General features: G+C 34.3%; 3 protein-coding genes across 10 annotated transcripts in view; all 3 read left to right on the forward strand.

Annotated features, from left to right (window-relative positions):
• The first annotated feature begins 6,078 nt into the window (after positions 1-6,078).
• LOC133191045 (zinc finger protein 143-like) lies at positions 6,079-37,332 on the forward strand. 7 transcript variants are annotated; one of them, XM_061326710.1, is made up of 15 exons: positions 6,153-6,307; positions 20,712-20,973; positions 21,349-21,466; positions 22,032-22,106; positions 22,419-22,502; positions 22,564-22,620; positions 23,923-24,059; positions 24,514-24,600; positions 26,701-26,817; positions 27,599-27,800; positions 30,737-30,916; positions 34,471-34,698; positions 35,041-35,171; positions 35,411-35,533; positions 36,841-37,332. In XM_061326710.1, exons 2-15 carry the CDS (start codon positions 20,755-20,757, stop codon positions 37,270-37,272), a joined length of 2,190 nt encoding a protein of 729 aa, XP_061182694.1. In that variant the 5' UTR covers positions 6,153-6,307; positions 20,712-20,754; the 3' UTR covers positions 37,273-37,332. The 7 variants fall into 7 exon arrangements, with proteins under 7 accessions (XP_061182690.1, XP_061182692.1, XP_061182694.1 ...); XM_061326713.1 differs by lacking the exon at positions 22,564-22,620 and adding an exon at positions 23,050-23,106; XM_061326711.1 differs by lacking the exon at positions 22,564-22,620 and adding an exon at positions 23,416-23,472.
• Positions 37,333-52,701: 15,369 nt separating this feature from the next.
• LOC133191333 (tripartite motif-containing protein 3-like) lies at positions 52,702-54,360 on the forward strand. Its single transcript, XM_061327076.1, has one exon. The coding sequence runs from the start codon at positions 52,702-52,704 to the stop codon at positions 54,358-54,360; it is 1,659 nt and encodes a 552-aa protein (XP_061183060.1).
• Positions 54,361-68,329: 13,969 nt separating this feature from the next.
• The window catches only part of LOC133191334 (dnaJ homolog subfamily C member 27-like), a 16,986-nt gene continuing 13,226 nt past the window's right edge, over positions 68,330-72,089 (forward strand). For both annotated transcript variants that reach the window (XM_061327077.1, XM_061327078.1), the window contains exons 1-3: positions 68,330-68,685; positions 70,125-70,207; positions 70,318-70,387. In XM_061327077.1, the coding sequence (XP_061183061.1) occupies positions 68,608-68,685; positions 70,125-70,207; positions 70,318-70,387 (231 nt within the window). In that variant the 5' untranslated portion in view covers positions 68,330-68,607. The remainder of the gene's footprint in view (positions 68,686-70,124; positions 70,208-70,317; positions 70,388-72,089) is intronic.

Here is a 72,089-nt window from a genome sequence, read left to right on the forward strand (position 1 = left end):
CAGGTCTTCCAACAATCTATTGGAATTCCCATGGGTATCAATTGACCTATTTTTGTATTCATGTGAAGCAGAATTTGTTCAAAATCTTATACGTGAAAAGAAGAAAACACTTGCTGTTGCCTTCAACTCGACATTTATATATATCGACGACGTATTGTTAATTAACAATGATTATTTCCATTCATTTGTCGACACGATATATCCCGGTGAGCTTGAAATAAAAGATACCACAGAAACTGACACATATGTTTCATATTTGGATATTTTACTAGAAAAAGACGTCAAGGGCAATCTAACAACAAAGCTCTATGATAAACGTGATGACTTTAACTTTTCAATCGTCATCTTCCCTTACTTATGCAGCAATATACCCTTATCACCTGCATAAGGGGTTTGTATCTCTCAGTTGATTCGATACGCAAGAGCATGCTCTACGTATGAACAATTTCTAAAACGAGGTAAGTTATTGACAAATAAGTTGATGAAACAAGAATATCAACAGTCTCGTTAAAAGTCATCATTTCGTACGTTCTATGGTCGATACAATGACCTTGTCAGCAAATACGATTTATCATTAAGTCAAATACTGACTGACGTTTTTCATACTAATTGTTAGGCCATTATTTACACACTGAATTGTCCACGGATTTCTCCGTTATTTCCCGATCATGACAAGCTAGGAGCACACTGCAGGTGTGACCGGTCGGCAGGGGATGCTCACTCCTCCATGGCACCTGATCCCGCCTCTGATGTTTTAAAGGTCCGTGTTTGCTCTGCTCCTGATTTGTGTTGTTTAACGGACTTTTGAGCTTGAATACTGTTCGTAATCTCCATATATTTCATTGAATCCTTCACTGATGTTAATATTTTCGTGAGGCATAAAGACACAGGTTTGATGAAAAAAATTTACTAGATCCCCCCGTGTGTGTTTGCTACAAAAGTATAGTAAGGCATATTAATCTCATACAGTTCAGTAGGAATTTTGCAGAGATAAAGAAGACTTAAATGACAAACATGTAGTAACTCAGAGTATCATATGTTACTAAATAAGTCTTTCCTTACTCTTTTAAAGCTACTCATCGTTAAACCTTGGAAAAGTTCGATTATCTTCAATGATACGGGCTTTGTAAGGGAACAGATACTCAGAGTAAGCATGCAGAGGCGAGCCAATCTCACTGAACTCGGAGTGAGCAAGCATAGTAGGAGCCAAAGTGAGCACTTTTACCCACTGAGCTTAAGTAAGCTGAGTAGAAAAGAGCCTTATTTGTGGTATTCGGTTACTCATGATTAATTGTTTGATTTCTCGTATTTTTTAGAAATAAAATAATGAAAAAGATTGATATATCAAACAGTGATCGATCTCAAGATTCTCTAAAACAGTACAAATTAGTGAACAGGGCCTAAAACACAGACCCCTGGAACTCCACAGAGGTGGGATCAGGTGCCTGGAAGGAGTATGCTTCCCCTTTCGACCTGTTACATCAGCCGTGATCCCTATGTATTGATTTGGTAGACAGAATATAATCCTTGTCAAATCTAGTATGAAAACAATGGTCTAACAATTGATATGAAAAGTCATTCAAAATACGATCCAATGAAAGTTTTTTTTTTTTTTTTTTTTTTTTTTTTTTTTTTTTTTTTTGCAAACAAGGTCATTATAATGACCGTAGAATTTACGAAATACTGACTTTAAACGGGGTTGTTGAAATTCATGTAACATCAACTTATTTGTCAGTAGTTTGCCTCGGTTTAAAAATTATCGTACTCAGGGCATGCTCTTAGGTAACGCATCAATTGGGAGACATAAACACCATATGCAGGTGATGTTGGAATATTACTACACTACGGGAAGTAGACGATGGGAAAGCTGATGTCATCCCGTTTGTCGTACAGTTTAGTTATTAGTTGGCAACTATCGTCTATAGTCACTAAACATCCAAATATGAAATAAATGTGGCAGATTCTGAGGTGTCTTTTATTTCAAGTTCACTTGGATATATCGAGTGAACATATGATTGGAAGTAATGATTGTTAATTGATATTGTTAATTGATATTTATTACTAAAAGTAAATTTCGCCAAGTGAAAGGTCAAGTGTCAAAAATAAATTGTCAATTTTCCGGGATATCCTTGTGCTAATTAAGTTTTTTAGAACTTGTGCCTAATCCCATTGTATATATTTATTGCAATAAAATATGTTCAAATCAAGTTCTTGTGTTCACTTCAGTAGGCGGGAACTATGGAAATACATGTAAACAGGAAATGCTTCGTGCATTTCAATTTTATACATTAGACAGCATTTTTATTTGTATTTACATTTTTATTTCACATATAAATGTAAATATAAAGAATCATTGTCTAGTTTATTTTTGTATGTCAGGGACATTAACGACATTAATTTTGGAAATGTGGGATAAATTTTGCATAACGAGCGTCGCCCGTTATGCAAATTATCCCATGTTTCCAAATGTCTTTAACGCCCTGACATATCCAACAAACTAGACAGTGATTCCATAGAACAATGCCTGAAACACAGAAAAGGACAAGAGAGAATTCTTGAAGATGTAAATACTACCCTAGGGTTCCAACAGATATTCAGTAAAAAGTGGATAATATATTTCTATGAGCCTAAACATTTTGTACACATAGTGCATGTAAGCACATAATTTGAAAATGTAGGAATGTATATTTATAATATGATAAGAAATCTGTGCATGTTGCTTTTTGTTATACATATCATCCTTTAACAGCGTTTTATTTTAAAAATATACTACTATTAGCTTGTATCCTTTGTTAAACCTGCTGATTGAAAAAATAAACTGAAATATGAAAAAAATTTCGATTTCCACTGTACATACATACATTTATCTCGAGAGCTTTCTTTGTGTGTATTGATCAGTGGAAATCGAAATATTTACAAATAATCACAGATACGAAAAGATTACATTATCGAAATTAATTCAAGGCAGGAAGGTCAGTAGGCGTGATCGTTTGATGGAGTTGTATAAAGCTTATTCTATACTTTCAAATTAAAATGTGATTTTTATTTTTAAAAATGTAGCTAAAAAGAAATATTTCAAATCTCTTGGGGATTTAAAAACGTGATTATTAGAAATATTTGCATTCGACAGGGATGGATGGGGGGGAGGGGGGGAGGGGATCCAAAGATGCCGATGCTTCATTACTGTAAATGGGAATCCAACAAAACCCAGTGGATGAATGTGGCGATTTACACAGACCTTGAGTGCAGAAGAGTAACCAGCAGCTCTCAGATAACTTATTTCGGTCAAACAACCTATCAACAGTCCTAACAAGAGTTGTTCGATAACAGATCGTCTTCACCCCCACCCCCACCCCAAAAAAAAAGCAGGTCTTGCTGCGGATAGGGAACAAAAGCGCACATATAAAAGAAAGACTTACGCAGGAATTAGTACAAACGTAACTGACACATGTTATGTCTACTTATGAGACAATCTGCTCCAAGACTCGAAATGGAACATTCCATTCAGCAGAAACAGTGTGACTATTAGCGTCTTAATGATTTTGAATCGTAAAATGAAATGTAGAGTATTTATTAGTTTAAAATTTGTTACATTCATACTTGATTGTGTTTTTAAAACAACTAAATGTATTGATTATGAGACCCTCTCTTTCTCTCCCCCTCACTTTCCCTCTCTCTTTTATTGTACCTTATTTCAGATGTTGAAAAAATATATGAAGTACGAGATCATAACCTAAAAATACCAATTTACCGCCGATTGACTGATTTGGTCATATTTTAGCAAATCAAAACACGATATCAAGAAAAAAAAATTTTTTTCTTTCCTACATCACAGAAACTCGATGTCATTAGAATGCTAAAATATAATTTGAAGGATCAATGATTATTTTAGTTTTCACACATACCTGCTGTATCCATATCAAATTCATGCGGCCAAATTCTCTTGACAAGCAAAAAAAAAAAAAAAAAAAAAAAATAGAGAGAGAGAGAGAGAGAGAGGAGGTGGGACTGCCGAAACTCTTTTAATGGGATGGGGGTAGTACAACAAGTCGAGGTCAGATTATTTATTTTCTTCCCAGTGAAAGAAAGATTGTTTATTGCCATAATCCCCGTTATAATCAAAGTAGGGATACTTTAAATATTGTACAGAAATTACACAATTAAAGGAGTTAGGGGCAGGGAGGGGGGGGTCCTCTCTCCTATAGCTTCTGACATGTATTCTTTTAAGCTTTTAAGTAAGCATGCATGATCGCCAGTTTTTCTTAATTTTTTTCTGGCACCCCCCTTCTTAAAATACGAGATCGTGTAAGGCCCAGGCATGTTCAATGAACAAGTGAACGTCAGCATGTGCATATATAGGGCCTAGAAAGTTAATTAGTCCCCACTTTTATGAGAGTCCCACTCAATATCAAATGTGTCCGACTTACGAACGAATTTCGATGTTGGTGGTTCATCACATCTGAATGCTAGATCTTTGCGAGCTCTTTCGGACAAGACCAAATAACATAGAGTATACAGATGAATGTGGTCTGCATGCGTAAAGGAAAACGAGAGGTGTCCGACTCACGATCACTTTACCCTACAAGAGAACAATGATTCTCTATATTCGACCATGCTTAGTGCTTTAATTAAAATATACAAATGTATATATTTGGAATTAATTAATGCATTGTACTGAAGAGAATTGTCATAAAATTTTCTAATCAATACCAATATAATATAATCTTGATTTTTTATATATATATTTATTTATATAATATGGAAATCTTCCATGTTCAAAATTTGCACTTTTCCTTTCTTATCAGCTTATGAACACTTGAAATAAAATTTACAAAACTTTAAATGTTACGAATTTTAAAAATTTGAAGACTTGCAAGAAACTTTTTTGAAAGGCGCCCGATTTTTTATAATCTTAAATATAACTGGCATGACTAATAAACGATAAATTTAATGTTTGTTTGCCCTCTCCCGACTAGGGGTAAAAAAAAATGGGTCCCAAGAAGTGGGGAAGTTTTTTTCCCAAGAAAAAACATACATATTGACGGGATGAGAAAATTCAGGAATAAAAAAAAAACGTTTCCTGGAGGTTAAAAAAGTTTTGAGTTGGGCCATTTTCAGCAAGTCGGTCGGGAGAGGGCAAATGATTTTTTTTTTTTTTGATTTACGGTCAACTCGTACCCAAACCGACTCGTACCCAAACCGAGTCGAACCCAAGGAGTCAACTCGTACCCAGAACTGTTACTTACATATATAGAGGATATTCAATGTTTTGTAGATGAATATGGAATTTATTTCACGAGTGGGACAGGATTTTTTGATATTTTCACGAGTGCGAAGCACGAGTGAAAATATCAAAAAATCCTGTCTCACGAGTGAAATAAATTCCATATATATTCATCTACAAAACATTGAATTTTCTGTTTATTACATTTTCTTTGATTTTCCATTTGACTCTGTCTTTTCGTAACAGGGTGTCATAGGCTATGACGTCATAGTTGAGCGGTTGAGACGTCATATGATAGCTATAAGCGATTGCGAGATTGTAAAACGGATTTTTAACAACATATTTGGAGAAACTTTGGTAGTTTTAGTCTCTATCAAGACGGTTTAGTTACTATCTCTATCTTATGACAGGCCAGAAATTATCTTTTTACCTACTTTGATATCCTTTCACACTGTGAGAGAATATCACTTTGGTATCCTTTCACACTGTGAGAGAATATCACTTTTATCAATAAATAAATCACAGTATTTCACTATTGAAAATGTAATAAACAGTGTTATACTATATACAAATGTATGTACAATAGAGTATGTACAAAATGTAGGTACGAGTTGACTGGATACCTTTTTTTTACGTTGGCCTGGTGATTTTAAATTTCCCGCGCACGCGATAATCTCGTCCGGGTATGCAGATTACAGGGCCGTAATCCCCCCACTGCAAATTGATTTGCTTCCTGTATTTTGACTATAAATGATGATAATGGAAAATACATTTATTGAGAATTTTTTATGAAGTGATATGAAAAAGTTTTCCCAAAAGCCTTGTTTTCAACGCATCAACATATCCTCAATCCGGGCCTTTTGAGCGTGCATTGCATGGTGGTCCAGAAAGTGGATCTTCGGGTAAGTTTTCCCAGTGTTCAATGATGACCCATTGCCTGTTGGGATTGATGCCGGGGCAGAGACGACGTGAGAAAGAACCGAGAGACACAAAATGTCACTGTAAATTTGTGTTCTAGGCCGAGAATATCGTCAATCTTAACTTCCGCTTTGTGTCGAATGTATTCGTAAAATAAAAATGGAGGTCAGTGTCCGATTAGACCGTTGTCATGGCGGTGTACCAGTGAAAACTGTCGCTAGTGCTCAGAGTCGCTCTAAAAATAGAAATCCCAAGCGGTAGCCTTGCAATTCGCCACTCGTATAATTATACCCAAAGATAGTTAAAACCACGTAATATAGATGTTATTGGTGTTTAAAATGAAACATTTTGAAGCAAAAAAAGTTATAACACTCTTGAACAATTCTGTTTTATTCAATATTTACTTCAAAAATCCTGAAAATAATTGTATGGTCATTTCTTAATTGACATCGCGATCGGCATGTGGGCTTCGTTTATCTTCATCTCTTACGTGAGAAGTTGGACAATTTGACTAATTAAATTAAATATTTAGACAGTTTATAACCTCTTATTGAAAAAGGCAACAACAGAATCGTACGAGGAATTATATTTTGAATCGTCGAGATCGGCATCCAACTTTTATTAGGCAATATAGGCAACCGCATACGAATCGGCATGTATTATGATTTGTAAAGTCGATTTATTGTAAGTAAGACAGTGTTTTAAAAGATAAAATAAGAATAATTATCTTATTTTATTAGCGATAAGTTCATTGTAAGCACGAATAAATTTAAATCTTGATCACACAAGTCTAATGCTAATTCGAAACAAAGTTGTGACGCGAATTTCCTCTATTGTGTTTATAACACTAAAAAGCACTGACTTTTTTTTATATAATTTAGGACTACTGGTGATTTTATTAAATTAAAATTCTCTGCAATTAATTATGAATTTAAAGCAGTTTTTCATCATATTTTGTGGTTATAGAAGGATTCCCTTCGACTAATTTTCATTAATATATCCCAACTCAGTATCTACATGTATGATAACTGATGATGAATCATTAGATGACCACTTTGTACAAGTATAATATTAATTATCCATCAAAGTTATGTATGTAAGTTGATAATATGTGTTTTGACTGAATTCATTTTACATTTCTAAGTATGGTCATCATGTCTATAGATATCTGGCTTTGTTCAGTTATGATATAGGCATTGGAGACATTCATTAAACTAAATAAGTAGATACAATGTCAGTGAATTATTGTTAGGGTGGGGATGGGGAGTTTAACCTTCTTTACAGTCAATTATTAAACTTCAGTCTGAAGTTTATGAACCTCAGGGTCCACACTGAATATATAAGCTAAGGAAATATATAACCAGATAATATGTTGTAAAATCAGCTTGTACGTGCATTACAATGCTGGACAAGTCACCCCTAAGACAGCTCTCCTGTAGAACAATTCACATTGACAATCACCTTTGATTCAAAGAACTTGGCCACTGTTTGGACAATTTTCCACCTTCTCAGACAACTCGAGCGCTTTGTAGCTATTTTATGCTACACTTAAAGCAAAATAGATTACATCATTTTATTGTGATTCATGGATGACCTCCTTTTCATTCTGAAGTTATATGTCAAGACTACATACTATGAATAATGGATTTGATGAACATTTGATATCCAGACCAATATTGTTTATTTAAAACAGCTTAATTTAACAAAGCGACATTTTGATTGTAAAATTTCTGTTAGAAACATGGTGCTTAAGATGATAATTTATTACAACCAATGTCTTAAAAGTAGAAATCAAAAGCAGGGAAAAAAAGTAAAAGAAAGGGCACAAAAAGAATACAGATACAATAAATAAATTTTCCCTGAAAATGTAAAATGTTAATAATTAAATGGTTCGATGCAGTCTCTTCTCCCATAAATTGTTAAATCTGATGCACTTAATCAAACTGATGATGGGAGTCATTATCCAGTAGTTTAACTGTAGTGTTATTCCTAATTTAATAATTAAATTACTTTTTTTTCACTACAACATTTGTTTGTATTCTTAGTACCTGTATTTAAGATTACAGGGGTATATTGATTAAAATGAGATTATCTTTATGAGGTAGTAACATTTTTGAAAATTCTCTCCTCATATCAATCCCTACTTTAGATGAATGCAAGAGTATTTTATATCAGATTGATATTTAAAAATAGAGAATTTTGTCCAATTAGGAATTGAACACCTTAATTAATTAAAGCTTCTTATGTCTTATTTGTCTCAGTTCACCCAGCTGAAAATGAGTACCGGTATACTGAAAGTTGGAAGTAATAGACCTCTGATGATCTATGTCCCTTCCATAGGGAGTCTCTAACTCTATGATCTTCATCTGCTTAGCACAAAAGAAACTGGTTATGAATCACCAGCCCTATGTCAGCCCCTTACCTTGAAAAAATTTAAACTGTTGAAAACATCCAAAAGAATATTTTTATTTTAATTTAATAGTAGAAATATTTGTGGAGGTCAGGTGGGTTCGATAGCTCAGTTGGTAAAACTTCTGACTGGAGATTCAGGGGGCCCGGGTTTGAATCCCTGTCTGGTCTGTCAGATTTTTCTCCTTTCCTGTTACATATTTAAGAAAAAAATATATCAAGAAATAGCAGAGCCACAGTTAGTCATACTGATTTGCAAACATCATCAGGTACCACTACCAGTAGTATGGATTCAACTCTGTTCAGATCATGCCCAGGATGGTAGGTGCATATGAAAGATCTCATAGAGGAATATACAGGAAAATTCAGGATTTTTTTTTTTAAATATTCTTATCATATTGGGTGCCAAATGTAACAGGTGGTGAAAAATCAAGTTTCAAGAGGGACTCAACCCAGGGTCTTTGGCATACATGTACCATGGCTCTAACCACTGAGCAAGTGAGACCCCATATATTGACCAACTTTCACACATCTTTTAAACCGAGACATTATTAACATCAGGACTATAAGTGATATTAAATAATATGCAAGCATCCTCAAGTAGGGCAGTTTGAATATATCTCCAGGGTAGAGTTGGAGTGGCAATATTCTTGAAGAATAAAAGCTTTATTCAGGAATATGTCAGAAAAATCTTCTCTCAAACTGAAAAGCAGGGCCATGATAAGTGGTAACAATATGAGAGCATTCTCAGACAATGCAGATTCAATTCTTTTTAAATTATGGCCCATGGGGATTGTAGGGCTACAATAAGGGATCGTTCATCTAATGTGAAGATAGGATATAAAGTAATGAGGTAAAGGATAATTTTAGATCTCTTTTATATGGACAAGTATTTGCTAGGAAGATAACCTATAACCTTAACCTTCCTAGCAAGTGTTTGTTAGGAAGATAACCTTAAATCTTGTTTGCAAGTATCCTTATATAATGCAGATTAAAGTTTGCTCAAATCATGACCCCCGAGGATAGACTGGGAGCCCAATAAAGGATCAAAGTTTATATCAGCACTGGTGTATTTTGGAAAGTAGGTCAAAGTTCAAAGGTCTTGAGATCAGTAAACCAGGTATTCTACAAAAGCCATTCTCCCAAGTAATATGTAAGCCTAATATCAAGTCAGCCAGTAACACTTCTCTAGTTCTCTCAGTTCTGAGGCTTATGTATTATTATGGCGTAGGCATCCCAGGTTAAAGTTTTAGGAGCAGATTTCTTTTCAAGTACCTCTATGCCGTATATTGATCAGAGTGTAGGGAAGATGCTTGAAGTATATTTCATTGTACCAGTCAAGTTTCAGATACTGCAATTTCAGCTGAAGAATGACAAGGTTAATGTTTTTGGAGCAGGCTGAAGTTTTTAAAGCAGGTCTCATTTCCAAGTAACACTAATTTTAAGACCTATATTGACAAAACTTGCATGGATGATACATTTATTGATGCACACTACCAGATGAGCGACTAGGTTAAAGTTTTTGGAGCAGTTTCTTTCTAAAGTGACTTTAAGCCCTATGCTAACCAACTTTGCACTGAAGATACATTTATTGATGCACACTACCAGAGTTGCTTCAGAGGCTGAATTTGACCTACATTTTCCAGATGAGTAATTAGGTTAAAGTTTATTTAGCAGGTCCATTACCAAGAAACTATAAGGCCTATCTGAACCTAACTTGCATGGATGATGCATCAAGGGATGAACACCCTCAAACTTCTAGATGACCTTTCCCCAGATCTTGTTTTCAAAATGAATTTGGTATAAAATTATTAAAATCAATTTGCTATTGTATGAAATATTTTAATTAATTTTTTTTTTCGTATTTCGATCAACAACCACAGTGCAGAATGTCTGTCTTACTAAGATAAAAGATGGTTGCAATTTTAAAGTTTTCACTCTAAAATACATGCTAATAAATATTTAGATGTTTTAATAGGCTAGGTGTAGCAGAGTTCAGCATTCATAAAACATAAAATGCAATTTAAGAAGATGAGCGAGCAAAATGACGATGGTGTGACAAATACGAAGGTGAAAAATTAAATCTCAATTATAACAAAATTCTCCTTGATATTTCATCAAACATTAACATATACTATATGTAAAATCTCCAAAATTTACAGAAAATCTCACAAAGATTGTAATTATTTGTCTAGGAGTAGCAAATACATACCATAGAGGGCAAAAATGCTGATCATTTCTTCATACTCTAACACAATTTTTTCATATGAGTGGGTCTTCACTCCTTTGTAGCTCACCTGAGCTGAAGGATCAAGTGAGCTTTTCTGATCTAATTAAGAGTGTTTGGTGTTTGTTTGTTGTTTAACATCCCTCTTGAGAATTTCTCACTCATATTGAGAAGCCACCACTTGCTGATGGAGGGCTGCAAATTTATACCTATACTAGGCACTCAGGGCCATTGAGCATGGAGGGATCTTTTTCGTGCCAACACTTACTGTGACACGGGACCTCGGTTTATATGGTCTCGTCCGAAGGACTGGTCTCCACATCCCGCAGTGGATTTGAACCCGTGACCCTTATACTGTGACTCTGGAGCAAGCACTCTAACCACTAGGCCATGCGGGCGACCCAGTGTTTGTCGTCTGGTGTCTGTAAACTTTTCACATTTTCGACTTATTCTCCAGAACCACTGGACCAATTTCAACCAAACTTGCCACGAAGCATCCTTGGGTAAAGGGTATTCAAGTTTTTTCAGAAGAAGTGCCATGCTTTCTTTCAAGGAGAGATAGTTAAGAATTCATGAAAATTTGGTGCCATTTTTTAAAAAATCTTCTCAAGAACCACTTGGCCAGAGAAGTTGAAACTTATGTGAGAGCTTCATTACAAAGTGTACTAGATTCAAGTTTGTTCATATCATATGCCCCTCAAGGGTAGGACGGGACCACAACAGGCTAGGGGTCAAAGTTTTACATAGGAATATGTAGGAAATATCTAAGAAATCTTCTTAAGAACAGCAAAGCCATGATAAGTCATATTAATATACTGTAGACTCAAGTTTATTCATATCATGACCCTCAAGGGTAGGGCGGGGCCACAACAGGGGGTCAAAGTTTTACATAGAATATATAGAAAATATCTAAAGAAGTCTTCTCAAGAACAGCAAAGCCATGATCAGTCATATTAATATAGAAGCATCCTCAGGTAGTGTAGATTCAAGTCTGTTCATATCATGCCCCGTGGGGGTAGGGCGGGGCCACAACAGGGTGTCAAAGTTTTACACAGGAAGATACAGGAAATATCTTTAAAAAATCATCTCTCACGATCTGCAAAGCCATTGTTAGTCATATTAATACAGAAGCATTCTCAGGTAGTGTAGATTCACATTTGTTTTGAACATTTTCAGCTCCTTCTTTTGTACCCCAAAACCTATTTCATCCAGATTTCAATGGGTGAAGGGGTACAAAAATAGTGAATTTCAGTGTCCCTGCTCTGGGGGGAGGAGGGGGGGGGCAAAATTAGTGCTATCTTTAAAAATTATCCTTTTTCACTCCCAGACAGCAAGCAGTCAAACTGTTGGCATAATTGTAATAAGCATTGAGCCCCTACTAAAATTTTCAATTTCTTGGCCCCTAGATCAGGAGTTCTATTGTTAGGGCAGGGCTCTATAGATATTGAAAATGCGTAAATTCTCTAAATGTTTTCTCTGCCCCTTAGAGAATCAGTGGAAGCTCAGAAATGGTACAAAAATTGTTTATGACCTGAGGGTGTGTCATGACCTTGACCAAGTGCCATTCCTGCAAGTTCAAGGTCACTGGCAGAAAAAGCATAAAATTCTTGTTTAGACTATAACTTTGGACATTTCATTTTAATATATTCTTTTCACTATATGTTATTAATACAATTCTGTGTCATGCTTAATTCATCTGGATCTTTGTGTGTGCGTGTGTGTGTGTGTATGTTTACCCGTATAATTGTAATGCATATATTCACTCAGTTCATTGTATTTGTAACCTTGATTCTTGTATAGAGAGGGTATTTATAGGCATTGCCTGTTGTCCAATCTATTCCGTATTCTGAATAAATATTGTTTAAATCAAGTATCCTACGTGTAACAGATAACGGTGCCAGATTATAAATCATCATATTAGTAACAGGTATCAGATTATTAGGCAAACTACTGGTAATTGCTACCAGATGATTAAAAAAATATACCTATAACAAGTATGAGATTACAAAACATTCTATATGTAACAGGTATTAGATTATAAGGCACCCTACCTGTAATAGGTGCCAAATTGTAAAACACCATGTTGGTTTCAGGTATCAGATAATAGAGCACCCTATCTGTAACAGGTGCCAGATTATGAAGCAACTTATTGTTGTCAAGTAATAGATATTTAACAACCGTATTGGTTACAGGTGTAGATTTGTGAGCACCCCTATTGGTTACAGGAATGAAATCATTAAGTTCTCTAATGTCAGATACCAGATTATATCAAAGCATATTACATTTACATGTAACTGGTACAAGATTATAAGGCACCCCATCTGTTACAGGTACAGATAATAAAGCACCTTGCCTGTTACATGTATCAGATTGTAAGTCATCTAGGTTGATCCAACCATTAAGAGGTACCTAATTATAGAGCACCATACTTATAACAGGTACAAGATCATAAGAAACTTGTAATGAAGGCATCTGCTTGTAACTGGTGCCAGATTACTAAGCAATCTAACAGGTAACAAATTAATACTAGATCAAAATATACAAGGCACGAGAGAATAAAGTAACAAACAAAGAATCATAAATGCACTTTACTGTAAAGCACCTTTTTGTTACAGCCGTAGCGTAGGCTAAAAATTCGAATGAATATGGATTGTTATAATTATACATGTACTACATGTATTAAAGTAAAAAACTATATTTCATCGTTTCATTTACCGGTAGATTAATTATTCATGCAATTAATTGGATTATATATTGTGTAGATTTCTGGCATGCATATATCTGGTTATAAGGGAAAATGGGTGAAAAGTCGTATCCTCAAAAATTCAGTTAATCGGTAATTGATCGGTTCAAAAAATTATATTTGTTTTAAACCGTTAAAGTGCCTATACCTTTATGAGAGTTATTGAGTAGCGTTTTAAAAAATGAATATAACAATGGCATAATATTTTCTAATTTACACTAGGTGTGGTTTTATTATATTCTTTCACTTCAAAGTAAACTGCATTGATTTCCAATTATTTAAATTGTTACCAACCTGCTAACGTGAAACTAAACCGTTCTGATAATTTTTGAAGAGCGACCGAAATCGCCGATAACTTATTTAAATTAATTATTTTTCGGATTATTTTTTTATCTATAATAATTAAACTACACTTGCATTATCTATCTGAAATCAAACTTGAATCCATTTGAATTTTTTATAAAGTTGTTACAGACCGTAAAATAATAGTTTCTGATACAATATGGAAAGAGCCATTTTGAAGAGCACTAGCGACTCAAATCACTGATGCTCATAACTAATTCAAAATAATTATTTTCCCGAATATTTTCATGTAGAATTATTAAACTACACTTAGATTATCTATTTCAAATGAAACCGGCATCAAATTCCACTTTTTACTGGTTTTACAGACGATAAATATGTTAGTTCTGATAAATTCTGAAATCGCCATTTTAAAGAGCGACTCAAATCACTGATGCTCATAACTAATTCAAAATAATTATTTTCCCGAATATTTTCATGTAGAATTATTAAACTACACTTAGATTATCTATTTCAAATGAAACCGGCATCAAATTCCACTTTTTACTGGTTTTACAGATGATAAATATGTTAGTTCTGATAAATTCTGAAATCGCCATTTTGAAGAGCGACTCAAATCACTGATGCTCATAACTAATTCAAAATAATTATTTTCCCGAATATTTTCATGTAGAATTATTAAACTACACTTAGATTATCTATTTCAAATGAAACCGGCATCAAATTCCACTTTTTACTGGTTTTACAGACGATAAATATGTTAGTTCTGATAAATTCTGAAATCGCCATTTTAAAGAGCGACTCAAATCACTGATGCTCATAACTAATTCAAAATAATTATTTTCCCGAATATTTTCATGTAGAATTATTAAACTACACTTAGATTATCTATTTCAAATGAAACCGGCATCAAATTCCACTTTTTACTGGTTTTACAGATGATAAATATGTTAGTTCTGATAAATTCTGAAATCGCCATTTTGAAGAGCGACTCAAATCACTGATGCTCATAACTAATTCAAAATAATTATTTTCCCGAATATTTTCATGTAGAATTATTAAACTACACTTAGATTATCTATTTCAAATGAAACCGGCATCAAATTCCACTTTTTACTGGTTTTACAGACGATAAATATGTTAGTTCTGATAAATTCTGAAATCGCCATTTTGAAGAGCGACTCAAATCACTGATGCTCATAACTAATTCAAAATAATTATTTTCCCGAATATTTTCATGTAGAATTATTAAACTACACTTAGATAATCTATTTCAAATCAATGCGGCATCAAATTCCACTTTTTACTGGTTTTACAGGCGATAAATAAGTCAGTCTGGATAAATTCTGAAATCGCCATTTTGAAGAGCGACTCAAATCACTGATGCTCATAACTAATTCAAAATAATTATTTTCCCGAATATTTTCATGTAGAATTATTAAACTACACTTAGATTATCTATTTCAAATGAAACCGGCATCAAATTCCACTTTTTACTGGTTTTACAGACGATAAATATGTTAGTTCTGATAAATTCTGAAATCGCCATTTTAAAGAGCGACTCAAATCACTGATGCTCATAACTAATTCAAAATAATTATTTTCCCGAATATTTTCATGTAGAATTATTAAACTATACTTAGATAATCTATTTCAAATCAATGCGGCATCAAATTCCACTTTTTACTGGTTTTACAGGCGATAAATAAGTCAGTCTGGATAAATTCTGAAATCGCCATTTTGAAGAGCGACTCAAATCACTGATGCTCATAACTAATTCAAAATAATTATTTTCCCGAATATTTTCATGTAGAATTATTAAACTACACTTAGATTATCTATTTCAAATGAAACCGGCATCAAATTCCACTTTTTACTGGTTTTACAGACGATAAATATGTTAGTTCTGATAAATTCTGAAATCGCCATTTTAAAGAGCGACTCAAATCACTGATGCTCATAACTAATTCAAAATAATTATTTTCCCGAATATTTTCATGTAGAATTATTAAACTACACTTAGATAATCTATTTCAAATCAATGCGGCATCAAATTCCACTTTTTACTGGTTTTACAGACGATAAATATGTTAGTTCTGATAAATTCTGAAATCGCCATTTTAAAGAGCGACTCAAATCACTGATGCTCATAACTAATTCAAAATAATTATTTTCCCGAATATTTTCATGTAGAATTATTAAACTACACTTAGATTATCTATTTCAAATGAAACCGGCATCAAATTCCACTTTTTACTGGTTTTACAGACGATAAATATGTTAGTTCTGATAAATTCTGAAATCGCCATTTTAAAGAGCGACTCAAATCACTGATGCTCATAACTAATTCAAAATAATTATTTTCCCGAATATTTTCATGTAGAATTATTAAACTACACTTAGATAATCTATTTCAAATCAATGCGGCATCAAATTCCACTTTTTACTGGTTTTACAGGCGATAAATAAGTCAGTCTGGATAAATTCTGAAATCGCCATTTTGAAGAGCGACTCAAATCACTGATGCTCATAACTAATTCAAAATAATTATTTTCCCGAATATTTTCATGTAGAATTATTAAACTACACTTAGATTATCTATTTCAAATGAAACCGGCATCAAATTCCACTTTTTACTGGTTTTACAGACGATAAATATGTTAGTTCTGATAAATTCTGAAATCGCCATTTGGAAGAGCGACTCAAATCACTGATGCTCATAACTAATTCAAAATAATTATTTTCCCGAATATTTTCATGTAGAATTATTAAACTGCACTTAGATAATCTATTTCAAATCAATGCGGCATCAAATTCCACTTTTTACTGGTTTTACAGGCGATAAATAAGTCAGTCTGGATAAATTCTGAAATCGCCATTTTGAAGAGCGACTCAAATCACTGATGCTCATAACTAATTCAAAATAATTATTTTCCCGAATATTTTCATGTAGAATTATTAAACTACACTTAGATAATCTATTTCAAATCAATGCGGCATCAAATTCCACTTTTTACTGGTTTTACAGGCGATAAATAAGTCAGTCTGGATAAATTCTGAAATCGCCATTTTGAAGAGCGACTCAAATCACTGATGCTCATAACTAATTCAAAATAATTATTTTCCCGAATATTTTCATGTAGAATTATTAAACTACACTTCGATTTTCTTTTTGAAGCTAAACCTGCATCCATTTTAATTTCCTTAAGTTGGTACAGACCGTGAACTAGTAGCTTCTGATGGATTTCTGACGAGCGACAGAAATCACCGATGCTCATAATTTATTCATAATAATTATTATTCGAATTTTTTTCTCTAGAATTATTAAACTAATCTTTTATCATCTACTCTTTGTCATAACTGCATCCAATTTTTTAAGTTGTTAGAGATGGAAATATAATTCTGGTAGGTTATGAAACCCCCTTTTGAAGAGCGACCGAATAACTAAATAAATTTAAAATAACGTTTTCCGATTTTTTCCCTAGAAATATTGAACTACACTCAGATAATCTACTTTAAATCAAAACTGCATCCCGTTTTACTATTTAATGTTGTAACAGAAGGCATACTAGTCGGTTCGTTTAAAACAATTGAACATGAAACCGTAATTTTGAAGTGCGACTGGAATCACCGACGCTCTTGATTTGTTTAAGATAATGTTTCTTCAATTCTTCATATTCAGATTTATTAAACTCAAAATTTATATCAGCTACATAAAATTAAAACCACATCCATTTTTTTTTTAACTTTTTCTTATCATTTCGCTGGACAAGTGGCCAACCACCCTAAACGTATTTAAAATTATTATGTCGTCATTATTTATTTGTTCAGAATTAGTTTCCCGTCATTTAATTTATCTGTTAAATAAAAAATAGGTCGAAATGAGATAAGAATTATCACTTTATATTCTGGTGAAATACAGGTATGTATGGTTCATTGAAGACAAAATACAAGTGTATATAATGAAGTGGTTATAAAAACACACTTCACACCTTTGGTAAAAATTGACCACGAGGAGCTGTGTTTGTGAGTTATTAACATACATGTACAGGTAATTGTTGACACCTGTCTAAGATAACGCCCTGGGCATGGTTCACACCTGTTGAAACAAATGACTGAGAGATTGTTAACCGTAGCATGTTTTCCCCCCTTCTTTTCCTTTTAAATATATATTCAATTTACAAAATTTTTAATTAAATTTGAAGTCGTTTATTTTCTTTTAGAAAATAAATAGATTTTAGAAATCTAAAACATCATTTAATAATCCTATGCGAAGAAAATTAAATATTAAGTTTTAAATAACATATATAATTGTTTTGCATACTTTTAGGATTAAAATGAATAAATAAAACACGAAAAGCTAAGACTGCGGATACTATTACCGTGGATTTATAACCAGTAGAGCACCGCTTTGATTTGAAGCGACTAAAATCCCCAGGCATGCGCAGAGGCCAGTGATTTGAGTCGCTCTTTTCCCTATATATTCTATTTAGAGCGACCCTGAGCACTAGCGACAGAAATCACGGTTACAGCGGTAATATTCCATGAAACTTGATTTTTCACCGAGACGGGACTAAAATAAACTGCATGAAAACCAAATGTTTACACATAGATTGTGTACAAAGTAGATGGAGAGTTGAGAGGGGTGAGACACACCCATCCCAATGAATCAATAAATGGCATAAATTTCTGTTAAATTTTAAAAGTTCCAAATTGTTAATATTTTTTTCCCCAAAAGCGGGCACTGGAAGTTAATGTAAATATAGAATATGTGTATGTATAAAAATAAAATGTTATACGTGCACGTACTCTATATTTACATTAACTTCCATTGCCTGAGTCACAAAAGAATAAGACAACATTTGGCAACATGAGCTAAGTAATTAAGCTCTTGAACTGATTTTTTAACAAGTGAAAACAACATATTTATAAGAAATTTTTTTATCAGAATTAATGAATTAATAGTTAAGACAATTATTATACAACATTTATTTGAATTAACCAAATAAAGCTAGATTTCTCTAGGGTTCTTTTGAGTTCTTTAGGATTCTCTGTTTAGTAGGTCGAGCGGTTAAGACGAGCAAACCCATGCATATTAAGAACTGTACGCATGTGGCAGTCAGGCAGGTTTGATCACCAGTGGCCAGATTGCTCAGTTGGTAGAGCAATTAGGGGGCCTGGGTTAAAATCATGGTCACATTTTTCTTACTATAATGCCAGTTACATGAGTATATAAGCTTTATAAACCTACAAGAAAAGCACCAAAACACACTAAACGCATATATGCATATAGGAGCTATATAATTAAGGTAAACAGCACACACTAGGAATTAGCAAAACAGTAGGATTTTATTTAACATGTTTAAGAAATGAATTTCAATTTTTGAAAATTCTTGAGGATATCATGCCGGCATATTTGGTTAGCACCTAATGAAATTTTGCAGGCGTGAAGCATTAATTGTTTATGTATATTTATAATAATTTTCAAAAATTAAATTCAGATCTTATATTTACATTATTTATCTAATTACTTGCCACAAATTTAACTATGGCATTCGCACTATAGTTTTGATAAGCTCACAATGGAGATATTCATGCTCATCCACTGGTAGTGCATGAGAAAATGAACCGTTTACTAATTTGCAAAGAATCTTAGGGGGAAAATATTTGGAAATGTAAATATATGAACACCACATAACTTATTACAGTATTTCATCATTAACCCTACCCCACTTTAGAACTCTTCCACATAAATATACAGATTTGCACAAAAAGTATAAAACATAGAAATTGTATATTAATATTCAAGGATTTCAGAAAAATTATTCAAAGTATTGGCAGATGTTGTACAATTGACCACTGAAATGTTCATGAAATACAATAATTTTCCCCTGAAAAATAATATTTGATAAAAATCATCCTATCTGCTGAGGAGATATCAAATCTGTCAAGTCTATCAAAAGAAGTAAATGTGTTTACAACTTTCTCAGCCATACATCATCCGTACTTGGCAACAAACTCAAAATATGGATATTTCTGACAAAATTAAATTAGGCATTCAAGTTTTTAAGAATTAACTTAAATGAGTTTTTCTTTGTTAAGTTCTAAATATAAGTGAAGTAACCAAAGTGAGTTATTTTAAAATATAAATTGCTTCCATCACGACTGGTTAATATGGAAAGTGTATAAGATTTGTAAGCATAGGTAGTTGTTAAATAATATGGAAAGTATGTACATGCTATCATTAGTAAGCACATGCATAAGGAGTAGTTAATGTGAAAAGTCGCACAAAATGAAAAATATAACTGATACCAGTAAAGGCGCACAGCCAAGACAAAAGTCTGTAAAATTAGTATGAAATTCTGGGAGTCATTAATGAGAGACACAACAAAGCATTTAGATGGGGGAGTCGGGAAAGCACTACTCATATACAATGATTCTAGATATTTACATTACACACAGTCTTAGGGGTGAAGCTAAATCTAGTCAACTCTGTCATAACTTTCCTCCTACAGCTGTACGTTGTGATGTATCCCACCAGGAGAGTTGCTTAAGACTATACTCCATGTTTTTTAATGCAAGCATTGTAACTTCTGAGATAAAGAGCAATTTTTCAAAAAGCATCTTTTTCACTCTTTTTTCACTGCTTCTTTTTGAATTGGTACCTTTCCCATGTATTGTTTTATTTTTACTGATGCAAAATTTAGTATTAACAAACCAGCTGAACAATCAAATGATAATACTCATTTGAAATGTATAATCTCCAATCCAATCATACTTTCTGATCATTGCAAATTTATATAACATGAAATGCCTTAGAAAATGATATTTGAAGAAACTGTATTTTTATTTATCTTGAGTTTACCAGAATTCATGTATTTTACCAGGTTCCCACTTTGCTGATCATTTTGAGCAGAAATTTAATCCTACATGGATGCAAGTTGTTCCATCGACATAAGAAATGTTGAGACGGTCCCTGATCAGATTACTTCTGGAGACAGCCCCCACAATGTCATCGTAGACAGTCCGGGTCACATTGTTGATCTCGGAGAGGAGGATAGTTTGGGAGGAGAACAGCTGGTGGATGTTCCCAGCACCCTTCCGAACTCGGCCACAGATGTCAATTTACTTCTACTCCACTCTAACGGGGTAAATTTTCTAAATGTTTAGTTGTTTACTTATCCACTCTAAGGGGGTAACTTCTCTAAATTTTTAGTTGTTTAATTTAATACATTCAATTATTTGTTAGCTGTGCAGAATTTTAAAATTATGGATGTATGATCCCCCCCTCTTTGGTACCTAATCATTCATGTATGAATTTGTTCTGTAAATTTGAAATAAGATATTTCTGCTGCCAGTGTACACCTTCATTTGTTACTGACAAATTGTTTTTACAGAGAGGCAATTATCCTAACTAATGCAGACAACTAACACAGACAATCATGAAAATTAACACAGCTAGATAAGTCATTTCCACTGCTAGTCTGGACCTCTATTTGTTACTGACAAATTGGTTTTTTACAGGGAGGCAACCTCTCCTTAGAGTCCCCGGCAACCAATGTCCCACAGCACCTAGATACTCAAACCGTCCAGGCTGTAACCCTAGCTGATGGAACAACAGCCTTCATTCAACATCCGAAAGGTATTGTCCTAAAGTGACACCACCCTAAAGGTATTGTCCTAAAGTGACAAAAGCCTAAAGGTATTGTCCTACAGTGACAACATCCTAAAGGTTTGTCCTACAGTGACAACATCCTAAAGGTTTGTCCTACAGTGACAACATCCTAAAGGTATTGTCCTAAAGTGACAACATCCTAAAGGTATTGTCCTACAGTGACAACATCCTAAAGGTACTGTAGATCAATAAATTTTTGCAACACCTTATTTTCGCGAGATAGACATTTACTCTTTATTAGCGAGACAAATTTTTCACGAATTGTGGTAACTTCTCTATATAATCTCTAGGAATACTAATATATGCGAGAATAATATTTTTGCGCGCATGTTGTCTCGTGTAATTACATGAATATAAAGTTCTTGCGAATAAAAAGGGATTTACAGTATTGTCCTAAAGTGACAACACTCTAAAGGTATTGTCCTACAGAGTATGCCTGAATCATAGGGGAATGTCATTTCAAGCTTTGACTACTTGCTAATAGTCTAACAAGCTGAGACAGTATTGTATGTTAAGTCGTTTTTTTTTATAGGAGGGAAGTTTATGGAGGGACAGACTATTAGTCTGGAGGACGGGAGTACAGCAGTGGTACAGGGGGTCAGTCACGGTGAGTCTTCACCCACATTGTTTTACCCTTGTAGCCTTTTATTCCTTGTAACCTTCACTGTCAGCTGACTTTGCTTGTAACATGTAGGTGTAATTCATTAGTAAACAGAGGTACTTACACTCGATATAGAGATATGTCTACAACCAGTGTGACTCTTGCATTCAAATTTTACTGATTATAAAATATTTTTGCTTGCATAAATTAGTAAAATTGATTAAAAATAAGACATTTTGATGAAATATTCAGAAGAATCTTTGTATTTATTAAGATTTGAGTTCGTGAACTTGAGCTTATCCCAACACTAAATTTCAGTGTTGCCAGTTAACAACATTCAGTCAGAGATGGACAGTGTGGTCAACCCCAACATTGTACTGACCGATTCCTCCCAGGTCGGAGGTCAACCAATACAGTTAGAGGACGGGACCACTGCATTCCTTCATCACACCCCAAAAGGTAGGTCAACCAATACAGTTAGAAGACGGGACCACTGCATTCCTACATCACACCCCAAAAGGTAGGTCAACCAATACAGTTAAAGGACAGGACCACTGCATTCCTACACCTCACCCCAAAAGGTAGGTCAAGCAATACAGTTAAAGGACAGGACCACTGAATTCCTACACCACACCCCAAAAGGAAGGTCAACCAATACAATTAGAGGATGGGACCACTGAATTCCTACACCACACCCCAAAAGGTAGGTCAACCAATACAGTTAGAGGATGGGACCACTGAATTCCTACACAACACCCCAAAAGGTACCATATATACTCGCCTATAAGTCGTTTTTTTTGGAGTTAAACTTTGGTCCAAAACTCTTTGTCTGACTTATAGGAGAGTTATAAAAAGATTGGTATTTTAGAGGGTCAAGTCCTCTAATATAAGCTTAAAAAATACAACCGACTTATAGGCAGACCTACTTATATGCGAGTATATACGGTAGGTCAACCAATACAGTTAGAGGACAGGAGCACTGCATTCCTACACCACACCCCAAAAGGTAGGTCAACCAATACAGTTAGAGGACAGGACCACTGCATTCCTACATCACACCCCAAAAGGTAGGTCAACCAATACAGTTAAAGGACAGGACCACTGCATTCTTACACCACACCCCAAAAGGTAGGTCAACCAATACAGTTAAAGGACAGGACCACTGCATTCCTACATCACACCCCAAAAGGTAGGTCAACAAATAGAGTTAGAGGATGGGACTACTGAATTCCTACACCACACCCCAAAAGGTAGGTCAACCAATACAGTAAGAGGATGGGACTACTGAATTCCTACACCACACCCCAAAAGGTAGGTCAACCAATACAGTTAGAGGATGGGACCACTGAATTCCTACACCACACCCCAAAAGGTAGGTCAACCAATACAGTTAAAGGACAGGACCTCTGCATTCCTACACCTCACCCCAAAAGGTAGGTCTACACATCATTCCAGAAAGTAATCCCACTATGATTGCCTTAATCTGAGTTAATATATATTGGATAATCAAGTGACTTGTCAATATGATGTATTTTGTGGAGTTGAATCAGACGATGCTTTTCTCTCCTTTTTGATGTGGTGTCCCATCCTCTGGATAAGAAGTATTTAGATGTCATTGTTTCCCTCCCGTAATTATTTTTGCAGCTTCTCTCTGTATACCTTTAAGTTTATCTACTAGATATCCTGGTAAATCGTCCCATATTATATTAGTGTTTTCCAATACACTTCATTTGCTGAATGTTCTCTTGGATTTTCTCTGCTTCAGTTGCTCAACTTTTGCAATAAAGTAAATTTGAATGAGATTTATGTTCCTATTTTACAGAGGGATTACAAGCTATTCAGTTGGAGGATGGGACTACAGCATACATCACCCACCCCTCAGCTGAGTCCCTCTTTGGCGACGCCCAGATCACAAATCTGGACAGTGGGACACTCAGTCTAGATCAGCTAGCCGCTCAGGTGAGAGAATTAAAAGCAGCTGGCCACTCAGGTGGTAGTAATACCAGCTGAGAAAATCTGTACTTGATCAGGTGAGAGAAATACCTGACACAATTTTGGGCAGAACAGGTGACAGAAATGTCTGATACAGATTGTGCTGGGCAAGATGAAAGAATTACTTGACATAGTTTATGCTTGACCAGTCTTTGACTGATCAGATGAGAAAAGTTCCCAGTCTGTACTTGACCAGATAAAACAGGTAACTGGCACTTCATACCTGACCAGTTGAAGACCTTACACAGTCTGGATCTAATTAGTAAAGAGTTGAGATTCTCTTTAATCTGTGTCCTTTAAACATGCATGAAATAGAGCATAACAGATTACTTTATAATTATATCTGTGGTTTCAGGCTTTGTTTATATCAATATTGCATTTGGTTTTGATCTTCAGTAATTTTGAATAGAATATATTTTAGGTTACAGTAGATCATATAAAAGAACCTGGACTGGAATCTCTACAAACATCAGCAAGTCCCCTAGGACCCAATGCTTCCGTTGTACATGTAAGTACATGTATATCCTAGCCTACAACTCCCCTAGGACCCAATGCTTCTGTTGTACATGTAAGTATATCCTAGCCTACAAGTCCCCTTGGACCCAATGCTTCTCTTGTACATGTAAGTATATCCTAGCCTACAAGTCCCCCAGGACCCAGTGCTTCTGTTGTACATGTAAGTATATCCTAGCCTACAACTCCCCTAGGACCCATTGCTTCTGTTGTTCATGTAAGTATATCCTAGCCTACAACTCCCCTAGGACCCAATGCTTCTGTTGTACATGTAAGTATATCCTAGCCTACAAGTCCCCTTGGACCCAATGCTTCTCTTGTACATGTAAGTATATCCTAGCCTACAAGTCCCCCAGGACCCAGTGCTTCTGTTGTACATGTAAGTATATCCTAGCCTACAAGTCCCCCAGGACCCAGTGCTTCTGTTGTACATGTAAGTATATCCTAGCCTACAACTCCCCTAGGACCCATTGCTTCTGTTGTTCATGTAAGTATATCCTAGCCTACAACTCCCCTAGGACCCAATGCTTCTGTTGTACATGTAAGTATATCCTAGCCTACAAGTCCCCTTGGACCCAATGCTTCTCTTGTACATGTAAGTATATCCTAGCCTACAAGTCCCCCAGGACCCAGTGCTTCTGTTGTACATGTAAGTATATCCTAGCCTACAAGTCCCCTAGGACCCAGTGCTTCTGTTGTACATGTAAGTATATCCTAGCCTACAACTCCCCTAGGACCCATTGCTTCTGTTGTTCATGTAAGTATATCCTAGCCTACAACTCCCCTAGGACCCAATGCTTCTGTTGTACATGTAAGTATATCCTAGCCTACAACTCCCCTTGGACCCAATGCTTCTCTTGTACATGTAAGTATATCCTAGCCTACAAGTCCCCAGAACCCAGTGCTTCTGTTGTACATGTAAGTATATCCTAGCCTACAACTCCCCTAGGACCCATTGCTTCTCTTGTTCATGTAAGTATATCCTAGCCTACAAGTCCCCCAGGACCCAGTGCTTCTGTTGTACATGTAAGTATATCCTAGCCTACAAGTCCCCCAGGACCCAGTGCTTCTGTTGTACATGTAAGTATATCCTAGCCTACAAGTCCCCCAGGACCCAGTGCTTCTGTTGTACAAAGATTCTTGCTCATAAAGATCTCAGCCTTAAAACAAAGGATTCCAGTATGAACTTGAATGCTTGGTTATGCACATGAGTTTACTGCTCACATAATCAGAACCTATCATTTTGTTTATAGTCATGAACCTTATATTTAATTAGATGAGTGCAGAATTGATGTTGGATCTGTCCATTTGTTTATAACCCCAGTTTTTCTGTTAACTGATCATGTAACAATATTTATAGTACCCCCCTCCCCACTTGAAAGGTATATAGTGATTGGGGTTTCCCTCCCTACATCCTTCTCTACATCCTATGTCCATAATTGTTGGGGAAACCCATCTCTTATCTGCAACTCTTCCTATACCACTGAATAAAATTTAATGAGACTTTTACAGAATCTTTTTTACAAAGTGCCATTGTGCACTTCTTATTTTACACTTCAAGCAGAGGAGATTTGGGATTTCCTGTAGCAAAACGTGGACACTGCCATTCTTTCTATAACATTTGGGGTACCCATCTTTGGGGTACTCCACCTTTAACCACTGAATGAAATTCAATGAGACTTTTACAGAATCTTTATCATATAGTATCATTTTGCAGCTCCTATTTTGTGTTCTGATCTGACAGATTTTTGGGGATTCCCAGAGGGAAACATGGGACTTTGTCATTACACACATATGAGGGAGGGGGGTATTATTTTGTTAGCTCAGTGCTCACAGTACCTCTAGTTACAAATGAAAAGCCTGAGATAAATTCAAGTCAAAATAAATAAGGCATAAGATTTTTTCTTTTTGAAAATAATTAATTACAATGAATTACAAGTAAAAAGTTCACTTGCTGTGTGTGACCCTCCAGAAAACCTCTTCATTTCGTGGGTCTCTTACACATGTATTTACACTGAAATAAAGGTTCAGATATATGTTAGTTACATACATATCTATTTCAATAAACTCAGACATTGTATGCCTAATGTTGTAGACTGTGATAGCAGCTGGGCTAGCACCTGACGAGAAGACAATGGTGTTCGGTGAAAAAGCTTATCGCTGTAGCTTTGATGGCTGTGGCAGGCTATACACCACACAGCACCACCTCAAGGTGAGTAGATTAAGGGTTTGTACACCACACAGCACCATCTCAAAGTGAGTAGATTAACAGTGCATACACCACAAAGCACCACCACACAGTGATTAGATTTAAAGTGTACACCACACAGCACCACCTCACAGTGAATAGATTAACAGTGTATACATCACACAGCACCACCTCACAGTGATTAAATTTAAAGTGTACACCACATAGCATCACCTTAAAGTGAGTAGATTAACGGTGTGTACACCACACAGTACCACCTCACAGTGAATAGATTAACAGTTTATACATCACACAGCACCACCTCACAGTCAGTAGATGTACAGTAACTACACACACAGCACCACCTCACAGTTAGTAGATTTACAGTTTATACACAACACAGCACCACCTCAAAGTAAGTAGATGTACAGTGTATACACCACACAGTACCACCTCAAAGTAAGATGATTTATATTGTATACAGTACCACCTCACCCTGAGTAGATTTACAGTGTATACACCACTCAGCTTCACCACAGTGAGTATTTTGCATACACTACACAGCACCACTTCAAAGTGAGTAGATGTATACTGTATATACCAATAAACAGTATGTATACCAATATATACAACACCATCTTAAAATAAGTTGTAAAATATGATGACCCTCTACCTTTTTATTATGGTGTGCATACAGAGTAATATATTCTAAATTTAGTTTTTAAAAAAAAAGTTTGAATTCAATTGTTGAAATCTTAATAATACTTAAAATATATTGAAGATTAAAGGAACTCTTTTATACTAGGTTCATGAACGATCTCACACTGGAGTCCGTCCATTTAAATGTGATTATGAGGGCTGTGGTAAAGCCTTCGCTACGGGGTACGGACTGAAATCTCATACACGTGTTCACACCGGGGAAAAACCATACAAATGTCCAGAGGAGGGATGTGACAAGGGATTCAAGACATCGGGGGATCTACAGAAACATGTCCGCACCCATACAGGTATGTAGGAGGGGTGTGACAAGGGGTTCAAGATGTTGGGGGATCTACAGAAACTAGTCCGCACCCACACAGGTACAGTCCCTGAAATGTTCTACTTTCCCATTTTTCCGTTCGCTCACCGTTCGTTCAGCGTGCGTTCACCGTTCGTTCACCGTGCGTTCACCATTCGCTCTCCGTTCACAGTTTTGCGTTCACCGTTCACCATGCGCTCGCGTTCACCGTTCACAAAGTGTTCAGCGTTCGCTCTTCGTTCCGTTTACTTTGCGTTCATCTTGCGTTCAGCGTTCACCTATCGTTCAGTTTTCATTGTCATTCGGAACTCCGAAGTGAAAGGACTTATCTTTTTGTAGTTAAGGAGTTACAGGTTTTTTTAATTTATTAACTAACATATCGTGTTTGAAGAATCATTATCTCATGAAGAAAAATATCTACGATATATATTTTAATTATTCTAACTTAGCTGTTAGGTTATTTATTAAATTACTCTGGAAAATAAATGTTGTTACAAGCACATTCTGTACCTATGTAGAACGATGCTGAAATATTAAATTTAACTAAGGGCAATGTGCAAATACTTCAAGCACTGCAACATTTTGTTGTTTTGTTAAAGACGACAAATCGTTTATGGAGATATAATTATTCAAGTCAAATAATTACGCTGCAAAATTACGAAAATATTTATTTCTATTACGTTTTTTTTTTTCAATTACAACAGAAAATATAATAGAACTAGTTCTGAGAGTTATACATAGTACTGCGGATATCCTGTTAATTTATTATCTTTAGAACGAATTAAAATGATAGTGTGGTTAAAGGAAATATTTATTTAAAATGTAATGCACTACAGAATTTCTCTACTGTAATATGTGAAGTCTATAGTTATAGAGAAAAAAATCCTTCTTCACCGTAACTTTATATGTTTGCCATTCGATATGATTAATACTCCCCCCCCTTTCCCCCTAAATCGGTGACTTAGTCAGTACCGTATTTCCAGAATATTTTAATTAACATTTTAAAGAAAAAGCTACGGTCTTTTTAGAACAAAAATTTCAGTCTCAAACTAAAAAAGTCACAAAACAATAGTAGATCAAAATGTACACGTGTCGACGGTGGTATTTGAAATTGACAGAGAGTATGTTTCACATTCAAGTGTTAATGCCCAATGTATTTTACTAATTTATTATTCAAATGTTGGAATCAAATCTAGAAATGATAAAAATAAATGTTATAACTTGTTGGAAATACTCGCACTTCGTCTTCGATGTGACGAAACTTTCACACCTGCACAGTGTCGAATGATTTTGATTGACAGGACAAGCACGTGGACTTCGTGTGAACTTGAAGCAGGAAAATAAAAACGAGTATGACTGTCAAACAAATGGATATGATTTGTTGATAAAAAAAAAAAAGTTACTTTCACTGTCTGATATATTTAGAAAAAAAATTCAAAGTTTTTGTTTGATATAGGTACAAACATTTGGTGAAGCCTGAAAGGAGGGGGGGGGGCTAAAACTGAATAGTACTCTCTCTCTCTCTCTCTCATTTGTCTGTTTAATAAAAACTATAACACCATATTACTTAAATATCATGTTCTGAAAATTGAATTTATAACAAATAATATGAATATGTATCTTTGTATCATCTTGTCCGAGTACATGTATAATCATGGCCATCTAGAGATACATGTAGACGTCTGCTCAATAAATCATAATAAAAAATAGAAATGACACATAATATGTTATTGTATTAAAAATTTAAAATACGGGCGTATAAGTGTAATTAATTTTTTTTTCATTACTTTACACGAAATCGCCTTGACACGGAGATATATATATATGAATATAAGTTACAACCGCTTTAATTCATTCTATAAATCATAAATTTTCTCTGATTTGTTATCAAATAAGAATAAACATTTTTATTTTCCAACTAAAACCAATATCTTTTATACTTCAGCGTTCGGCAACAATTGCAATGTTTTAATGCGATAAAAATCGTGTGATTAAAAACTTAATGTGCATGCATCGTCTTTCTTAGGACAATTTTGGAGAATTTATTTTATTGACTTATTTATTCATTCATTAATTTGTTTACTTATTTATTATTATTATTTTTTTTTGGCACCTGACATTATAACACAATAAAATAGTTTCAATGCAAGGAAAAGATCAGAGGCATTCCGAATATATCGTTCATCTTGCGTTCACCGTTCGTTCACCGTTCACTTTGCGTTCGCGTTTGCGCTCCGTTCGCGTTCTGCGTTCGTTCAGCGTTCACACATCGTTCACCAAGTTGCGTTCAGCGTTCACACATCGTTCACTCACCGTTCGCTCTGCGTTCGTTCAGCGTTCGTTCACCGTTCGCTCACCGTTCAAGTGGGAAAGTAGAACGTTTCAGGGACTGTATGTAGAAGGGATGTGACAAGGGATTCCAGACATCGGGGGATCTACAGAAACACGTCAGCACCCACACAGGTATATAGGAGGGGTGTGACAAGGGATTAAAGACATTGGGGAATTTAGTGATACATGTTCGCACCCACACAGGTATGTAGGAGAGGTGTGACAAGGGATTAAAGACATTGAGGAATTTGGTGATACATGTCTGCACCCACACAGATATGAAAGAGGGTGTGTAAGAGTTTTGTGTACTGTGTGCAGAAAGGAACTTTTCATTCCTGAAAATAAATATTACACAAAAATAATGCTCACGAAGACATCTATTTCACAATCTGTTGAATTAATGGAGGGATTTATATAAATTGTTTATGTTCATGTAAATCTGTTGTGGAAATATTGTAGTTTATAAAAGGTTTTAAAAGGGATTCTGTAATAAATTTAAATTTGTGCATTATGAAGGAAATTTCTTTAATTGCTAGCTAGTATAATTTTCTAGGACATGTGTCTCTGTATATGAATGTATAATTTTTTTCCCAGGAGAGCGTCCCTTTAAGTGTCCATTTGAGGGTTGTGAGCGATCTTTTACTACGTCCAACATCAGAAAAGTTCACATCCGAACCCACACCGGGGAACGTCCTTACATCTGTAATGAGGAAGGATGTGGTCGAGCCTTTGCCAGTGCCACAAACTATAAAAATCACATCAGAATCCACACAGGTAGGTACATGCAAGTCTCTACATTTGTAATGAAAAAGGGATGTGGGTAAACATTTGCCAGTATCACAAACTATAAAAATCTCATAAGATTCCACACAGATAGATAAAATATCAAGGTGTTAAAGTTATACAATATCCAGTGTGACAGACTTTAAATATGTAGGTGTGATAAGTTTAAGATATCCAGGTGTCAGGTTTACAGTATTCTGATGTGATTGGTTTACAGTTTCCTGGCTTCAGGGCCAACAACGTTGAGATTTTCTCAAATCTGAGATTTCTCAGAAAATCTTGAGGTTGGTACATAGTAGTCTCAAATAAAATCTCACAGAATTATTGTATGGTAAAATTGTTACAAGTGATATGACAGTGCATATTTTTTTCCTTGAATGCACGAAATTAACATACAAATACAGAAACATATTATTTTCTCCCAAAAGATCATCCTGTGATATACATATTTAAGAAGGGGGGGGTGTTACTCACATGTAAAAAATCTTATATATATTGTTCACGCATTGAAACAATGCATTTGAACTTTACCAAAAGATAAAAAGAATGAAAAAAAGGAAAAAATTAAGAATAAAAGCAATATTTTTGTGGCATGCTATGCTTCATTCATACAGGAATTAATTTAATTGATTAAATTCATATTTTAGTGGGCTATTTATGGTTAGGCAAATCATTAATTCACAATGTACATGTATATCAGAAAAGGAAATATGACTTAACTAAAATATCAAAACTCCACAGCCTCTTCTTTGTTCTTTCTACGGTAGTTATATCATTTACTTGTACATATTCGCTGGTGTAAAGTATACGCAAATTATACGTAAAAGAATGTTGTCTAAAATTCTGTGTACATATTTTGTTGAGCTTTCAAAATAATTTACAAATCACCATTTATTAATCACTGATGATAATAGTCAGTCTAATTTGAGTCTTAACTAAATCATTCTATAAAATTCTTAATTGAGATTTGGGGATCTACTTTATACTCACAGTGCATCACACACAAAAATCCTTGACCGTTCATATTATTTATAAGAATAAGCCTGACTCAAAACCATTCTAAAGTACATGTATAAATAACAAGAACTTACAGTGATCTTCTTTCTTAATACGACCACTTACATTTTTAAATAAACAATAAAAAACAAGTATCGTCCTTAGTTTCAAACATTACATGATTGAGTCGTGAAACTTTTATTAACGATGTGATAATAGGAAATAATCAGTTAATTAATCGTCACTTGGTGAGCGTATGTGAGATTGATTTGGGTTTCCAGTGTAACAACGCATATTGTTCACTATATTCGTTGTCATCTCAAAAAAAATGGTTAATTTTTCTGTGACCATTTCTTACAGTGGATCGTAGTATGTACTAATGTAGTCTCTTCTCCGTTTCTCTGACATTCTCTAACAGGGGGTAGTGGAACATGCCATGTGTTATTTAGCCTCGTCCCAAAATATGTCTGTATTTCAATTTCAGGTTTTTCTTTCTTCGGGGGAAGGGGGGGGGGGGGCGGGGTACCTGACAATAAACCAATTTGTATCGAAATTTTCTTGATAAATTGGGATCATGTGAAACCAAGCATACATGTACATATGTTATCTGCCCCTCGACATGTTTTCTGTCCCAATTTTTGCACAAATTTTACGAAACGCTCATGCAACTGCTCGAGAAAATTATGATCATGTAAGAAAGTTAGATATATATCAAGCATTTGATCGGCTTGTAAAAAAATTACTCAGTGTTAATTTCTTAAGGCTGGGTTGGCAGTATTTAAATCATTATTTCGGCGGTAAAATTTATTTCCTTTGATCACTTTAAATGATTGGGGGGGGGGGGGTTATATTCTAAATAGGGACAAAAAGTCCCTTTACCCAAAATATTTTTGCTATGGAGAATAAAATGTAAAAGATATATCTGACAAATCATATATCTTACAAAACAAAATTAAAGAAAAAAATGTATAATCGACCAGCAGATAGAGTCTTGATCTGCCGATCTACTTTTTGTAATCTTCGGACACATAACGTCACAAAGGCGGAAGTGATGCCTTGGTGTATATTTTTGTGTGTTTTTTGTCGACAGACGAGCCAAGACTATAAAGTTTGGATATGTTTTTGTGTTATTCATCTGTAGGGATTATTTTACGTGGACTCAGTGAATATTTATTGTTGCAAAGATTGTAATGGAATCCTTTCCTTTGAATGACTCGAAACAGCAAATAAAAGATGAAGGGAGTGGAGAATGTGTATTTTCGTAATTATACACCAAAATATTGCATAAACAACCAACTGAAAGGTAAATTCAATCATTGATTAAAAAAATTTGTGCATTATAAAAAAAAGGTCGCATATAACAACGAGAATAAGTCTAAGATTTTTCTCACATCTCAGCTTACGTGAGACGAATCTCAGAAATGTTGGTGGCACGGTGTTTTAGGAAAATCTCAGCTGAGGCAGAAATTTAAGATTTGAGGTTGAGATTTGAGCTGAGATTTTTATGTGTTGGTGGCCCCGAAGCCAGGTATCACAGATTTATAATATCCTGGTGTCAAAAGTTTACACTATGCAGGTGTAAAAAGGTTTGAAATATCCAGATGTGATGTTTGCTATAATCATGATGGTACTAAGGTTCAAGATCTAATAACAAGACCTTTGAGAATGAACATTGTAAGCATATGTAGATATTTTGATAACAATTTTGGTAGTTTTGTAAATGTTATGAAAATCTTTATGTAAATAATGTAATTACTTATTTTTCATGTATTCAAGCACAATGTCCCTTATATAAACAATATAACTTTATTCTATTATAAATCTGTCAGAATATGTAAGGAAAGAATAAACTTTCTTAGTTATCATCAAAGTAAGCTAGATCTGAAGCAGTGCAGATTTCAAATTTATTTTTATATCTATGCAGGAGAGAAGTCTTACTTCTGTACAGTACAGTTATTTGAATTTTTTATAACCCTGCTCTGAAGGAGAGGGGGGTATACTTTTTACCCTTGTGTGTCTGCTTTTGTGTCTGTGTGTCTGTCTTCAATAAATTTTTGCCGCAGTTTTCTCAGCAACTACTCATTCCTGATGCTTAAAATTTTAGCACACTCTTTGTTTAGGCATGCCATATGGTGGGACTCATTTTTGTGCAAATCTGATGTCAACTTCCTGTTTTTCCGTGCATCTGTCTGTACCAAATTTTCACACAGTTTTCTCAGCAATTACTAATTGCAGGTGCTTGAAATTTTAGCATAATCTTTGTCTAGGCATGTCATATGGTGGGATTCATTTTTGTACAAATCTGATGTCAACTTCCTGTTTATCCATGCATTTGTCCGTACCAAATTTCTATAACAGTTATCTCGGCAACTACTGAAGGCAGATGCTTGAAATTTTAGTACACTCTTTGTTTAGGCATGCCATATGGTGGGATTCATGAGAGCCTTTATTCACATCAGAGCAGGGGCATTACTAGTGAGCATTGGCTCACAGACGTCTTGTTTTTTTCTCTATGCAGTTTGATTAACATGTATTGGATTTCTATACAGGAGAGAAGCCTTATGTCTGTACGGTACACGGCTGTGGTAAGCGGTTCACGGAGTACTCCTCCCTCTATAAACACCATGTGGTTCATACTCATTCCAAACCCTACCACTGTAACCACTGCGGTAAGACATACAGACAAACCTCCACGCTGGCCATGCATAAACGGACCGCTCATGGAGAAGACACCACAGCGGAATATGAGGCCCAAGTTTACAATGAGCAGATTTTCTGTGAGTCACAAAACTCAGCTCTTTTATTTAATTTACACAAAAATTACAATTTTCTGAGTGTTATTTTATGAAAATGTTACAAGTACTAATCCAGTAATCCAGTTTGTTTCATGATCAGTAGATACATTTTTAAGTTTGTAGTCTTATCCACATCAATACAGATGAAAACAACTTTTTTCAAGGGTCAGTCTAATAGTAATGTCAGAGTAAAGGTTATAAATATATATTAAATAAGTCTTGAATACCCCCAATTCCTAAATCATCTCACACTGGGAGAAGTAAAAATGTTGGGAGAAAGGAACCCATAAATGAAATATTAAACTTTATACCTCCTATTTACAGCAAAAAATGGAGAGCAACCACCAGAAAAGAGGGCGAAGTTTGAGTACAGCATAGAGGCAAAGGAGGAGGATGGGGAAACCCTGATCCAAAACGAGGCTGTGGTTATCAACACGGAGACACAGAATACACAGGTAGTATGAAAGACATCATCATTAAAAATGGGGGATTAAAGTTAGAATTGCAGAATATCAGAAAAAGGCATCTGCTTGAAGAGCATATTCATATCATGAAGAAAATTTATCCTTGAACAATATTTGCAGCATTTTAGATAGAAATTTTTAAATGTAATTTAAAAATACCAGTGTGCTGTGAAAGAAAGCTGAATCATGAAGAACGCGTTATTCAAAGTTTCCTCTGTTGTCTATTCCAGGAATCTCTTTTACCAAATGACCAAGTCCCAGCCAGTGCTAACATTGCTACCATCACAATGGGGGAGCACGGACAACAACAGGTGTTTGTTATCACTGACCCTGCTCAGCTGGAGGCTCTACAGGTAACACTATACTACATACGAGGGCTGTTTGGGAATTATTGAGACATTTACTTTTACTCCATAAAAGCCAGAGATACATTCATGAAACTTCGTCAACATTTTATAAATAACAAATAAAAGAAATGTGCAAAATTTCTAATTTATAGGATAATTAGACAAGTTCCAGTGAAATTATAAACATGCATATGTCTATCGACCTGGAGCAGCATCGCTACGTCATTTTAACGTCACGTCAGCCAGAGATTTTTTGCAAGTGAAACGGTCGGGAAGCTTTTACTCTTCTTTCTCTGTTATCACATATAACATTCCAAAAATCAAACTGTCTCTTTCCTTAAACAATTCTTTAAAAAATAAAATTAAAAAAAATGTGTGCTGGTGCTACTTCAGTGTTAAAAAATACACAAAGTGTCATATACAGGTTGAATTAGCATCACGCAGTACTGATTTTTGCACAGCGGGTCAACGTTATTTACTCCGTAATAATTGATGGTCGTCTGGAGCTCTTGTTTTTACTTTTGTTGAATATTTTGTAAGAATAAAATATATACCAATGAAAAAATAAAACCCTTAGACACATTTTTTGCATTGTTATTGTTTTAGCAGGTCGTTTAGTCTGGAAATGAGTTCTCCATAGCGCTACACAAAATTAAAGGTATGCTCAATGGGCCGCCTTGACGTCAAATTCCATTTTGTCGTCGTTCTCAGATTTCTATGCCACGCTTAAATTTATTTATGATCTCCATATTTCTGATCAAAATTTTAACAAACTTGCATAAAAATAAGTCAAAATTAAATTGAAAAACTATATACATAAATTGAATTATTTTCGCTCTTACTCTGAGTCCACCGGGAGTTTGAACGTTGGTGTAACATATTTTCAACATCTGATTTCGTGACTGCGCCGGGTACCCCTACCATTAACACATTAATATACCACTGAGAGGAAGAAATAAAATATTTGTAAAATATTTTTTGCTTTTATTAATTTTTATTACATATCAAACGTATATGCAAATTTTCACCGAAAGACGTTCATTAGAAAAAAGAATATACACATTGTTTCAATAATTTCCGAACAGCCCTCGTATAGGTAACACTTCACTACATACAGCTCTGATACAATTACACCATGATTAAGCAAATGTGTATGAAAGAAGGAGACAAAATTTTCAGAAATTTGATGAATGCAAATCATGATGCACAAAGTAAACTGATATAAATAGTTTTGATTGATGTATATTGTACATTTGTTCACTGTGGATAAACGATAGAACTATTGATGAACTGAGCCTTTTATCAACCTTTAGCAATTAGCAGCACAGCAGCAGCAACAACAGAGAGAAAGTATGTCTGAGACAACTGATCAGCAGCTTACATCACTAGGGGTGGATCAAACAGGAGCGGAAACTCCATCAGACCAGGTCTGCACCCCGTCAGACATAAACCAGCAATCAACTGAAACTCTGACAAATTTGGACCAGCCCGAGGACGTTTGTGATCCGAAGCTGGAACCCGAGGGCAATGTAGAGTCTGTGGTGTTGGAGGATGGGTCATCATATGAAGAGAAAGAAATCCTACAGAGTGTGACAGATGGTGACATAGTCACAGACAATGATATCGTCACAGAGGGCGACATGGCGACAGACAATGACATAGTCACAGATAATGATATTGTTACAGAAGGCGACATGACAGTGTCCGGAACCATACAGGTCCTCGAGGAAACTGTGCAGACATAATCCACATTATTGTTTATTTATTTCTATTTCTTTGAATTAAAATTGTTGCTTTTTATGGCATTTGAATTTTTTATTTATTTAGATGATAGAATTAAAAAGGCTATAGCTTAGTCAATTTGAAATTTGAGCATTTTTTTTAACCCAGGGTGATACAAAGTTGATCTTCAATGAAAAATGCATATTATGTTTAAAAATCTTGTTTTATGTAGATTTCAAGCAGGAAAACTTTTTGCATGAATAATTAAACAACCCTCTATCAAAACTGTGAAATTCATTGCCCCTGAACCCATGGTTCAAATCCCAAAATGGGGCGAAGTTGGTCATATAATTAAACTACCTTATATCTAATACTAACATCTTTTTTTAACAAATGGATATATAGCAAGTATATTGTTTACATGATAACAATAAATAAATAAGGTTATAGAATACCCAAAATCTGGAGGAAGTGAGAATTTTATCACACTGTCGTTTATTTTTTTGGGGGGGGAGGAGTTGCCATGTTTAAGTCCAAATCTATTTTTTACATGGTAAAATTAGAGTACCGGTAAATTTGTATTTGGGGGAATTTCTTTTTTCATGTTTTTGCATTGAATTGAAATATACATAAAAGTATGAATTTAGAAAGAATGAAAAAAATCAAGCCTGGTTTGAATAAAAAAAAATTTGTGAGAAATAGTGTTTAAGCAATAATTAAGCCTACAAAAATTGTTTTTATATGTATGTCTGTAACATAATTTTTTGAGTATCCTGTCATTCCTTTTTCAAAATTGTAAAATTCCTGGTACAAGGGCCCATACTTCAGGCCCTAGACTGAGGCTAAGTCACTCATGCATTGTAAAAATATTGCACCTATGAAGTCTATCCCTCTAGCAGAAAAAAACTTTTTGTTTATCAGAATTGTAAATTGACTGTGAAGACTCCTGGGTTTATGCTCTAGAATGGGGCTTATTTGGTCAAGTATTGAGAATACGTATTTGATTATTTTCTTTTTAAATCAGTAACATTATATGTACATGCAATTACAATGAGAACTAAGCCTTTGCAATAATCACTGTTCATATTTCAAACCCCAGGGTGGGGCCAAACGCTCACATTTATTCAGAAAACTGAATGGGTTGGGCTACCTGGCAATGCCTTTAAAGTACCCTTTCCATACAAAAAGTGGAGGTGTACAGATATCTGCTTATGAACTTCATGAGGTAGAATTTAAGGAAATTGAGGTCAATATACCAGTATTACATCTTTAAAATGTTTTCTTTACTCATGGATATTTAGCAGGCAAACTTCGCAAGATAAAACTTATTGTAAAACCCTCAAAAAATCATGATAATTAGGGCACGCTGGATCAAAAGTTAAGGCCCCAGATTGGGGCTCAATTGGTCATCTATTTGTAGATTTGAAAATCTTAATTATCCATGCACTTTTTGGTGAGCAAACCGTGAATGGTGAAAGGAAGGTAATATTGTCTACCATTATTCAAAAGTACTAGTTTAGATGGGGCTCAAGACAAATACACTGTTGAGGACTGGGGTCTCTTGTCATGACATCCTACATCTGATCCTATTGATTCAATTTATGTCATCATATAGGACATGTACTTTTATTAAAACATTTTATTTTATCAAGTTTCAAAAGTTCTATGTGTATTGAAATAAAATACAGTCACACATGCAGTAAAACTTGCTTCATAGAACATCAATATATAAGCATCAGTTCTACTGCGAGGGCCAAGGAAAGAACTGCGAACGATAGTATTGTTCTCCCGCCTACCTCTAAGTCAGTTTTCAAAAGTTAACATATTTGAATGATTTTTCACATTTATATTGATATTTATATGAATTTTCATAAAACATTACTTATTTGGGAAAACAAAGAAAGATAACTCTATATTTTTGGCAAAACTTGTGTTTTTCACTATAGAAATCAACGGAAAACGGAAAATATTTTTAAAACACCCCCCCCCCCCCCCGTGAAACAAAAATTCCTTTTTACAGTTAATATGGATTGTTATTTCACAAATTCATACCAAAGCTTTTTGTGTTTCACGGGGGGGGGGGGGGGGGGGGGGCATATGTTTATAGTCAAAAAACGACAAAAATGCTCATTTTTCGAAGGGATTTACAACTTAAACGTTGTATTTTATTGATTACATATGATTAATTTTATATGCATAAAACATAAGAAAAGTTTTCAGGAACATTTATCCATATCCAAGAATATTTTAAAATAAGCTGATGCTTTCAAGCCCGATTTCAATCATGGAAAATATCGTCTATCCCCCTTATAAAAAGAGCTGGAATTAAGAGTAATTAACTATTTAACACTGGTATCAAAATTATTTATCAATTACCATTGAACTCTTCTTTGCATTAAACAAAGATTTTATGGCCAAATTGTCATCAGTATTGAATTAAACGGGTGTAAAATGTAGGCGGGAATCGAGAGTTAGCGTGCGTAGATCTTTCCGTATCCAGGTAACACCTGACAGGTCGGTTAGTGGTGCTACTGGATGCGTTCTGGAGACTGAAGTAGGACTCCTGGTCTAGATCTGTCACAGTTTTCTCGACGTAAGAAAATAAAAAATATATATTGAACAAATGTCATAATATAAATATTGCATGTAGTTGAGGGTAACATTGAACATTAACGCAGCCGAAATTGACATGGTTTTCGAGGGGGTGAAAATTCAGTGTTACTATCAACTACAATACCGAGTGGTTTTATAGAGTAGACTATGTGTGCATTTTTGTGCAGTCAACATCTTTTTAATATCACCCGTCATCAAGCAATGTTGACTGTTACGTACATGTATACGTCTATATCACGCTGGACGATTCAGAGGGTAAAAGTGATTTTAGCAAATGTTTCTCGACGAATCAGTTTCAACTATTATACATGAAAATATAATATATGAATAAAATAACCGCGACCCCCACACTCTGTTAAGGAAATATATTGTACATAAAATATTTGCTCTCAAGTGCATATTATACCATCCTTGTCAAAGTCAGAAAAGGGGGATCGAGGTTGCATTAAAAAAAATCCATACACATAAAAGGGGGACATATTTTTTATTGTATTACCTTGCTGTAGAATGATTTGATATGGAGCATAGGAGGGGGGGGGGGCGGCCTGACGGTTAACATTAACTGCAAAATATTCTTGAAAAACAGCCCCCATCCCACCCACTATGCGCCTGATACAATGATATTTTACAAGAAATATTAATGAATGTGTCGTATGTGGCGTAGAGTTACAAACTAGAAGCGTATAAATTATTTTCTTTAAGAAATAGAACTATTACACACTCCTGTAACGTATACAGTAAAAGGATAACATACTTATAGAACATAGGCGCTCGGTTTCAGGTTGGTGTCACTAGCTGTGTTTTGTGTATTAATTGTGTGTTCTCCTAGCTATGTCTGTCTAAATACACGAAATTAAAATAAAAATTGAAAATCGCTTAAAATTACCGGTTTTAAAAAATATATCATATTTACATCATTTTAAATAATTTCAGCGATTTTCGATTTTTATTTCAATTTAGTGTAGGACTTCATTTGTCAATAAAGTCCTGCACCGCTTGCCCTTGGTAACCAGGCTTTTTACTTCATTTGACCGGGGGACGTTCGTCGGCGAACGCGGTTTGAAAAGACTGGCGAGGAATTCGCCGGTTTTAGATATATATATATATATATATGGCGGGAAAATAAACTCTTCATAAAAAACAAACGCATAATAGGAACAATAACCTGAAAAATGTAAGATAGTTTTGTCATACATTTTTTTTTTAGATGGATATGATTCATTCGAGTAAAACGCGTTATTTTATTGACGCAGTTGATAATACTGTAATCTACAAATCTCACAGATAAAAAGACTTGATTTTGCAAAATGCTAAAACAATTTTTTTTTTCTAAATTTTCATTTGTTGGTTTCTGATGCAATTCCTTCAGGTACAAAAGGCTATCAAAAGCTGGGGTTCTCGGTCGTTATTTTAATTCTGGTTAAACCGTTTTATCTGAAAATTGACGCTATTTAAAAATGCTGCATCTGAATATTGCGTATCACAATAAGGACATTTGGCGACTGAAAGCAGGTGTACCACAATTCCAAGAGGTTTTAATGTTACGCATAGCACCCTATCTAACAGCATGGAACACCTAATGTTTTCAAAAAATATAGCAGACCACGCTTGACATCAGCAGCTATCGTTCAGTGGTTTCCGTAATTTTCATGAATGCTTCACAATGACGTCATCTACCAGTGGTGTATATAAAGGATGTAGCCTACACATCATTTTCTTAGGGATAAAGAATTTGTTGGAAAACAGGAGAAAAAAGATGATAATAATTCTTATCTATTAATTTCATTTTGTTGCAAATGCCCAAAAAGCATTCTTAGCAATCCGTACTTTTATACCTTTCCAAAGTTGACAGTTTTGCTATATATTTAATGACAAAACTTCCTATAGTTGGAATTTTTAAAATGAGTAGTGCAGGAAATGAAATTAATATTACTGGAAAAATATGTTTGGTTAGTAGGAAATTAAATGTATTGATCGTATTTAGATTATTCAGTAAGGAAGTTTCCTTATTTTCTAAGCAGAGTAAAAATAAGGTAAAAAATTTTAAATTTTGTTAAGTAGTCTTGATATCATGATATAACCTGAAAAAAATGTTTACAATATTATTTTCACTTGTCAAATTGTAGATGACAATCGTAGATGTCTTCGCAAAAAAGCTCCCACCGTCCCTCCCCCCCCCCCCCCCCCGCCCAGTTTCCTTCTCCTTGCCTACGACTTTGCGCCTCAGGTTAAATCTGTGATTTCTCACTAGCCTACACATTAGCATATAGGAATATACGCCACTGTCGACAGCATTCGCTATCCCTGAACTCCACAGAATATCAAACAAGACCGTTTGCAGTTGACTACGGAATGCTGGAATTATTGCCAGAGACTTATAATTCACGCCATTGTTCTGAACCCACAGCACCGCTAATATCAACTTCAGCTCAGGGATCTCAGACCAACAGAGTAAGGCCACAGCAACATCGCTGAACATTTTCGTTTAGATATACTAGTCCAAAATGTTTATCGCAAAGCCTGCTGTGAGTTTATGAGTGCATAAGCTTCGTTACAGAAAGTTTTACAGAAAACTGTCTCCGGAACGTTGATAGATTTGGTGGTGGTAGTGTAATGATATGGAAAACGGTATTACATAAAAGTAAGACTGATTGGTTCATATTCAGAGGACTTTGATATGGAAAAAGGTACTCTACTTAATGGAATTAAAAAGGTACTCTAACATTGTTCTACCTGCACATTCCTTTCCAATATTGCAGCATTGGAGCCGTATTTGAATCTGACAATACACAGCCACATACGGATCGCTTGACAATCACATCATTGCAAAGCAACAGCAACCTGTTTCTGTCATGCTCATCTAAATCGTCAGATTTAAATCCAATTGTGCATGCATTGGACAAAATAGATTGGTACGATTTGCCAAAGACAATCACATCCCTCTCTGCAACAGCTGATCAAAGCTCTACATTTAAGTGGGAGAGTATTCCTATACAGTTTTCAATACACTCATATAGCTTCCGTTAGATGCCATTTTAGGCTATCATTTGTGTCCGTAGGGGGCATTACCAGATATTGATCTTTAATGATCTGTTATTTAATGAACTGTTTTATGATTTTAAAATTCTTGAGTAATTATGACATTTAGAATGTAAACATATTGTTAACCACATTTCTTTATTATCAATGCATCATTTTACTAAATAATCTTTATGCCTGCCTGCCCATATTCCATATAAATAAGAAGACTCAACTCCCATATAAAGAATAAAAATGGTCATTTATTAAGGAGCACAAAGCATAAGAGCTGCATAAAACATAATACCATATAAAAAGTCGCAAAAAGAATATTACACCAAAATCAAGAACATGTGATGTGTTGCGACAGGTACAAAATACAACACTCCTCCAATAAATGACAATAAATCAAAAACATATATATATATATTATGGTGGCATATTTCTGCCCCTTGTGTGCAAGTTATTTTTCCGTCAAATATGTCGACATGCAAGATAAATATGTTGACATGCAAGATACATGTAGTTATGCCAACATGCAACATAACTATGTTGACATGCAAGAAAATTGCAATCAAATAAGAATTATAAAAAATCTTTAGGTTATCTCAAAAATTGCCCACATGTGACTTCCAATATGCTAGATGCTACTTATTTATGTCGACATGCAAGTTATTTATGTTGACATGCAAAATAAAAATGTTGGCATGCAAGTTATTTATGTCAACATGCAACTTACGTATGTTAACATGCTACTTATTTATGTCAACATGCAACTTAGTTATGTCAACATGCAATTTGTTTATGTCAACATGCAACTTAGTTATGTTGACATGCGAGATAGATATGTTGACATGCAACTTAGTTATGCTGAGTAGCGGATATATATATATATATATATATATATATAATATATATATATATATATATATATATATATATATATATATATATATATATATATATATATATATATATATATATATATATAATTTTAAAAAAGTAAATATCCAAAAATGAAATCACAAATCGATGTAAATGTCTTAAGACCCATGAATCCCAAAAAGTTTACAGTGAATATGATCGATTTGTGATTTCATTTAGGATATATACTTTTTAGAATATGATCAATTTTTTCTAAAATGATAAGATTTTGAATTAAATGATTAAATTTGAATGAAAAAGAAGTTATGTGATACACAATTTGAACATTTGTGCGAGCGTGCAGATTCGTTACTACCCAAGACACGTGCAATGAGGCACGGTTCTGTTTTTTTTTCTGTCGGTAAAATTGAAGTTGATTTTAATGATCGAAAATTTATTTAAGAAAATGTTGCAGTTTAAATTATTTTCTATAATATGAGGTGGACAACAAAGTATAAATTGGATTTCCTTAGATAAAATGTCCTGGCGATTCAGAACGTGACCGTAGATTATAAAACGTTTTTAGGGCCCTTCTCTGCGGGCTACCTATAGTAATTAGTGTGTCCGTCCGTCCATCTGTTCGTCTGAGGTCCCTTTTAAAGGGTGTGCAGTGACCTTGAACCATGTTTTAAGGTCTAAGGTTAAGGTCATAGCAGAACTGTATCTGAAAAATGCATGTAAACATAAATAAGTTGCATGTCGACATAAATAAGTTGCATGTAGACATAAATAAGTTGCATGTCGACATAAATAAGTTGCATATCAACATATTTATCTCGCATGTAAACATAAATAAAATGCATGTTGACATAAATAAGTAGCATCTAGCATGTTGGATGTCACATGTGGGCAATATTTGAGATTTTTGAAGATTGTTTATAATTTTTATTTGATTACAATTTTCTTGCATGTCAACATAGTTATGTTGCATGTTGACATAACTATCTTGCATGTCAACATATTTATCTTGCATGTCGACATATTTGACAGAAAAAATAACTTGCACACAAGGGGCAGAAATATGCCACCATAATATATACATACAAAAACATTACAAAACTATCACCCAGTTGTATCCTGGGAAATGTACGGACTAGTAAAAATATTATGCAACAAAGTTTTGGCCATTGGAAGGACTAGATATAAAGTATGTCCTAAACAAAGCAGTGATATGGGGTGTTCATCTGCCCAATTGGTTGTAAATATAAAATGAAGGTGGAGGGGAGGGTGGTGGCAGACAGTAATCAAAGTACTGAAAGTACTGGGAAGCGCTAAGCAATGTTTGCAATTTGAAACTCATCAGATTTATTTTGAATTTAAATTGTCTGTTGTATTGGAATAAGTAATATGTTGACAGTGCAACAGCTGTTGATACATATTCACTTTAAAATAAAACTTGTATCCGCCTCTTTAAACCGCACAAGGATAGATTTGAAGGTTCGAGACTGTGTCATCACATGGCGTCGTTATACGTCGTTATTTAACGAAGAGAGTGAAATTTATTATACATTTTTATCAAAGCAAGTCTGTTACTTTTTTTCATTTTTATAAGTTTACTTTGTTTATCGCACGAAAGAGCAATACTGCAGTTATGGAAAAAAGTCTATTTGTGTTAAATGGCATTTCCAGAAGTTGTTATGGAAAAAAGTTCATTTGGAGCAATTTGCACAATCCAAATTTACTCTTCGCCCCGACGTTCCTTTAAGAGCTAGTTTGCAGTTATGAGCAGCACTCGCTTCTATTTTTTTTTAACATCATTGCAATTATGCGAATTTATCCATACGACGCAAGTTCGAATCCCACAAAGGGAAGTAAAGACCGGTCCTTTGGACGAGACTGTATAAACCGAGGTTCCGTGTCACAGTAGGTGTTAGTACAAAAAAGATCCTCACTGCTCAAAGGCCATAAGTGCCGACCATAGGTCTAAATTCAGTCAAGTGGTGTATTTTCAATATGAGTGAAAATTTCTCGAAAAGACATTACCCAAGAAAAAGAAAAAAAATATAGAAAATTCGAGCCAATCGTAATTTGCTAAACTTGAAATTAAAATGGCTTATCCACAATACTTCGTATCAGTAAAGTATCTATAAAAATATAACAAGATAATCACATATAGTTTCTCTTAAATTTTGTTAACATGGTCAATGTTAGGCAAAATATTTCAAGAGCACTTCTTTCTCCTGTGTCTTAAAAGAGTCTTTGATAAGCTTTTAAAAATCCCACAGTGATGGATATTGCGGTGTATTCATCCATAGGTGCTTGGTTTCAGGATTGTATATTTTGTGTATTACGTGTTTTCTTAGGTGGGTCTGAATACATTTTTTAAAACAAAAAAGTCGTTGTAATTAGGACTTTTAAAATTATATAATATTTCTGTATATAAAAAGTTGAAAGGTTCGATGCTCGTCTTCTTGGATTCCTGGGGTGCCTCGGTTTACACTTAGTTATATTCAACATCTACCATTCTCCATCGCCCTAAGAGTCTATAAAATTTAGCTTTGCGTATAAATTGCAAGCAATGGGGGGGGGGGGGGGGATCGACGAGTTTTCCAACAAAATTCAGACTACACACATAGCTATACATTATACATTCGCTGGAAAATGTATATTTTGATCAATTTTGAACACATGAAAATGTCGCTGATTTATTCCACTCATTTATGTGCAACACTGACAGCTAAAAATGTTCTGGTGATAATTGTTAATAATAAATTCATTCCGTGTTCATGAGTGTTTCAGGTTGAAGATTGGCTGTTGACTGTGATTTTATTTGTACGAAGTGCACTTAAAAATAGACGTTATTATTTACTGCTTCTATAAAATAATTCCTAATTAATAACATATTTATTAAAGTTAAGAATAAAAGATCGTAAAACAACTAGTAAATATTTTGTCTGAATTGTTTTTTAGTATATTTCATTTTTTTTATTTTGCATATTCATAAGCGAGTTATAAATTTACGATTCTATAGAAAGGATCTTATAAGAAGTACATTCAATGGCGTCCTGATAGAAATAAAATATCCACTGCACTGGTGTGTTCGGTGAAACGTAATACTGAAAATAATTAAGGTTTTGCATTTTCGCCATATCTTGCGCACTGCACACTTTCGTCATAAATATTTCAGAGAAATTAGTTTTCAGTCTTTGCGCCCTATACATGTACGTACAGCCGCAAACTGCCTTTCCTTGCGAATTATTTACATAATTCTAGAGGTCCGTGTTTGCTCTGCTCCTATTTTGTAAGGTTTAATGGACGTTTGAGCTCGAATACGGCTCGTTGTCTCCCCATGTTTCATAATATTTTTCTTATCTGTGTTACACGTATAGATTACAACACGAGTATAGACAGTCCATGACTACATTCCAGTCTGTTATTAATTGGTACTGAGATGCGATATTCAACATCATTGATAGCGCTGTACATTGAGCAAGGATGATAATAAAAAGACATGTTTTTCTTGTTTTTAGTTACATTGTCTGAAACAAGGGTCTAGAAGAAGAAATATTAGTTAATATGGATATAAATTATATAGAACGTAAGTACACTGTAAATCAATTTTCTGAGTTTTAAAAATATGTACGTATTCAAATATTAAAAATATGTACGTTTTCAATCACTGCATTACATGACCTATTATGAGCCTTTTTTAAGATATTTGCACCAAAGATGTTTTTTTTTCATAACTTTTTCGAATTAACACTATAGTAACTGTTAGCTATATGTTAACAAGTGGTGTGTACCTATATAATTTTTAAATGAACTACAATGTAGAAATAAGAACCGCCCTCATCCACTAGGAGCGGATTTCGTACTCTCTATCTCTCTTATTGACATCTATAATTAGAACTGCGCGTAACGCAGTACTTGACCAAAATAACCGAAAGAGAGTCAGGGATTTCCAGTTGCATATTTTTAGAAGAGTCAGTGGAGTTATCTTACTTGCTTAGTGGCGCTGGATCGCGAACGGAAGTAGTATTAAGATGCCAGTAAGCGCTTTGCGCTGCGCTTAGCGCTTAAAAATATTGTGGATGTTTACATAATGGACTATGAATGCGCATGCGCCGACTAGCTAATATGCATAAAAATCAAGTGCGCATGCTTGAACTAAAAATACCTATCAAAAGACATCAAAGTAAATATAAACAAATACGTGTGTCCTGGTCAACATGCATAAACTATTTATTGACATAAATTTGTTTTATGCCTGCCTGCCCATATTCCATATAAATAAGATGACTCAACTCCCATATAAAGAATAAAAATGGTCATTTATTAAGGAGCACAAAGCATAAGAGCTGCATAAAACATAATACCATATAAAAAGTCGCAAAAAGAATATTACACCAAAATCAAGAACATGTGATGTGTTGCGACAGGTACAAAATACAACACTCCTCCAATAAATCAAAAGCATATATATATATATATATATATATACATACAAAAACATTACAAAACTATCACCCAGTTGTATCCTGGGAAATGTACGGACTAGTAAAAATATTATGCAACAAAGTTTTGGCCATTGGAAGGACTAGATATAAAGTATGTCCTAAACAAAGCAGTGATATGGGGTGTTCATCTGCCACCTTAACAAGGTAGGCTATATCTATCAGTTCTCTAACTGCTTTATCCTATAGGTATAGGCTATCTTGTTAACGCCCCATATTCATGTTCAATGTGTCAATAAAAATTCTACTATGTGCGCCTTTTTTTTGGGGGGGGGGGGGGAACAGTATATAACGATTATTAAAATGCAGATTCTTTTTAGCAAATCGGCATGTTCTTTATTCATTTGCTTTTCTTAAACAAATGTCTTGTCATCTATTTAAAATCGTGTTATTATCAAAAATTAAATTCTGAATGAGATCCATGATTTTTTTCCACATTGAATTTCGATTATGAACTATTCAACATTTTTTTCCGCTAAGACATAACGAAAAAGTGGTAGATCTAGATCTAAATAAATTGATCATTATTGAGTTTTATAAATTTTGTCTTCACAGGTTTACTTCATTTGCCATTTATTTAGTCGTTTTATACGGAAGCCCTGGAGGGACACTGGCTTACTTCTTATGTGTTTTGACTTAGTTCTTATGACTTAATTGTTAATTCTTGTTATATTACATTTGCTATCACACGTTTACTTAACTCAAAAACGTGGAGTACAAGATGGAAGCCTTGTGTAGTTTCAGAAAAGAAGAAAGAATATTTTCTTTGAATTTATTACTAATGACAAGATGAAATAGTAGTTATGTTCATTCATTATGCACGCTGGAAGTTACAAATAAGAATTAAGTAATAACTGCTAAGTAACAAGAAATAACAAATAAGAATAATTCTACTACAATTATTGGCGAGATCAAAGAAATGCCGCGGACATTATTCTCCAATAAATCACGAACGTCATCAAAAAATTATCAGATCAGAAACATATATTAAAGCTGTACAGTTCAAATGAATATTTCACTGTAGAATCTAATACTTATTTGTACTATATCGATGAAATATATGGAGATAACGAACAGTATTCAAGCTCAAAAGTCCATAAAACAATACGAAATAGGAGCAGAGCAAACACGGACCTCCAAACATCAGAGGTGGGATCAGGTGCCATGGAGGAGTGAGCATCCCCTGCCGACCGATCACACCCGCCGTGTGCTCCTTGTCATGATCGGGAAATCACGGAAAAATCCGTCGACAATTCAGTGTGTAAATAATGGCCTAACAATTAGTGTGAAAAAACGTCAGTCAGCATTTGATTCAATGATAAATTGTATTTGCTGACAAGGTCATTGTATCGACCATAGAACTTACGAAATGATGACTTTAAACGAGACAGCTGATATTCTTGTTTCATCAACTTATTTGTCAATAATTTACCTCGTTTTAGAAATTGTACATACGTAGAGCATGCTCTTGCGTATCGAATCAACTGAGAGATACATACCCCGTATGCAGGTGATTTCAAACAACATTTCTCGACCTCTGAGGTTATCCGGCAACATTCACGAAAACGCGGACTTTTAAGAAATAAGGTATCATTTTAAAACATCTATCGGGCTATAAATACGGGTTGGTCACGAGATCAAATTCCATAAAGCCCGAAGGGCTTTATGATAAATTTGATCTCGTACCAACCCGTATTTATAGCCCGATAGATGTTTTAAAATGATACCTTATTACTTATATTTACATTTGTGATCTATTTATATTTTATATTTGTCTGTTTATAATCTTTAACGTCTGAAATGTTTTTATTTTTCAAACTCAACGGCACGTTTTTAATCCATTGATTGCGCGTCGACCCTATATGACGTCACTGAGAAATTACGTCGTGCGTTTATGACGCGAGGAACCTGTATTTATACGGATTTATTTACATTTGCAAATATTTTTCTTAGATGAACCTATTGAAGAGGAAATATGTTCAATTCTGTATGAACTTATTAGGGGGTCAGAGGTCATGGCGTGACCGAATCACACAGCAAGACGACATCTTGTCTACATATTTCTGTCACAGTGACACTGTTTCGGAACTTCTGAGCCGTTAAAGCGATGAAAAAGATAAAATTATTGAAACATATATTTTTTTTGTTCAACAAATGATAATTATATCTTTCTTGGGTGTGAAGAATGTTTATAATTAGCCTAAAATCACGCTTACCTTTTTAACCCGAAATTCCTTTGAAGGTATGTAAACTGAAGACGATATACCACCGCTTTTGACTTCATATATAAAGAACTCATACAATAATAGTAAGATTATTCTCAGTAGCGATCATTGTTTTTTCATTACGAACAGTTATTTTCTGAACTGGACGGCTTAACATCCATGTAAATATTCAAATGTTGGAGCGAGGCGAACTCTGAAGAACAAACAGCTTCTAGGTCATTGCGCGTCACAACATAGCAATACGGCGGGCCGTTTGTGTAATAAATGCAGTTCTACTCAGAATATTCCGTCTCAAATGTAAATAAAAGTAATAAACAACAATGTTAAAAAGTTCACTGGGAAATGAACTTGGTTGGTACGTGATCAAATCTTCTGAGAAGCCCTTCGGGCTTCACAGGATTTGATCACGTGACCAACCAAGTTCATTTCCCAGAGAACTTTTTAACATTGTTGTTTATTTCTTAAATAGATACGCATTGCTTTTAGTAGTGTTATTTAAGGAAAACATTTGCAAATGTAAATATTATTTCTTAAACAAATAACAATCAAGTTATACCAAATAAGTTACAAGATGTAACATATAAGAACGAAGTAATCACAACTGTAATTAATCAACCAAAAACCCCAGTTAAACTAGGACTAAAACATATCATTTTGATAATAAACGTAAGCCAAGCTACACGGACCCCATAGCTACGTTACGCTTAGTTATAAACACACACAAGAAGTCACAACAAATAAGCTATAACAAATAAGTCATAACAAGTGAGTCAGTGTCCCTCCAGGGCTTCCGAAGTTTTACGCAGCAACCAGGAAGAATAAAATCAAACCGAAAGTTGCACGAAAAATTTAGTTGAAACTTCTCTAGCAGAAAAAGATTGACATGGAGTAAAAGAAGCAAGATCATGTATGTATGAAAAAGAAAAAAGTTCAAACATATGCAGTCCCGGGTCGATTTTCAACCCTGGTCAATATTCTAATATTTCACAACCCGGGTCAATGTTCTACGTTACAACCGCCGAAATGTGACTGAAATATTGCCAACTCAATAACTCATTTTGAGACAAAGACAATTTTTCATTCAAATTATTTGGTATACCATAAAAAATGAAACTGTCAAATGGTACAGACAAGAATGAACTGGTGGAGGGATATTTTTTGATCAATTTTTGTCTTTTGTATGTCTGTCTGTAAACTTTTCGCATTTGCAACTTCTGCTCAAAGACCCGTTTGGCTGATTTCAACCAAACTTGCCACAAAGCATCCTTGGGTAAAGGGCATAAATTAGGTATGTTAGAGGGGAGGTACAGTTATTAATTAAGAATTAGTGAAAATTTAATGGCATCTTTTAAAAATCTTCTCAAGTACCACTTGGCCAGATAAATAAGATGAAACTCTTAAATGTAAAAGTTTTATTGCATAGCATAAATTTAAGTTTGTTCAAATCATGATCCCCCAGGGTAGAGTGGGGCCACAATGAGCAGTTAAAGTTTTACATAAGATTAATTATAGGAAAAATCTTTAAAAATGTTCTTGTCAAGAACAGCAAAGGGTTTACATGAAAACTTTCTCAGGTAGTGTAGCTTAGATTCAAACTTGTTCAAATCATGACCCCCGGGGGGTAGGGTGGGGCCACAAGGCAATTAAAGTTCTAGCCATATAGCAAAAAATAGGAAAACTCTTTAAAAATTTTCTTATCAAGAACAATAAAGTCATGATTAGTCATATTTATATGGAAGCTTCATTATCTAACATAGATTGATATTTGTTCAAATCATGACCCCCAGAGGAAGGGGGGGGGGGGAGGCCCAGTGGGTGATCAAAGTTGACTTTAACATAGGAATATATGGGGGAAAATTTCTTCTCAAGAACAGCAAAGCCATGATTAGTCATATAGATATGGATGCATTCTCAGGTAGTGTAGATTCAAATTTGTTCAAATCATGACCCCTGGGGTTGGGATGGGGCCACAATATGTAATCAAAGTTTTACATAGGAATAGATAGGGAAAATCTGCTATTATGGAACAGCAGAACCATACTTACTCAGCACTGTGGCCCATTGGCCTCTTGTTTTGCTTGTCAAGGAATTTCTCAATAACTGTTTGGTTGTTTTCCCTCCTCCCAACTGATTCAGAAATTGTTTTCTACAGTTCTGTTGTTTTTCTGTTTAGCTGTGTATGTCATAAACACATTAAATTTCTTTTGTAGAGGATAGCATGGCTACTGCCACCACCCAGGCACAGGAACTCGTAATGTGCGACCTTTGTGTCAAACCTGTCCAGCAATTCTGTAACAGCTGCCAAGTCGGTCTGTGTGAAAACTGCATCAACAAACATGTCAAGAGTCTCAAGTCGATGAAGCATGACATTGTTCCTTTCACAAAGCGTACAATGCAGCTTGTGTTCCCTCAGTGTACATCTCATTCCCACCAGAGATGTGAGGTCCACTGTCAACAGTGTGATGTCCCGGTCTGCATCAAATGTATCACTGGTCTACATAAAGGTCATGACATTGTGGACATGGCAGACATTATAGCTACAAAGAGAGAAAAAATCAAAAAAGAAACTGAGGAAATTGAGGCCAATATTCCAAAGAACACAGCACAGGACAAAGGCACTGAAAACAAAATCTCCAAATTCATGGCTCTTTATACAGATTTACAGAAACAGGCCAATGATCATAGAAATCAATGGCACCTAGAGGTGGACAACATCTTTAACAAAATTGAATCACTGATCCAGTCACTCAGAGATCATCATATTACAACCCTAAAATCATGTCAGTCCCAACTCAGAAGTCAGAATTCCAGTATGATTCAAACTGTTCAAGAAAACAAAGAAATCCTGAAGTCCAACAAAGTGTCTGATGTCAATAACTACAAATCTAAACTGAAGGAATACAGGAACATTCCACAAATACCTGATTTACCATTGCCCTCCCTTCAAACAAACACAGTCCAAGGGAGAGAACTCAGCATAGAATTAGGAGAATACAAGGCTACACTGACACAGACATCACTATCCAGTCTGACAGATGATGTCTCCTTTTTATCTGTTAAAGAATTATTAGTAGAAGCCAAAGTGATTGCAAACATTCCAACAAATGTTGAAAACTTATGTAAAGTGGCCTGTGTAGGATCAGATAAAGCGTGGATTAATGGAGAAGACAAAATAATAACCCGTGTGGACATACATGGAGCTGTACAAGACACTGTCACCAGTACATGCGAGACATTCCCTAATGACATTACAGTGACAAGACAGGGAGAGCTGATATACAGTGATGCTAACAATAGAATGGTGAACATTGTCAGAGATGGGAAGACAGAGACACTGATCACCACACCAAAGGGCTGGCATCCATCAGGACTGTGTTGTACCAGGTCAGGGGACATCCTAGTTAGTATGGATACTACTGATGGTAGTCATTATAAAATAGTCCGTTATCAGGGACAGAGAGTGATACAGGAAATAGATAAAGATGAACATGGTGATCCAATCTATCAAGGAGGAGTATATGTAGTGTATGTGGTGGAGAACAACAATGGAGACATAGTGGTCTCTGATATCAATGCTAGAGCAGTGGTAGTGGTGGACAGGGCAGGAAAAGTCAGATTCAGATACAACAACAAACCTCCAGGAGGAAAGGAATCATTTGGTCCTAACCAAATATTGACAGACTCCATGGGCCACATCATTGTGGTTGATGAATTCAATAACTGTCTACACATCCTAGATCAGAATGGACAGTTCGTGAGATGTGTAGATAATTGTGAACTAGAGTATCCTACTGGACTGAGTGTGGACAGTGAGGGGAGGCTGTGGGTAGGGTTGTATAATTCAGGGGAAGTGAAAGTCATACAATACTTGAAATAAACAGCAAGCATTCACTCTTCATGAAATGTGTATATGACATAAGTTCATAACATGTATTGAACATTACAATTTACAATACACATGTTGTTTATTTCATGTTCTGGCTCCTGCTGGAGACAGGATCTTTAACTTCAGAAGTAATCCGTGTCTGCAGGATTGAAAATATTAGTAAACTTAAAACTTTATTAAACATCAAATGAACTAGAATCAATTCATTTAAATATTTATAAATGTATTAATACATCTGAAATCTGAATAATTAAAGTATATAGCTATTTGAAAAATAATTTTGACAGTATATCAAGTTTGATATACATGTATCATTCCTTGTGTTTGTTTCTATATAATATATATTGATTGAAAAGGAATAATTTGAAGAAAAAAAATGTTTGATAATTAGCATGGACATAAATGTGCTATTTGCAAGTTAAGAAAAGTCATATTTGATTCTTTGAAAACAGATTCAGACTATTCAGATCAATTGAAAGTATGTGAAAGAAAAGTTCTGCTTCTAAAGTTTATGTTTGAAAATTTTTAATTTGCTTGTTTTAAACTCGAAAAGTTCCATGTCAGCATACATGGTCTTTTGGTGAAACAGGGTCCATTTGCCCTTATACATCTCATAGGAGAATGATTTAGTAGTAGTAATAAATTTTATTTACATTTGACATTTTGTATCTCGGCACTTTTTTCAGCTCAGAAAATAAAATCGTATTTATATTGTACTTATATTGTATATATATAAATATAAATATATATATATATACCTGTCTATTGGATGTAATGTATATACATGTATATTATTAATAATGAACTTAAAGTACCAATATTTTGTTTTGAGTGAATAAATTATACTTGAACTCAGAGATTTATTTATTGAGAATGGCTAAATTTAGCGTATTTATTTATTGTATAAAAAGTGACCATTATAAGATATAGGCCCTAATATTATGATATTAACAGGACTTCTGAAAGTCATAACCTCAAAAAAAAGGTTTGTTTTTTTTTTGAAAAAAAAACATTATTGTTACAGTAGTTCTGAAAATGTTTAGCTCAGGCTATCTTTAAAGTAATGTTTGTTTGCCCTCTCCCGTCTCAGGGTAAAAAAAAGTTGGATCTGTAGGTAGATTGGAATTTTTTTTTCCTAGAAAATTTCGTCATGCATATTGATGGGATGAGAAAATTCAGGAATAAGAAAAATATCGTTTCCTGGAGGTTAAAAAAGTTTTTTAGTCAGTCGGTCGGGAGAAGGCAAACAAACATTTTTTTTTAAAGATGGCCTCAAATGGACATTTTAGGAGCAATTTTGACCCAGCTTACCACAAAGCATCGAGGGAGGTAGAGGGTGCAATTTGTTCAAATGAAGAGTTACACAGATTTTGGGGGGAGATAATTGAGAAATGGATACTGGGTACAGAGTCAAAATCTTCTTAAGAAAATTGAATGAGAATATTAAAAAACTAAAGTGAAGGTTTTCTAAGTGATTTCAGACAACGAAGTAGGAATCCATTCACAATAGGTGAATACATACACGAAATCTTCGCAAGAATATCATCTACATCTGTCAGAGTTGATGTGGAACCCCCCCCCCCCTTTTAGGAAAAAATTCCTGGATCCGTGCATGGATACTTTTTCTATTTTATTCACTTACAGAAACTCTTCTGCATAATAGTCAAATCTTCCGGACATACAGGTAGAAAACTATAGATTATACAATTGTTTTGTGGGAGGCAGGTCTGTTAATTTAACCTTGAATAAAAACTTCTTAAAGGAGATAGACAATTATGTCATCATGTGGAAAGATGGAGATATATGTATAAGTACGATCGCTGGTAAAGAACATGGTATATTTTTTTTAATTAATTCGTGATTGGAACGAATTTTTATTTCATGGGAAGGGGGTTTTTATTTCGTGCTACGAGTTTTATTTCGTTCAAGGAGAATTTATTTCGTGGTCGAAATTTTTATTTCATTCCCACGAAGTAATACTTTTATTTGTTACCATGAATTTTAATTTCGTCCCACGAAATTGTTTTTTCCTGGTCACGAATTTTATATATGGACAAATTTTTATTCAATGCTTTGAGCTGAAAAATCATACAATGTTCAGTATATAATATAACAGGATATATATGGGATGTATATAACAAGTTGTCAGAATTGTTTACGTGATCTAATATATTGATTATCTCAATAAAATATATTCAAAACAGAACTGTTTGGGGAGGCATTTTTGTTTGCTTTTTCATTATGCAATTTTTTTTTAAATAGGACAAATCACAAAATCCTACTAAATATGATTAATGCAGTCTAATTAATGCTTACTCATTCCTTAAGTCTTCAAACAATGGAGCCTCCAAACCGTTTTCCTTTACCTCTTGCAAATAATTAAACTTAGAGTCTGATAAATTAATGCAGTACATTATATATTTTGAGGAGAAAAGATTTTTAAAAACACAACAAATCACGTGCCCGACCTCCTGTTTTGCTGAGAACGTTTATTTTCTTTCTTTCTCTATGATATTGACCATGTCATTAGTTTATTTCTGTTAATCCAATGTGACGGATACTGTAAGAAAAGATGATTTGTTGATTATCAAACAGAAGAGGTATAAAGTGAATAATTAATCATTGCCAAATAATTATACATGCACATGAATGTGTGTATTCTAATTTTGAAAAAGTGTCTATCAGAAGTGTTTTTCCCCTTTTTTTAGCAGTATGAGCTGTATTTTTTTGCCAATCAAAAAAAAAAAAAATTAAAAAAGTACTTATAAGTATATGGATAGGCCATTCCAAGTTTTTATCTGTTAAAAGTTCATCTATCATTCAAAAACATTTAAAGTTGCTTGGACACAGAATTGAAGTTATTATTTTCTCAAATTTTCGGTATAATTTTATGACATATGTTTTTATTGCATTTCACATGGAAATAAAATTAAAAAAAAACTTACTGTATCTGGAAATTCTTGAAACTACAAATTTCGGGACGCGTTTGATTGACACATCTATGCACTTTCACAAAGTAAACTTTATCCTTAATACTTAAGAAAAGTGGAAATTTTGTTGGGCATTAATGAAAAATATTAAACTATAATCCAGAAAATAAAGAGTGGAATGTGAGAAAGCAAAACCAAGTCCCCAGTATTGTCAGTCCGTGCTCAGTGATGTGTGCAGAGTTTAACAAATTGAACACACCCGTGAAACGTAAACTGTTTTTGTAAACAGGGCACGAGCTCTGTTATTGTTTACGTCTCACCGGGTGTGTTCAATTTGTTAAACTCTGCACACATCACTGAGCACGGACTGACAATACTGGTGAGTTGGTTTTGCTTTCTTACATTTCTAATCTGAATTTTCTGGATTATAGTTTGAATATATTTCATTAATACACAAAATTTTTTTTACTTTTCTTAAGTATTAAAAGGTTTGCTTTATGAAAGTGCTAGGATGTATCAATCAAACGCGTCCCGAAATTTGTAGTTTTAATAATTTCCAGATAAAATAAGTTTTTTTTAATTTTATTTCCGTTTGAAATACTAGAGCAACATAAAAGTCATGATATTATACCGAAAACTTGAGAAAATATCAACTTCACATCTGTGCCCAAGCACCTTTAAACATGTACCTACCTACCTTTTGACAGAAAAAACAGACAAGCCAAAATATAAAACAAAGACTTTATAGTCATAAAAATGACATCACCCAAATTTTTTGTATATCATCTTTCTGTGTTTCTTGTAGAATAATTCACATCTTTGTAAAATCAAGATCATGAATGGTAAATATTTACTAAGTTGAACGTTTCTCGAAAAATTTAGGGAGAATGGATATAATTCAGGGGTGTCACCAAAATAATCACTTTCCGGACTACTGATCCCCCCCCCCCCCATCTGGGGTGTCAAAAACCAAGGCGCACGCGGCCGCTAAACACAGAAAGGTGATTTAACATTAATCATTAGAATTCTGAATGGCGGTCGGAATAAATTCGAAGTATTTTTTGTCGTATAAATCAAAGAATTTATTTGACAAGCTACAAAAAAAATTATCGTAAAGGACGAGAAAAATTACTTTAAAAAATTATTTTGACTGTTCGAATTAAAATACATGTTTGATGAATTAAGCTTAACAAAAATAATTTTATATGTTTTGTTTTTTTTTTTTTTTTTCCCAGTTACATGCTTATATGAAAAGAATAGGATCGGTAGGTAGGCATTAGTTTGAATGACATTTTTTTTAAAAGACATACCATTTATCAAAAGAAAAAAATATAATCGACAATCTTGCAGTAGAATTTGGCAAAATAATTTTTTTTTAATTTATAGCATGGGAAAGGAATTGTTTTAGGTACTCATTCGAACTTATGGTATGGATTAGATTACACAAATTTCATAAAACATTATGAATAATTACGGGGTGGGCAGTTGAGAAGGCCGGGGTATATATTTTTCGTAATGGGAGGGGGTCCAATGTTGCCTTGAATAAGAAAATTTATCCAAAATTTATCAATCATTTGGTCGTCATTATAATAATTGCCATACATACATAAAGAAAGAAAGAACGGAAGAACGTACGAATGAATGAAAATTCGAATATTTATAAGAACAAGCTATTCATTTCTTTAAATTATATTAACTTATCCAATCAAAGAGGTATAATATGTATGCTGTTTTGGATCTCGTAACCAGCCTCTATAACCAGGCAGAGCGCATGCGTGAAATAAATTTCCATCGAGATCGGAAAACAGTAGAGAGGAAATTCGGAATATATAATGGAAACTAGTAATGCGGAATGATACTATAGTCAGATGCAGAAATTTTTGCATAATTCGATCAACTTTTATTTAAAAAAGCAGAAGAATAAATAAATCAACTTTACAGTTAGTTTTTATTTATTCATTCATTTATTTATTTATTTATTTATTTATTTATTTATTTATTTATTTATTTATTTATTTATTTATTTATTTATTTATTTATTTATTTATTTATTTATTTATTTATCATTCTTTTAATTAATTAACTAAATAACTGATTAATTTATTAAAAAATATATATTTGTATTTTTTTAAAAAATTCATTTATAACATTCTTTCCTTCATTTATTAATTATTCCATCCATTAATTAATTATATATTAATTAATTCATTGATTTATTAATTTGTATGCATGTTTGTTTGTTTATTTATTTATTTATTATTCTAATAATTAAGTAATTGATTAATTCATTAAGAAGTTCATTTATTTGTTTGTTTATTTATTTATTATATTCATTCCTTCATTTATTTCGTATTCTATTAATTAATTTATTTATTTATTTATTATTTATTTATGCATTCATTTATTCGTATTTTTATTTATTTCTTTATTTTTTATTTCTTTATTGATTGATTGATTTATTTTTGCATTTATTTATTGATTTATTTATGCATTTATCATATATTTCTTTTATAAATTAATTATTTTTACAGGGTTTGTATACTAATTATCAGGGTCTGTTTATGTATTGCCATAGTTTGTATACCATCACCAGAGTCTATATATCTATCACCAGGGTCTGTATACCTATCACCAGGGTCTGTATACCTATCACCAGGGTCTATATACCCGTCACCAGGGTCTGTATACCCATCACCAGGGTCTATGTACCTATCACCAGGGTCTGTATACCCATCACCAGGGTCTGTATACCCATCACCAGGGTCTGTATACCCATCACCAAGGTCTGTATACCTATCAACAGAGTCTGTATACCCATCACCAGGGTCTGTATACCCATCAACAGGGTCTGTATTATCTATCACGAAGGTCTGTATACCCATCACCAGGGTCTGTATACCTATCACCAGGGTCTGTATACCCATCACCAGGGTCTGTATACCCATCAACAGGGTCTGTATACCCATCAACAGGGGCTGTATTCCCATCACCAGGGTCTATATACCCATCACCAGGGTCTGCATACCTATTACCAGGGTCTGTATACTTATCACCAGGGTCTGTATACCTATCACCAGGGTCCGTTTTATCTATCACCAGGGTCTATATACCTATCACCAGGGTTTATATACCCATCACCAGGGTCTGTATACCCATCACCAGAGTCTGTATACCTATCACGAGGGTCCGTTTTATCTATCACCAGGGTCTGTATACCTATCACCAGGGTCCGTTTTATCTATCACCAGGGTCTAAATACCTATCACCAGGGTCCTTATACCTATCACCAGGGTCTGTATACCCATCACCAGGGTCTGTATACCCACCACCAGGGTCTGTATTATCTATCACCAGGGCCTGTATACCCATCACCAGGGTCTATACCCATCACCAGGTACTGTATTATCTATCACCAGGAACTGTATACCTATCAACAGGGTCTGTATACCTATCACCAGGGTCTGTATACCCATCACCAGGGTCTGTATACCTATCACCAAGCTCTGTATACCTATCACCAGGGTCTCTATACTTATCACCAGGGTCTGTATATACCCACCACCATCTATAACTATCATCAGGGTCAATACACCTTTCATCAGGATCTGTATACCAATCACTAGGGTCTCTTGACCCATCACCAGGGTCAGTTTATCTATCACCAGGTTCTGTATACCAATCACTAGGGTCTCTTGACCCATTACCAGGGTCAGTTTATCTATCACCAGGTACTGTATACCAATCACCAGGGTCTCTTGACCCAACATTCGGGTCAGTTTATCTATCACCAGGTTCTGTATACCAATCACCAGGGTCTCTTGACCCATTACCAGGGTCAGTTTATCTATCACCAGGTACTGTATACCAAGCACCAGGGTCTCTTGACCCATCACTCGGGTCAGTTTATCTATCACCAGGTTCTGTATACCAATCACCAGGGTCTATATACCCTTCATCACGGTTTTTTCTTCCCTCGTGCAGGGTCTAGTTCCCATCTTTTTAGTAGGGTGACCTTCAGCATAGTTTGCATTATGAAAATGAATCCAATTACTTTTTAGGGTGTCTTTGCATGTTTTCTAGTCATAAACGTAACATCTTGTGGAGAACGCATGAGTTGTATAATGAACTATAATGATTTTATTGTGATTAAGATGCCTTGACTCTAATGTTATATTGATCTTATTTACTTTTTATTTTTTAGTGTTAGACTGTCAAGGAGAAAGCAAAGGATATAGAAACTTATAACAATGGACAAAGATTTATATTTGTGTGGAACTATCTTTACATTGTAAATGCCAATGTATCCTGATTCCTCTATTGCATAAATCGAGAGAAATCTTAAAACTCCATTATGCTGTTTACTTGTTCCACAGAAAATGTGAAGATATACATATCTATATAATTAATCAATAAAGTGTGAAATGGTAAAAATTATCATAAAAGAAGAGCAACCAACACAAAGTTCAAATTTCTTCTATGTTCATGACAGTAGAACAGTAGGATAATAGTGCCAAAATATGTGTTCTACAAACCCTAGCTGTCATGTTGTCAAGAAGGAGACCCAGTGTATTTTCACTGCATGGAAATGATATGGAATGTCTTTAATCGTTTTTTGTTGTTGTTTTTTTTCTTTTTGGTTGGGATGCAATCGTCTATGGCATATTGTGACTGTCGTGGCGGCTCATCATATTTAAAATTATTATATATTTTTAAAGTGGGATGTTCTGTTTAAAAGCTTAGGACCAAGGATCGAGTTATGATTTGAAAGTCGATCAAACTTCAATGTCAATTTTATGAGATTAAAAATCAAAGTATATTTGGAAGGTCTTGTTACAGCTATGTTCATGTACAAGAAAATATTAAAGTCCTCTCTCATCAGGTGCAAAGCTTTGGCCAGGATTAAAAGTTTTGTAAAAAGAAAGTCAAATGCCAAGGTCAAAGATCTTAGGCTATATACATTCCAGTGACTTGTTATAGTTTTGTCACGGGTATTGCACAGGTCAATTATGAAAGCATATATCTCATTCCATACTAAGCTTACGTCAGGGTTATTTTTTTTTTATAAGTATATCAAATTTCACTGACAAGGTCATAAGATAAAAAAAAAATAAATTCAGAAAGATTTTGTAATTCGTAATTCATATGTGGAATATGAGAGTCTGATCTTCTCAAAATTATTATATATTTTCTATTAGATGAATATTTCTTGAAATTGATAAACTAAACAAAAAATTATGACCAATGTTCAAATTTTTGTGATGAACAAACACATAGACTGTCCCGGCGTATTTGCTTTAGCAATAGAGAATAATTGAATAAAATTCCATGAAAGATAAAATGATAATTATGATAAAACGTTTTATTTGAAGTAGTGATATGTATATCTTTCCAAATTAATTTTATTAGCAATACATATATTCGAAGAGTAAGGCGTAGATAGTGTATTAACCCCCCCCCCCCTCCATTTATTTTTGTAAACTTAAAAATATCATGCTGGCAATATTTTTATGCTTGCTAAAATAAAAACTGATATATGAATAATTTACGGTCTAAAATTATTTCATATAAACACACTGCCCACACGTTAGGTGCCTGCAAACATCTATGTGCAACAGAGGCAATTGATGTTACTTTTTTGTATATATAAGGTAAAAAGTTTTTTTTTGTTATAAATACCTCCTGCATTTACAAGTGAGGTTTGAAATATTAAAATTTTATTTTAAGAAAATGTTCCGAATATTCGACTATCGTTCGAATAATGTTATCGAATAGTCGACTAAGGAAAATAAATATTTTGACATCCCTAAAAATACACAGTAACAAGATTTCGAATATGAACTTTTCGCATAATTAAATATGAATCACAGGGACTTTTTAAATATAATTATGAAGTATACACAATTTCAAAAATAAATCACAAGATAATCGAATATGAATTACAAAATTGAGTGTGTTTGTTTCTTATCTGACTATATCTTTGCGATTTCAAATAATTCTCCCATGTATCGTACATTTTTGGGCAATTTCATAGAAAGTCAGTTTTTCTAATCATGTGCAGGCAAACACAATCTGTGATTAATGTGTTAACTGTTGATTCTACTTGTTTTATAAACAAAATATCTCATAGAATTTTCCTACTAGATGTACAATTTGCAACCAGTTTAAGTGTTCTCAATTCTTTAATTTATTGGATAAGATAAATCAATCGAACGCTTTATTCGCATTTTTATGCCCCCGTATCGAAGATTCGGGGGTATGTAGTTTTGCCCTGTCCGTCCGTCTGTCTGTTTGTCCGCAAAAACTTTAACCTTGCCCATAACTTTTGATTGGTTGGAGCTATGACTTTCATATTTTACATGTGTATTCCTTGTGACAAGACCTTTCTCTGGGTACCACCATATCTGACCTTGACCTTGGAGTTTGACCCAGTTTTGCAAAATTTTTATCAAACTTTAACCTTGGTCATAACTTTTGAAAGGTCGGTGCTTTGGCTTTCATATTTCACAGGTGTATTTCTTGGGAGAAGGCCTTTCCTTGGGCACCATTAATTTTGACCATTTGACCTTGACCTTGATTTTTGACATACCTTTGAAAAAAAAATTAACCTTATCCATATCTATTCAATCGTTGCTACCTGGGCTTTCATATTTCACAGGTTTATTCCTCGGGACAAGACCTTACTTTGGGTACCAACATATTTGATTTGCGTTTGAGAAAGTTTAACCTTTGCTATAAGTTGCCATACGGGGGCATCAGTGTTTCACAAACATCTTGTTTTCCGTAACGGTGATTTTTGTACATCAGTATTGGGGGAATTCAAATGCATACTTTAACATAAACTCAGTAGGAAGGAAAATATTTATACAACAAATCAAATAATTTGCAATTATAATATGTTAACTTGTTTTATAATAGATAAAAAATTGTAATAACAAATTGTTAATCTGAAATTATAATTTGATGAATTGTAAATACAAATGAAATAAATAAAATCTGTAGTATTTAGGTGCCTTGAAAATCTATAGTGAGGTGGTTATTATTGGTCGACCTTTCCCTACACCTTGATCTAAGTGTTTAGGCCTTGAAATAAATTCCAAGCAACACATTCCAGACAATTATTTAGCCATCCTTCTTTATTTATCATGATAGTAAGACTGACAACACTTTGTTATAAATAGTGACTTTAACCCACTTCCCCCAATAAAAATTCATGTAATCGATAGGTTATACCTCTTTAAATTTAAATTGAAATTTAAACTTAACTTTTCAGTGCAGACGTTCATTAAAAAATATTTTTACAAAGTCGCAAAGTCCAAATGTAGACTTCAAAGCTAAGTATGCATGAAAGTTTGATATGTTTGATGTCAAAGAACATATCGTATCAATTTCTCGAACGGTCTATAACATGGTCATTTCAGGCGAAAAATAAATAAACAAATTAGTGAACAAATAAACGTACAAATAAACCTCACTTTACAGCAAAGGACTTTCTCTTCTTTAGTGAACAAAATTATCTAAAAACTATAATGGTTATTATCGAATATTTCAATTTAATTTTCTTTGGTATTTCAAATTAAAACAAAATGTGTTTGTGAAACACTGATGTCCCTGTATGGCAGCTTTTGACAATGGTTAAAGTTTCTCAAATGCAACTCAAACTCAAATATTAAGGACATACGCAACGTACCTTACCTACTGATAATTTTTCAAGATATTCTTAATTTAAGATTATAGTGCCATCAGATGTTCGTAGACAAAAAATCAGCATGCATTACCAAGGGTTTTGAAAAGATATCAATTGATGAAAATTCTTGTATAATTCAAAGAAAAATATACAAAAATTATTAAACATATATTCTAGATGTTTTGTTTATCCAGATTTGTTTTAGAAGAAGTGTACAACAGCATATATAGACATTAAAATGTAGCACACAGTTCCTTTAAGTATTGGAAATCTTCAACTCCAGGGAAAAAGACAATAAAGTTCAAACTACGTTGCGTATGTCCTTAATAGCTGAAAAATGTTGTTACCCAAAGAAAGGACTGTCAGTGAATATATCTGAGAAATAAGAAATTCCAGGCACTAACCATTTAAAAGGTTTAGCTCAGGTTAAAGTTTTTTAAATGTGGGTCAAACTGCAAGGTCAAGGTCAAAGAGTCAAATTAAAGGTACCCAGGGTAAGGCTTTGTCATAAGAAATACACATGTAAAACATTAAAGAATTAGCACCAACTGTTCAAAATATATGGCCAAGATTAAAGTTTTTCAAAAGTATGTCTTATTCCAAGATAAAGGTCAAAATTTCAAATATGTCGGAACCCAAAGAAAGGATTTGTTACAAGGAATACATATGTGGAAAATAATAGCCCTGATACTAATTTCTCAAGGTTAAAATTTTTAAAAGTTGGTAAAACTCAAAGGTCAAGATCAATTTTTTTAATATCCGTTCAAAGGTCTTGCTACTATGAATACACATACTAGTATAAAGTATGAAAGCCCTTGCACCAACTGTTGAAAAGTTATAGCCAAGGTTAAAGTTTGGTAAATTCTTGAAAAAGTGAGAAAAACTCAAAGATCAAAGTCAAAAAAGTCAAATATGTTAGAACCCAAGCAAAGGCCTTATCACAAGGAATGCAGATGTGAAATATGAAAGCCATAGGTCCAACCAATCAAAAGTAATGGGCAAGTTTTTGCGGACAGACAAACAGGTGATGGGTATACAGACCCTGGTGATAGATGTACAGCTCTAGTGACAGATAATAGAGACCCTAGTGATAGATAATATAGACCCTGGTGATGGGTATATAGACTCTGGTGATAGGTATACAGACCCTGGTGATAGGTATACAGACCCTGGTGATGGGTATACAGACCCTGGTGATAGATAATACAGACACTGGTGATGGGTATACAGACCCTGGTGATATGTATACAGAATCTGGTGATAGGTATACAGACCCTGGTGATGGGTATACAAACCCTGGTGATGGGTATATAGACCCTGGTGATAGGTTTATAGACCCTGGTGATGGGTATACAGACCCTGGTGATGGGTATACATATCCTGGTGATGGGTATATAGACCCTGGTGATGGGTATATAGACCCTGGTGATGGGTATACAGACCCTGGTGATAGATAATACAGACCTTGGTGATAGGTATACAGACCCTGGTGATGGGAATACAGCCCCTGTTGATGGGTATACAGACCCTGTTGATGGGTATACAGACCCTGGTGATGGGTATACAGACTCTGGTGATAGGTATACAGACCCTGGTGATGGGTATACAGACCCTGGTGATAGATAATACAGACACTGGTGATGGGTATACAGACCCTGGTGATATGTATACAGAATCTGGTGATAGGTATACAGACCCTGGTGATGGGTATACAAACCCTGGTGATGGATATATAGACCCTGGTGATAGGTTTATAGACCCTGGTGATGGGTATACAGACCCTGTTGATGGGTATACAGACCCTGGTGATGGGTATACAGACTCTGGTGATAGGTATACAGACCTTGGTGATGGGTATACAGACCTTGGTGATAGATAATACAGACCCTGGTGATGGGTATATAGACCCTGGTGATAGGTTTATAGACCCTGGTGATGGGTATACAGACCCTGTTGATGGGTATACAGACCCTGTTGATGGGTATACAGACTCTGGTGATAGGTATACAGACCTTGGTGATGGGTATACAGACCTTGGTGATAGATAATACAGACCCTGGTGATGGGTATATAAACTCTGGTGATAGGTATACAGACCCTGGTGATAGGTATACAGACCCTGGTGATGGGTATACAGACCCTGGTGATAGATAATACAGACACTGGTGATGGATATACAGACCCTGGTGATAAGTAAAGAGACCCAGGTGATAGGTATACAGACCCTGATGATAGGTATATAGACCCTGGTGATGGGTATACAGACCCTGGTGATGGGTATATAGACCCTGGTTATAGGTACATAGACCCTGGTGATAAGTATACAGACCCTGGTGATAGGTATACAGACCCTGGTGATAGGTACAGACCCTGTTGATAGGTATACAGACCCTGGTGATAGGTATATAGACTCTGGTGATGGTATACAAACTATGGCAATGCATAAACAGACCCTGATAATAAGTATATAAACCCTGTAAAAATAATTAATTTATAAAAGAAATATATGATAAATGCATAAATTAATCAATAAATAAATGCAAAAATAAATCAATCAATCAATAAAGAAATAAAAAATAAAGAAATAAATAAAAATACGAATAAATGAATGCATAAATAAATAGATAAATAATAAATAAATAAATAAATAAATAAATAAATAAATAAATAAATAAATAAATAAATAAATAAATTAATTAATAGAATACGAAATAAATGAAGGAATGAATGTAATAAATAAATAAACAAACAAATAAATGAACTTCTTAATGAATTAATCAATTACTTAATTATTAGAATAATAAATAAATAAATAAATAAACAAACATGCATACAAATTAATAAATCAATGAATTAATTAATAGATAATTAATTAATGGATGGAATAATTAATAAATGAAGGAAAGAATGTTATAAATGAATTTAAAAAAAAAATACAAATATATATTTTTTTAATAAATTAATCAGTTACTTAGTTAATTAATTATAAGAATGATAAAATAAATAAATAAATAAATAAATAAATAAATAAATAAATAAATAAATAAATAAATAAATAAATAAAAACTAACTGTAAAGTTGATTCATTTATTATTCTGCTTTTTTAAATAAAAGTTGATCGAATTATGCAAAAATTTCTGCATCTGATTATAGTATCATTCCGCATTACTAGTTTCCATTATATATTCCGAATTTCCTCTCTACTGTTTTCCGATCTCGATGGAAATTTATTTCACGCATGCGCTCTGCCTGGTTATAGAGGCTGGTTACGAGATCCAAAACAGCATACATATTATACCTCAATCAAATTACGTGAGATATTATCTGCGGAAGTGAAATTCCGCTCCCTTGCTTTTGAGTTGCCAAAGACGCTTTCAAGTTTCAACTTCAACAAAGTTTAAGTGTTATCTGCTAAGATTTTATATTTTTGGGAATGGAGAAAGGATATGTGAAGTAGACTTTTGTGAATCTGAATACTTCTTATCAGATATTGTTATCATGAAAGTTCCACATATTTACCGTGATAGCGAAACCAATGGATTTCTCATCGATGTATGATGAAATGTAAAAATTTGTTTGTGTTTAAAACTTACTTGATAGTTGAGATTTGGTAGAAAAATAAAGATGACAGGAATGGACAAGAAATCGAAAAAGCCGCTGAGGATAAAAATAATCAGCATGGGAAACGCTGAGACCGGCAAGGTATAATGTACCCACCTCCGTGTTTATAAAAATGTCTCTTAAAGAGGAAAGGTCCTACTCAAGTGTTGTCCAGCCCAGTCTTCAATCTTACAACAATAATTACCCATTTGTTTTAAATTTTAAAGTCACTTTGATGACAATGTTATTACTGTAAGAATAAATATATATATGTTACATTTTTAGACACAAATACTGTACATTGGTTGGCGTGACCGTTACCATTGGGGCAAGCACTGTTGTACCATCAAAAACTTTACAAAGCTTACCCTTATAACTTTGATTGATGAAACAAGAATAATATGTTTTACGGTGTGACCGTTGTTATGAGCACAGTTGTACCATCAAAAACTATATACACAGCTTACACTTTTAACTTTGATCTGCCTCTTCAAACTTCAAACCGCACGAGAACGTTCTAGACTGTGACGTCACATGACGTTGAAATTTATGGAGACAACCCAACATATTGTTGAATGAGACAACAGTTCTTGTGCAAAATTAAATGAAATACGTTGTAGAGTAGATGCAATTGTTTTTTGTTCTTTTAAGCTCTCTGCAAAGAAATAAAAGTAAAAATATCTCTTGATAAGGAGCAATTATCCTTGGTCATTTGTATGATTTGTAATAATTTCACATGGAACCCTGGTAGCGAAGGAATTCTGGGAACGTTGCACAAGAAACTTTGCCTGACGTATGTGCAGATTTCATTCCGAATTTCCTCTGTTCTTACAGGTTAGTCTATTGAGCTTGCTTTGCAAGCAGTGCTTTGCGCTGCTTGCTGCACTCACTATTAACAGTCTTCGCAAGTTCTATGGTCAAGACCTTGTCAGCAAATACATTCTATCATTAAGTCAAATGCTGACTGACGTTTTTCATACTGTTTGTTACACTGTAGGCCATTATGTACACACTAAATTGTCAATGGATTTTTCCATTATTTCCGGATCATGACAAGGAGCACAATGCTGGTGTGACCGGTCGGCAGGGGATGCTCACTCCTCCATGGCACCTTATCCCACCTCTGATGTTTTAGAGGTCCATGTTTGCTCTGCTCCTGATTTGTATTGTGTGAATGGACTCATTAGCTTGATTACTGTTTGCTATCTCCATATATTTCTTCCAACTCTTCAAACTGCACAGTGGTGACAGCGCACTGTCTAGAGTGTGATGTCAAATGTAAGCTGCATTTCCGTAACTAAGTCTAAAATAGGCCTATTGCAATTTATTTTACGATAGGCCATTGTAGAGTACATGTAGATGCAGTTTATTTTTTGTGTCTTTTAGCTTCCTGTAAGAACTTAATCTTCACTATAACTGTTGGCTCACTTTGTGCACTCACTATAATAATTAATTAGTTTAATATATGGGCTTTATTAGAGCAGAATGTTTTTAATTAAAGTATTTTTCAATTACTAAATCTATTTCAATTTTTACTTTAGAGCTGCATCATAAAGCGATATTGTGAGAAGAGGTTTGTTCACAAGTACCTAGCAACTATAGGGATTGATTATGGTGTTACAAAGTAAGCATGATTCCGTGCTACAAAAAATATATCTTAATGTGTATCAATATTTTATACAGCATTTCATATTTCATGAGATTACGTTCTCTTCCTTTCATTTGACTTTGCAGAGTGACGGTTAGAGACAGAGAAATTAAGGTGAACATCTTTGATATGGCAGGACATCCCATATTTTATGAGGTAAAGCCTTCACATTAATTAATTAAAACACAGCTTTTTTCCAACCTTTGTAAGTTTTAAAAAGCTGAAAATGCAAAGGTTTAGATCTTATTTTGAATGGTCAAATCACAGGTATCGGTATTTGAAATTCTTCAAAGGAGTATTCAGTAAATTTAATTTTTCAATGATTTTCAGAGAAAGTAATGTACATGTATTTGCATTGATTTATTGATTGGTTGCAGGTCTGTGCAGATTTGATTTTTTTATACATTGTATGGAGTGATAATAACAATGAAATTTGTGAATATTTTACCTGAGTAAACTGTTCTCTGTAAAAAAAAAAAATTAAAACAAATTTTGTGCATTTAAAACTTTTTTTTTAATTGACAGAAAATCTCAGTGTCACATAGACAAAAAATGCCATTTATTTTTTCCATTCAGAAAAGATTTTGTTTAATCAGATTTTAAAGACAGTATATATGATGGTGAATATTTCAAAAGATTTTTTTAAAATTTAACTTTAAGAGGACAGGAATATGCCTTTACCAGACATAGTTTTTTTTTTCATTTTGTAGCTTTGTATTTACCGGTGTGGAATGAGTTTTTTAAGGATAGACAGGGAGCTGTAATTGTGTTTGTATTTACAGGGAGCTGTAGATGTGTTTGTATTTACAGGGAGCTGTAGTTATGTTTGTATTTACAGGGAGCTGTAGTTGTGTTTGTATTTACAGGGAGCTGTAGTTATGTTTGTATTTACAGGGAGCTGTTGTTGTGTTTGTATATACAGGGAGCTGTAGTTGTGTCAGTATTTACAGGGAGCTGTAGTTTGTTTGTATTTACAGGGAGCTGTAATTGTGTTTGTATTTATAGGGAGCTGTAGTTATGTTTGTATTTACAGGGAGCTGTTGTTGTGTTTGTATTTACAGGGAGCTGTTGTTGTGTTTGTATTTACAGGGAGCCGTAGTTGTGTTTGTATTAACAGGGAGCTGTAGTTGTGTTTGTATTTACAGGGAGCTGTAGTTGTGTTTGTATTTACAGGGAGCTGTAGTTGTGTTTGTATATACAGGGAGCTGTAGTTGTGTCAGTATTTACAGGGAGCTGTAGTTGTGTTTGTTTTTACAGGGAGCCGTAGTTGTGTTTGTATTTACAGGGAGCTGTAGTTGTGTTTGTATTTACAGGGAGCCCTTTGTTGTGTTTGTATATACAGGGAGCTGTAGTTGTGTCAGTATTTACAGGGAGCTGTTGTTGTGTTTGTATTTACAGGGAGCTATTGTTGTGTTTGTATTTTCAGGGAGCCGTAGTTGTGTTTGTATTTACAGGGAGCTGTAGTTGTGTTTGTATTTACAGGGAGCTGTTGTTGTGTTTGTATTTACAGGGATCTGTAGTTGTGTTTGTACTTTTAAGGGAACTGTAGTTGTGTTTGTATTTACAGGGAGCTGTAGTTGTGTTTGTATTTACAGGGAGCTGTTGTTGTGTTTGTATTTACCGGGAGCTGTAGTTGTGTTTGTATTTACAGGGAGCCGTAGTTATGTTTGTATTTACAGGGAGCTGTTGTTGTGTTTGTATTTACAGGGAGCTGTTGTGTTTGTATTTACAGGGAGCTGTAGTTGTGTTTGTATTTACAGGGAGCCATAGTTGTGTTTGTATTTACAGGGAGCTGTAGTTGTGTTTGTATTTACAGGGAGCTGTAGTTGTGTTTGTATTTACAGGGAGCTGTAGTTGT

This window comes from Saccostrea echinata, unplaced genomic scaffold (genome assembly GCF_033153115.1).
Source record: "Saccostrea echinata isolate AGI-Se365-2 ecotype Australia unplaced genomic scaffold, CSIRO_AGI_Sech_v1 ptg000023l, whole genome shotgun sequence".
Lineage (NCBI taxonomy): Eukaryota > Metazoa > Mollusca > Bivalvia > Ostreida > Ostreidae > Saccostrea > Saccostrea echinata.

Coding starts and splice junctions, on each gene's coding strand:
- LOC133191045 (XM_061326706.1), top strand. CDS start 20,755: ATGGATGCAAGTTGTTCCATCGACATAAGAAATGTTGAGACGGTCCCT. Junction 22,560..23,922: donor CCTTCATCACACCCCAAAAG/GTAGGTCAACCA, acceptor CCTATTTTACAG/AGGGATTACAAGCTATTCAG. Junction 24,060..24,513: donor TAGATCAGCTAGCCGCTCAG/GTGAGAGAATTA, acceptor AATATATTTTAG/GTTACAGTAGATCATATAAA.
- LOC133191333 (XM_061327076.1), top strand. CDS start 52,702: ATGGCTACTGCCACCACCCAGGCACAGGAACTCGTAATGTGCGACCTT.